General features: G+C 40.9%; 3 protein-coding genes across 7 annotated transcripts; 1 reads left to right on the forward strand and 2 right to left on the reverse strand.

Annotated features, from left to right (window-relative positions):
- Positions 1-263: 263 nt before the first annotated feature.
- Positions 264-13,277, reverse strand: emsy (EMSY transcriptional repressor, BRCA2 interacting). Of its 4 annotated transcripts, none has more exons than XM_042091603.1 (21): positions 13,044-13,277; positions 12,277-12,325; positions 11,061-11,169; positions 10,831-10,930; positions 10,656-10,730; positions 10,386-10,561; positions 10,117-10,272; positions 8,975-9,234; positions 8,642-8,876; positions 8,333-8,551; positions 8,102-8,251; positions 5,975-6,148; positions 5,709-5,845; positions 5,448-5,624; positions 4,959-5,163; positions 4,283-4,447; positions 3,744-3,899; positions 3,334-3,479; positions 2,758-3,243; positions 1,492-1,875; positions 264-933 (listed from the first exon to the last, which is right to left on the reverse strand). In XM_042091603.1, the coding sequence occupies exons 3-21, from the start codon at positions 11,164-11,166 to the stop codon at positions 736-738; spliced, it is 3,705 nt and encodes a 1,234-aa protein (XP_041947537.1). In that variant the 5' UTR covers positions 11,167-11,169; positions 12,277-12,325; positions 13,044-13,277; the 3' UTR covers positions 264-735. The 4 variants fall into 4 exon arrangements, with proteins under 4 accessions (XP_041947537.1, XP_041947539.1, XP_041947538.1 ...); XM_042091605.1 differs by having other exon boundaries at positions 11,061-11,157; positions 12,084-12,325; XM_042091604.1 differs by having other exon boundaries at positions 8,366-8,551; positions 12,084-12,325.
- Positions 13,278-15,876: 2,599 nt separating this feature from the next.
- Positions 15,877-24,085, forward strand: psmg1 (proteasome (prosome, macropain) assembly chaperone 1). Its single transcript, XM_042091608.1, has 7 exons — positions 15,877-16,098; positions 19,961-20,070; positions 20,171-20,328; positions 22,103-22,165; positions 22,635-22,833; positions 23,312-23,439; positions 23,672-24,085. Exons 1-7 carry the CDS (start codon positions 15,974-15,976, stop codon positions 23,747-23,749), a joined length of 861 nt encoding a protein of 286 aa, XP_041947542.1. The 5' UTR covers positions 15,877-15,973; the 3' UTR covers positions 23,750-24,085.
- A 6,507-nt stretch (positions 24,086-30,592) lies between these two features.
- Positions 30,593-36,327, reverse strand: ets2 (v-ets avian erythroblastosis virus E26 oncogene homolog 2). 2 transcript variants are annotated; one of them, XM_042091607.1, is made up of 10 exons: positions 36,127-36,327; positions 35,643-35,709; positions 34,906-35,023; positions 34,641-34,760; positions 34,305-34,505; positions 34,138-34,218; positions 33,781-33,993; positions 33,319-33,585; positions 33,007-33,125; positions 30,593-32,888 (listed from the first exon to the last, which is right to left on the reverse strand). In XM_042091607.1, exons 2-10 carry the CDS (start codon positions 35,688-35,690, stop codon positions 32,673-32,675), a joined length of 1,383 nt encoding a protein of 460 aa, XP_041947541.1. In that variant the 5' UTR covers positions 35,691-35,709; positions 36,127-36,327; the 3' UTR covers positions 30,593-32,672. The 2 variants fall into 2 exon arrangements, with proteins under 2 accessions (XP_041947541.1, XP_041947540.1); XM_042091606.1 differs by having other exon boundaries at positions 33,781-33,996; positions 36,127-36,326.
- Between the last annotated feature and the right edge of the window lie 18,247 nt (positions 36,328-54,574).

Below are 54,574 nucleotides of genomic sequence, written 5' to 3' on the forward strand. Positions count from 1 at the left end.
GTCAAACACATTCAAGTTTCTAAACACTTTTAATTAATCTATCTTTGAACAGACATAATGTATGCAATCTTATGAGAAACATATTCTACATCTCTTACCCAACTTCTAATTTTAGCCCTAGCCAAACAGACACATTCAGCCATTTCTCTCATGATCACTGTAAGCAACACTGTACCCGCAGATGTTTTATGTAATTAATTATGCACTTTGTTCAGTGTTTCTGCTCAAATCATGTTTAAAAAAATAGCAAGAATTTGTAAAAGTTGTTCAAATGGGAAGTTTACTAAAAAAGAAATGATTGTAAAATGTACAGAAATGCAAGTCAATTGGACACTGCAGGGTTAGGTGATTAATGTCATCTAGCCTACTTGAACATCACGTAAAGTCACATTTATTACACTGATGCATTATGGCCATTTATACCTACTCCATCTCTAGTTAAATATACAGATACAACTGATAAGTTGAAGCGCTTCACAAACAATACAAATAATAAAAACACAATATTTTTTGATGATCTTCACAAATTACTTTCAATTTGGTAATATCGTTTTAAAAATAAATTTGCCAAAGGTGAATTAATTTTCTTTAAGGAATTTTTCTTGCATACCTTTCCTTTTCAGCTCCTCTGTCAAGTTTCTTGTTTCTCTATAAAAATCACTTTTAAGATGCCACGCAACTGGTGATGACACGAAAAGGATTTACGCCACTGAGGCCATATGTGGTTCTTGTGGCTCATTGGGATTGGTCGGCACAGCCTTCCATTGGACTTGAGGCTGCTGCCTCATCATTGCTGCTGTCCACTTCTTGCTCCATAATGCTTTCATCGTCCAGACGCTGGCTGGTATAGTCTGTGATCTCAAGAAAACCACTCTGCTCCACCACTACGTTTGACTGGCTAGAGTCTGGCATTATGGAGTACTGTGGGATGACCTGTAAGACACAAACAAACTATAACTGGATGATAAAACACAACAAGATTCAGATCTCATTTTATTTGTTTTTCACTTGCTTCTTCTGCACTTGCTATAAAACTTAAAGGAAATCGCCAAAATCTGGGGAAATTAGCTTATTTACCATCGACCCCAGAGGTAGATAAGAGGATGCATGCATTATTCACTGGAAGTGGGTTACACCAGTTAGGCTAGCTTGCATGCACAGAGAGGAGAAGGGTATGCATCCAGGGATGGAAATTAAATATTGAAAATGTGTATAGTCACCAGCCACTGGTAGATTTTTGGTCAAATTCACCAGCCACTCAATATGAAATGATCACTTTGTATCTGAAATCTACCAGTCATATTTTATCAGCATTTGGCTGGTGGCTGGTACTCATTTCTAACCCTGTACGCATCTCCTCTTATCTAACTCTAGGGTAGAGGGCAACTACGCTAATTTCTCAAAATATTGCCATGTTCCTTTAAATATATGCTTGATTAACCTGTGATCTCAGGTACCGGAAATCATTTTTGACGGTGAGGACAACAGTACCTGAATGACATCCATGTCTTTGTTCTTCTGGGAGGCAAGTCCTGGCATGTGGCTGTACTTGCCGTGCTGCTGTTTTGAATGGTGCAGCACAGATGCAGAGCTGCTGATGAGGGATGTGGCAGCTGTGTCCTTATTGAAGGAATCACAGTCGCTGGAGGAGTCAACAACCATAGGCTCAGCACTGGGGTCAATCTCAGCTTCCATCATGGATATTTTAAGGATGTCTGATACTGAGGGCTTGTCACTTGGATGGCCTAGGCCTGAGCTGGACTCTGGCACCAGTTTGCCTGTTGCTTCTCCAGTGCTGGTTCTTGGAGGTGACATGTGACTACCAAAGGTGATTTTTGTCACCGTTGCCCCCTGGGTGATGATGGGCTGCTGAACCTGTTTAAGCAGATGAAAAGTTGCCCAAAGGTTGCTCAAAAACATGTTCTTAAGAGAGCTGTAGGCTTTAGTGATGCGCGGGCCAACCCATAGCCCGCGGGTCGGGCGGGTGCGGGTATGACGTATGGATAATATTGCGGGTTGCGGCCGGGTCGGGTCAAAATCACTAGATAGCGACGATACAAGTTACGTCCATGTGCAGAATTGCGTGACGTAGGTAAAAGTGAGATGTCCACCTTCTCTCCAAAAATACCTCATTGGAGGGGACAAAGCCTATCCACACAATACATTCAGTTGTGTTCATTATCCTGATGAAAACACCTGATGTAAGAAAACGGATAACATTTAGATCTTAACCTGGTAACTTCCCTGCTCAGCTTACTCTTTGATAAAAACAAGTTAGTTCTATGCATGTTACCACACTCCACAGGCTTTTACAATGGCCTGCAGGCTAATTCAGTTTAGTTTATAATTAGTCTTTAGCATGATATTGTCCAGCCAAAATATTATCATCCCATCTTCTTATTAATTTGCGATTACATTTTATGCGTGTGGTAGCCTGTAGCCTACTCAGATTACACCACCAAAACTTTTTTGATGGTCAGCAAGAAGAACGGACATAACATTGGCAAATGCTTTGCTCAAGTTCAGAGGTGAGAAATGGGACAGATAGGCATGTGTTTATGTGCTCACGCACACACGCACGCCTGACCAGCCATTTGTGGGTCTGGTCGGGGTTCGGGTCGATGTTTTACGTATTTTTTGTCAGGTCAGAGTGGGGGGCGGATTGGATCTCCAAAACGCGTCGGTCGGGTGCGGGTCATTAGAAGCCCCAACCCGCGCATCACTAGTAGGCATTTTCCCTGAGAACTGTACACCCACCTGTCCCAAGGATGTCTTGTCAGATCCTACAGGATGGTGTGCCTGCAAGGGTGGTGGATGGGACAGTGGAGAGTGGAGGTTAGGCCTATTGTGAGAAGTCGGGGCCTGTTGTAGCTTAGGCAACTGGGGAGTATGGGGAGGTTTCATAGAAAGGACAACCACTGGATGGGTCCCAGAACCAGAGGGCTTTTCCTTTGATGGAACTGTTTCTTGTGGCTGTGACCCTTTTTTAAGGGCAATGGTGGACGAGGAAGAGGGCTGGCTGGCTGTGGCTTTGCTCTGCTGGGTTTGCATTGAGTGAGGTGTGTGTCGGCCCTGTTCTGACTGGGTTGCCAAAGTGCTTCTCTGCTGATGGGGCGGGACAGCAGGCTGAGAGGACCTATAGAAAAGCCCTGTTTGTGGATCAAGGGTGTCCCCCTCAAGGTCTCCTTCCTCCATCACCTGCTCCTCTGCCTGTTTGTTCAACAGAGATGGACTCCCTCCACTCTACATCAACAACAATGGCAATTGCATATTATATCAGTCAGGAACACCACAGACACAAAAACACCTTGAAATGAGATAGTCCTGTGGTACCTGTTGAATGAATGCTGATGTAGATGACGTTGGACTGGACTTCCCAGCCACCGTTGTTAACAGGGACGAAGCATCCTGCTGCTGCTGGGAGGGTGGGGCCACCTCACCGACTGGGCCTCCAGCAGAGGTGCTGGGCGTGAATTTACCTGCACAGAACAAGATCAAAAGCTACATCACTACCAGATAATATAACACACATACATTTTACAGTCAATTTCACAAACAAGTGAGGAGAGGTGTTTTTCAATCAAGTCATGGATGAAGAAACGAAAGTGAAACTGAAACTGTGAATCATTCTTGCAAGGTAAAAGTCTAATAAATCAAGAGCTATAATTCTCAACAGGAACCAATAACCCATATAACATAACTGACTGAAGAGCTTCAATGACTAGTACAGTCCCTGCTCATACCGGCTGGAATGAACTCTGTTGGGACCTCAGCCTCCCCCTGTGTCTGTCCAGGAGACTCTGGAGATGGTCTCTTCTCCTGGGCCATTTGAATGGGAACAGCCATCTGGCTAAGATCAATGGTATGCTGTCGTAGTTTGGGGTCAGTCTTCTCCCTCACTGAAAAAAGATCAGTGGAATGACTGAGTTGTTAGGGGAATGACAGGGGAAATCCCTGTAATACCTCCTCATACAAAAGAGTATCCTCTTCTGCAGCATTACGCTTGAAAGATAAGCATAATGCAACTGTCATAATTTTGTTTCTTAATTAACATTTTTTGCTTGTATAAATGCTGTTTATATGAATATGACTTTTTTTACATATATTGTATATATTGACTAATCTTGTGTCATAACATGTAAAAGCACATTGAATGACCACTGTGTATGATAACGTGCTATATAACTAAATTTACATTTACATTTACAACTGGCACAGAGCATATCAACACCAATATAATGGAAACGGAGAAGCAGACCAACAGCACAAGTAGGGAATCCACCTGTTGTCTGCTGGAGTTCAAGCAAAGCCTTAATGGTGGAGGTGGCAGACTGGGACTCTCCCAAGACATCCTGGTAGATAATGGTAGGACTGGTCTCAACCTCTTGATCAGTCCACTCCTGCCCCCTGGAGGCAATTACCCGAACGACAGATTGAGCATCTAAAGCTAAGTCAGAAAACAGGAGAGATAACTAAATTATTAAAAACAAATACACAAAATGAAATGTTATAGGATGTGTTTCATAAAACTGATGATGAGTTACCCCATCGCCTAAACGTAATGCCAAAATATCTATGGTCTGCTCTGTTGCTCTTTTTCCATTCCATTCATAAGCATGCACTATGATCTACTGTAGTGTAGCGTACACATTACAGCCAGCTGTATCAAACATATGCAGATGCAAATAAATAATTAAACCCATCGAAGAGTCAAAATGGTTCTGCTGACTCAAACTGGTAACAGCTGACTCAAACTGGTAACAGCTGACTCAAACTTTATGTTTTTAGGCTATGCACATGAGTGTTTTTATATTATTTCAGTGCAATATGGTTCACTAAAATATATTTAATTACATGTTCTTCGGGTTATGACACAGAGATGGACTATAACATAATCTTCCATACTCATTGTTCTCCTATAGTGCTATTTAAGACTGATGTTTGCACTGCACATATACCTTGAGCACTGTGCATAGACTCTGAGGGGGGCGAACTGCTCTCTGGGAAGGTTGGAGAATCGTCCTTGGTCAACCCGTCCTGGCCAGATAGAGCTCCTGCATCTAAGGGTCTGGCCACCTGCTGAAGGGTCTCACTCACCAATTGCCGAGTATGCTCGCTCACAACTGCTGTCTGAAAAGTCATGGGCTTGGGTTTGATTAAAACCTGAAACCAGAGAAAAATAAAAATTGTTAACGGTTAAGCAGAAAATATTTACTAATTCTTAATAATAAAAAATGGAGAGCCCCTTTTTAGCAACTGCAACTACAGTCTGCAGTTATGGATGAGTTGAGTAAAAAAAAAAACTGATAGCTAGAACAGTTTCTGTGGAAAATGTATTCAATGATTATAAATATTCAATATGTTTTGCAATTAAGTTTAGTTCATTTATTGGTGATTTCAAACTTTCAAAAGACACCCAAACACACAAAAGAAAAACATTTATTTACCTGAGTTTTTCCTTGTTGTCCATATACTATCTTGGTGGGGATGATTTTGGTGGTAGTAGTAGGCTGCATTCCTGAGCCTATGCCTTTGGGCTGGGTGACGATCATCTTGGTAATGGGACGAGAAGCAGTGATGATAGCTGGCTTTGCTCCAGGAAGAGCTTGTAACGTTTTCTCACCCTGTAGGTAAGTTCTACAATTAATCACAAAATCTTCAAAACAACAGTATTTAAGACAAACAGACATCACAAAATTAAAACGTACTCCTGCATTTAACAGTGTAGTTACAACATTCTTCCCAGGTAATCCTTGAATTGTGGTTCCTTTTCCAGTTGTCTTCTGCACCACAATGACATTTGGCTTGGAGGTCATGGGGATGGTGGTTATTTTTGTTGTTGTGCCTGGAATGCGGAAAAATGCTAATGCTTTAAAAAAAATCTGATCATGTTTCAGGAGAACATATTCTACACAACAAATTCACTACTTCCCAGGGTGAATACCCCAATATCATGTGGAAAAAAATGCCATACCAGACACTATATTACTGCTGATAATCTTGCCTCCAAGCGTTGCAAGAGATTTGGGAACCACTGTGATGATGCTGCCACTAGTAGTCTTCACATAGGTGGCTCCTCCAGGAGAAGTTGACATTCTGCCCCCTATTGTGGGGCTGCCTGTTGGGCGTGAGTATGTGGCCTGGGTACCTGCAATAAAAAATGTTTTTTAAAAATCACAAACAAATACAAGGAAATCGCTACTGTTAACAGGGTGATAAGATCCAGTACAAGCCTCAAAAAGACCAGCTGCTGGAGAAAGCAAAGTACATATTTGAGAGGTCTAATATGAATTAACCATATTTGTTAATCACTACTATTCCATTCGATTAGTTGCTGGGCAAAATATAAGCCTTTTCCTCAACATTTTGAGCCATTTGTTCAGCCTTGATGTCACACACAACTGATATCAAAGCATTGACCAAAGAAGGGTTGAACACAGGTAAGCTTACCCATGTCTGACCCTAGTCTTTGATTTCACAGGAATAAAAAAAAAGTGAAAACTAGGCATTGAATAAAGTAGCCAAATAAGTAGTTAAATGAAATGACATGGTGACGGACCAAGCAATAAACTCTTTTTAAAGGCATCCTAGGCATAAAAAAAAGTTGTCAGTTGAGGCCATGGGTCGGTAGGGTGTTTTTAGCGGTTTCTTGTGGAGAAATTGCGGGAGGAAGTGAAAATTGCAAAAATAGTTTTTTATTTATATATAGATTTTTTTTTTTTTTTAATTTAGGGCAATTAAGGTTAGTAAGACTAAAATCACACTGATAATCTTGATGCTTATTAAAAAAGGATAATCAAAGGTAAACAGTAAGGATTACAGAAAATTAAAGTAGGCCTACTTTATTTGTGAAAATGCTTTGACTGAGGTAATTCACAAAGCAGTATAACCTTTCGTAGAACTGTCCAAAAAAGACAGTCACTTAAAGAGATGGCATCATGTCATATGTTTCAATACATTCATATATTTTGTAATTCATATTAAGTTCATATCTTTTTAATAATTCATAGTCTGTGGCCTGCATAATTACTAATAGCCAAGTAAGTATCTAGTAATTTCATATTGATTTAAACTATTTGACTACACTTCTGTTTAATGTCATTACATTGGTGGTGTACGTCTAATTGACTGCCTGCCCCTTTAAGGACGTGAGAGTAGCCTAATTACATTTCTGTGTAATTAGGTAAATAATTCTGTGTTCGGCTACGAGTGTAAATCACTTTTTGCATAGTGCATTACGATATGTGGATGCAATTGGGAATGTATTCTATGTCATTAGTTAAAATAAATGTTAAAAAAACAACTCGAATGAAATCATTCTTGGATCATAGAAGAGGTAAATGTCTTGCAATTTTATTAATTTCTATGATTTTGGTAGCACTACTCAAACTAAGCCCACAAGCTAGCAAACATGACATAAGCTAAAAGGACATATCCAGGTAAACGTTTGCCAATGGGTTGCATAGCCTACTCAAATGTCAGTAAACCAAGTAGGCCTTAATTAACTTACTTTCATAGCCTAGGTAGGTTAGCAACACCAGGTTGAGAGATGCAAGTAAGCAGATCATTAAAGTTAGCCTTCTATTTATTGTCATCAAAACTGTAGAGGAACGAACACGTTAGGGCAGTCTTTGGTGTCATATGCAGAAGGTGCAGAAGTAAGTGTGCCATCTGGCTCAATATTCTGCGCGAGGGACTGTTGTGGTAGGTGAAATTTCACGGTGAAACTACGATGATTGGTCAAATTTGCGAAAAAGTTGCGGTGTTTGGACAAAATTGCGAGTGCCTTGGTAAGTGACGAAAACAATCGTCTTCGTGAACAGCTGTGCATAGGCTACTTTGTAAAAGAGAGAATACGCTCATCCCTATACATAACGCAAGGGGTAATGAATGTAATTATAGTTCCCCTTTTATTTGTGGATTTATTTAATGTATTTAGTGTTATTTCTTCCCCAAGCTCATAAAATAAATTTGGGCCGCACATAAATTGACAGGGTCGGTCGAAAACCGGAACCCAAGAATTTTTTTTTTTATGCCCTAGAATACACATTCAGCAGAATCAATTCAGCATCACAATAGAAAAGGGAAAAAAAATGTTCACCTGTCGGTGTGGACACCAGCTTTGTGGTCATAATCGCTCCGTTACTACTGACCACCATGATGGGTGAGGCATTGCTGCTGGGCAGTGTGGCAGATGATGGCTTGGGGAGGATCTTACTAGGCTGCATTTGCTGGGTAATGATCTTCACTCCTGAATAACACAACAATCACATTTTCTCTTCATGTACATAGGTGTGAAAATCAGAAATGTGTCTTCCAGAGAGATGCTCACCAGACTCTTGCTTTATCTGGATGCTAGGCTTACTAATTGGGGATGTTGCAGTGGTTTGCACAGCTCCTAATGAAGATGGAACAGGGCTGCTCTGCTGAATCTGTTTGGATGATTGCTGGTTTTTGGGAAACTGGGCAAGGATCTGTGCTGGTGTACCAACAAAGGTCTTTGGAGAGGGAAGTCTTGCCGTGGCAACTTTCACAGCTGCTGGAGATGTGCCTATTAAATAATGATAAAAGAAAACAGATATGTTTACACCACACCACTGCTTAAAATAAACAGTAAACAATATTATCAAAGTACCTTTACCTTGGGCTACAGTAGACATGACTACTGACGGAGAGGAAGACACTACTGTGGTCACGGCAACCGTATTTGGGCCAGAGCCTGCGTTGGAACAGGTTGGGATGACAACCGTTTGCTTCTGACTGGAGGAAGTCAAAACAGATGTGGACACCAGCTTGGACATAGCGGCATAGTTGTGGGATTTGGAGAGAATGTTGGGAACAAAGCTGGAGCTTTGAGAGGTTGTCACAATAATCACCTGAGAAAAGAATTGCATGAGATACATTTCACTTTGCGCTGTTAATCAAAGAAAGGTAGGAAGAAGGAGGAAGAGGAGGAGGAGAAGAAGAAACTGACCTTTTGGGTGGTGGTGTTTGTGGTAGGCGTGGTCGGTTTGGTGAAGGTTATCTTTACTGGTGAAATGTGAGGAGGGAGAGAGTTGGCAATGCTCTGCATTATATTACTCATCTTGGGGCTGCCACTCATAGGCACCGTGATTGTTTTTGAGATCGGGGGGATGACCTTCGGCACCTCCTTCAGCATCACCGGAGTGGAGCTCGAGGAGTTGGTGCGTCGACGTTTGCGAGGTTTCTCATCCTCATCTGCACAGCTCACACCTGGGCCCCACATATACAGAGAGAGCTATGGAACACATGGAGCTATGGAACACATGGAGCTATGGAACACATGGAGCTGTCTCAGGACTGTTTGTTAACATTGAGAGTTGTTGTTGTTGCTGCTTGTGTGACTGTTTGTTCATTTTAAAACATTAGGAAATACTGCAGTTCATGTAGTCATGAATATTTTTAAATCGGTACTCATCTGATGTACTGCATGCTCATGCATTTACATGAACATTTAGCCACAATTATACAATAGGCCAGAACCAACAAGTAACATTTTCAACAAGTAACATTTTGCACCTTACATTTCTTAACTGCTTCTAATCCCATTTACTTTAAATATCTTACTTACTGAATTAGACCTCTCTATTGTAAATGTCAGATATGCTGTGAAAATGAACGGTTTAACCCTTTTTAAGCAAAATACCTTGTGAACTAGGTGTTTGAATGTAGTACCTCCCTATCTAAAGCATTGTACATGTCACAGCCCTGTTTAAAGTCACACATGATTATGTGCTCATCAGCTTGGAAAAAAGGTTAACTCAAAGTTAAGACAATGTACTAAACAATGTTTGGAGACTGGCAGATATTACATGGATTCCAGGTGTCATGAATGTAGTAAACTGCCATATCCCCAGGATATTGATTCATAGAAAACGTTGGACATTCATTTTTGGATAAGACTATATACGGGAGTAAAATTCACTACATTACCAAACTAATTTCTGCATTTGTAGCATATTTCAAATCAATTTACACAAACACTGGGGTAATCAACAAGACATTTACAGACTGACTTGTCTACAGTCATTTGATCAATGTGATGATATCCAATTTTAGTCACAGAATCATAACATGATGGGTCACTTCACTCACTCTTGACATAAACTGTGCTTCCACTGGGGAGTACTACCACATTGGAAGCTGGGCTGGCAGGCCGCGGAGATTTGACTGTAGGAGCACCACTGCCACTGGGTGCAGTGACATTGGTGGCTGTAGAGGTTGTGCTTGTGTAGGAGTAGCAAACTACCACTACAAACAGAAAATCATTATTGGCATAGACCTCCTCAAATGTACTGTATATTTAACCAGACCTAGTGAAGTGATCTATTTGCTCCACAACGGGCAATATCTAATTCACCTACCTTCTTTATTACCAGTCTCTGCAGGTGGGAGTAGAGATGCATTTTGGTGGGCGGCTGCACTGGCTACAGCATTGGCAGTTACTGTGAATGCTGTCTGAGGAACCAACCTTGGCATTAAAGGGACAAGTCTACGCCCTTCGACAGACCATTCTGAAGAACTGTTTGGTCCAGACATACTACACAGGGAAGAAAAAAATATATAGCAATATTTAATTAATTATTCAGTAGCAATATTTAAACCACTACACATGATCAGAACAACAAACTTACTGATATGCGATTGTAGTGAGGCGCTCATCATTGACAGCTCTGCGGACCTCTGCACGATGCCGTTCAGTGGAGATGCTAAATAACACACAGCCTTAGCATTATTGTCATTGACAACAACACAGACCATACTAACACAGATCCATATGCACATCAAGAATAAATAAAAACGTGATACCTGAGGACTTTTGTAAGTTCCCCGAGAAGATCTTTCTTATCCTTTGTGAGATCCCCTTGAGCTCGGAGAGCACTTATTACCCCTGCATACGCCTCTAACTCTGTACAGATTTGTTATATAATCACATACATTTTGCATTCACAGTCATCACATTTTCAACTTAGAGAAATGTGTAAAATGTGTTTGCAGAACTGCTTTAGAAAGCAGATGGACATCACAAAGTAACTCACCAAGTTTGCGAAGTATTCTCTTACACTCATCTCTACCAAGATCAAGGAGGGTGGGCCACACTACGGGCATAGTGCCAACCAACTCTGGCTTCTCCTGCTGAATCATGTACTTATCAAAGAAACACAAAGAAAAGAAAAAGAGAATCTTAATAACAACAACAACAACAACAACACATTATCATTTCTGTATCTGGTGGGGGGACATTTGTTTTAGTTTTGTGGACGACCTGACTTATAGTGAGGCAGAGATGTTTCCCAGATTTGTTATAAAAGGTATTAGGCGGTGCACAGTCAGGCTGTTCCAAATCAATGTTATCATATCTGTCTATTCATAGACTAGTGATTAATAAAGGCATCCCAGAATTCTCTAAAATACTGCATTACTCCAACCAATATCTCTAAAGTAATACATTTGCAGCAAAAATGGCAAGCTATATGACTGCTAACTCTGCTGCTCACATCAGATGTTCTGATCACTACGAACTAGCTCATCCTCACTCTCCTCTGGTGGACATTCTCCTTTTCTCTTTCACTCTCTCAATGGTATACACCTGATTAGACTGGATTGAAAAGACCTGAAAACCTTTCAGGTGGAAATAATATATCTGATGGATAGGCTAGCAGCTCCGTGTCAGCTAGGAAATGGCAAAATAATGTTTCTGGACAACAGGATATTTTACCTTTTCTCTCATTTTACTGCTGATGAAAAATGCTGCTATTTGATGTCATATAAAATAAACTACACTTGTCAGTCTCACCAAAACATTGCCCTATAAAATGTACTGAGGAATGCAAAATCTGCAACTTTAATCTCTTATCACTCCTCATGATGACTGACAAGACTCTCTCCCCTGCCTCACTCATCTTCAATTTACAGTCATAACAACAACAATGATAATAATAATAATAATAATAATAATAATAATGCCCTTATAGTATGGAACTTCTGAGTAATAAACTGTTGCATGTTTTCAACTGAACAGTGCATTTACTAGAGTCAACGTACAGTGGTACTTAACCCACTTTTGATTAGAGGTGATTTCTAGGTTCCATTTGTACATCCTTGTCTTGTCTGAAAAATATTTGGTGAGAAAGCCGGAATTGCAGGGGCGGGGCGACGACAAAAAAACTCCCTTATTTCCACAGTCCAATGTTGAGTATCTCCTTTATTTTGAAAACTCAATGTTGTTGACCGGTATGTTACAGGCCTACTTACTTCTGAAGAATCCAGCACATGCAGATGCAAGGCGCTTAGAGAAGGCTACCTGTACAAAAACAAAACAAAAGAAACAATGTGCATTCTGCCCGACATTCGTTGATGCACAACGCAACTAAGTTTTTCCACAGATAAAATTAACTAAACGGATGCCCTGACAATATTGCCATTAAACGTACTGATTGCATGGTGCAGTGGTGCACCAACCTAACCCTTTTCTGCATTTTGTCACACATAAGCTCGAATGAAGATGGTTCAACTAACGTTAGAAAATATTAGTTAACGTTAACTAGCTTAAGGCTAACGTTACACACCAATCTTCAAAGATATTGTGACATGTTAATTATTGTCCGTTTTATTGTAAATAGTCTTCTATTTTATCCATATTTAACTGATGTAGCGTTGTGTTATGTTAGCAGCTAGATCCTCTCCCCAAAATTAGCTAATGATAACAAACCATGTTAACCTTACCGTTACGTTCCAGTAAAGTGGGAACATACGCTACAGAAGTTAAATAGCAGCTAATACAATCGAAACCTATTATTTCTGTATTTAACCAGCATCAACACAGTTTACGGTTGCAAATGGAGGACATGGTGGCGCAATAACATAGCTAGCTAGCTAGCTAGCTAACTTTACTCCGCTCATTTGTAAGGAGTAGCGCTAACGTTACTGTCTAGGCACCATTTGCTGTGTTGTTATTGTTGGATATTATATAGGAAGGAATCTGCCCGATGCAATAGATAATCCTGAAAGCAAGACATTACCTTTTTGATGATGCACTGGTGGTTAAGAGTCATAGCAGTGAGAACATCGTTAATATGTCCACAAAAATTGGCTCAGAAACACAATTAGTGTGAAACTAGCGACCATAGACTGTATAGCGACAGTAAAGAAAATTCCAATATGGCCGCCATTCGCGAATCCTTCAAAATAAAAGTCAGAACATATGCTTAAAAATGATTAATTTAAAACTGTACTGTCGCTAGCTTCACGGAACTAACAACTAACACATAATTAGCCCTTCTTCTTTGAGGGGTTTTGTGGTAGTGTCCACTCAGTGCAACGCACTACCGCCACCTACAGCAAGATGTCGTCATCTCTTCATGCCTTCTCCATTCTACCCTGTAGCCTACTTGGCTGGAGGTGTCATTGTTGTTTTTCAAGATGTTTTTTCTGTATAGCCTAGTCACTGTGCACTGCACACTGATATGTTCCGATATGTTTAGTGCTCTAAAGACGTCAAATAGCCTGTTATAGTTACCAAATTGATAGTCAAGGAGCCAGAAGTGAACATGAATGGCAGTAAAAACACTGCTTTCATTATGCAAATGAACATGATAAAACACTTTTAGAACCCTTGAGTCAGCTCCTTTCTATGTGATCTCAATGCAACATTTTTTTGCACCTTCAACAGCATGGCATAGGCTACCTTACCGCCTGGTTACCTCCCAAAAACGCCCACAAATGCCCATATTGTGAAAGAATACTCAATTGTATGTACAATCTAGTAAAATAAGGCAATTTAGTCAAATGAGCGCACAATTTCATAAAATGACATTATCTCGATTTACAAAACTATCTTGCAAATATAACCAAAACGGTAATTATCAGGGTCCAAGCGATGTTGGAGGATGTGCCTTTAACCAGGTCAAACGTCACCGAGGAAATGGGATAAAGTAGGCTAGGCCAAAGTCCTTTTAGGCAAGTCCCTCCACTCGGCGGCCATATTGCAACGCTTTTTGAGCACTCATCGGGCATCCTCTTCGGCAGAAATGCGCGTGAACAAGGCTTCAACCAATGTTGCTCCAGCTGCGAGTTCACAACACATGATTGGCACGATGTCTTCACAACACACCATATGATTGGCTCAATGTATTCACATCACACCACATGATTGGCTCAATGTATTCACATGTCGACGTTTTGCCGAGGAAGGGGTGTGATATGTGTAGACAACGGCCATATTGGCGTTACAAACTAGCCCCATGCATTTCTATGGAGGATTTTTTGAGTGCTGTGTCTCATTAGAAAGTCTCTGGCTAGGCCTATAAGCACACCAATTTTTGTATGTCTATGTGAATCGGGTCCTTTTGCAGCAAGAATATAAACATTTGAAAGTAGATTACATAGAACAAGCCTGATTGACGTAATCATGTCAACATTTCAAACAAAGTAGCAACCAGACGGCGCACAGAGATAGACAAACAAATTAGCTTGCTAGGACATTTGGGGAAAATCAAAGTACCACTTTCAACTAAGTGTTACAACAGAGATGTTGTGAATGATTGGGGTTGCCAATTTTTGTGACATCAAAATAGGGTCACCTGCCAAAAAAGTTGGGAACCCCTGTCCTTAGCACAAACAACAGTGGGTTAGTTAAAAGCTGTTTCACATCACATAATGCTGTTCATTTATGAAAGAGAACTTTGCACTTTGCCTAGCATTTACATTTGGCTCAGAGTGTTTAACTCCTTGTGTGTATATTACCATATACCATAATTGTAATGTTTATCGTGTACAAAATTATATAGTGCTTTATGACAGTGATAGTGCAAAGTATTCTGCCCCCATGCTAAAGTTGACTAAAAAGAGGAATAAACAAAATCATCTTTTGGAAATGGATCTTAGTGCCTTAATTTAAAAAATGAGGAAAATCCAACCTTTAAGGACACCAATTTTCTTTGTGAATGAATAATGTATCGTTAATAAATAAATGTTCTTCATTAAAATACAGGGTGCATAAGTATTCATACCTGTTAAACCTATGTTGAATTCCCATAGAGGCAGGCAGTTTTATTTTTAAAAGCCAGTTATTTAATGGATCCAGGATATGCATCCTGATAAAGTTCCCTTGGCCTTTGGAATTAAAATAGCCCACATCATCACATACCCTTCACCCTAGAGATTGGCATAATGTATTTCAGTTAGCTATTGTCTGGTTTGATGTTCATTGAGCTCAATGCAAATCAAGATCCATTTCCAAAAGATATTTTTTTTTATTCCTCATTTTAGTCAACTTTAGCATGGGGCTGAATACTTTTTCTAGGCACCGTGTATAGCATGACTGTCTGCCGTTATGCACCATTATTACATATGAAGAAGCCCGGTATCATATTACATGATGTATCGGTTAACGACCTGCCTGTATTATTTCCAGTAAACTTTATTTTATTTCTCAACAAACGGTCAGTTTAAGGTGGAAATATTCAGGCATGGCATTGACTGCTTATTTTGCTCCTGATATGCTGTATCATATCAAAACACATTACGGACATGTTAAGAAGGCTAAGACTTGATTTCACCTGAGGGGGTCTGTAAGTGATGAGCAATTTATTGAGCTTGAATTTGAGGATGAGTGGGGCTCACACACAATCATACACACACGCACATACACAGAAATGTACTTGTATACATGTTGAGAAATCCTTCGAAAGGTTGGGGGGGGGGGGCATCAGCAACACCTATAGCCATCCCATCCTTGCAAATGTAGGGTATGTTTTTGTTTAACAATAACTGTATCACCAAGCAGAGAGACAGGGCTAGGGGGTTTTTTTTTTTACACTCCAGAACAGTAGGTGGCAATGTGTCACTTGGCAGGATGAAGCCCACTACTACCGAAGCACTGTCAGAGACTCATGTTTAGGGATTTTTTAAGCTATTTGGCGTAGGCACACACAACTGTAAGTAGGCAAGAATGGCTACATTTTTCGGCGAAGTATTGTCAGTACACTCGAGGGCAGTAGAAGAGGACGACCGGGAGGATGAGGAAAGCGAAAACGAGGAAGATGTAGAAATCCGGAGAGAGTTAGAGGAGAAGAGGTAACGTTAATGCAACCTTAGTCTTTCTCTTTCTGCCTAAGTTTTAAAGCTAGGCAACTCGTCCACCGTGTGTCTAAAGAAATAAGGGATTAAACGTTACCGACTCTAGTCCACAAACTAGTGTAGCTAGTTTGCCTTAACGATTTTCATTATCCGTACCAAACCGAAAGTAACTCCTCAGCGCACATTTCGAACGTCACGAGAATGCGTTCCAGAAGCATTTTATTTTTGTAAAGAAAAATAATGCTTGAAAAAGATCTAGGCTACACCTAGACATAAACGAATAATGAAATAAAGTGACAGTAGGCTAATTAGAGAAAGACCCACCGGGACTGTAATGTTTAAAATAAATTGCCCACCTGCATGCACACATTTTGTGTCAAATCTTTTCATCCACAACAGGGCTGAGCTGGCGAGCCATAGGCCTAGCCTGTTGTAGCCAGACTCAAATTTGAGTCTGGTAATACACCATTTGGATTTGGTTATGGTATGTGGGGCTTAGTTGTTTCAACCAATTATGGGGGGAAATGCTGGGGCCTGCAGGCAATAGATGTTTGTTCGGCATCTAGTCATAATCACGGTTACCGCCCCCAAATTTCTGAATTAAAACCCTATACGTTCCATTCGATTGAATGTAACCTAATAGAGATGCACCTGCGTTAGTACAGAAAACACCTTTACTAGATTAAATCTTTAAGCAAACATCAATAAATGGCTCAAGAAAAGTTTGCACTGAGAGTTCTCTGTGTGTCAGCAGGGTTAAAGGGACACCAGGCAAGCCTGATGCTTTTTCTCTACGAAACTCCCCCTAGCTCGGTCTGAAGCTCTTTTCCTTTTCTTTGCGTCTTCCGTCAATGGTTTTCGCTGCTTCTTCGCCGGCTCTGCCATTATACACACGTTTGCAACAATCTCTAGCGTTTCGTTAGCCTACCGCTGTGCTGTAAACTGATCCTGCTTCGGTTGGCGGGTAGGATACACCGAACTTGCAAGTGGGATATTCTTTCTACAGGCAGTAGGGGCGGGCGAGAGAGCCTTCATTCGCCCCGTAATGAGTCATTTAACCATATACCGACTTACGAAGATGATTAATTAACATGAAAACGTTGCCTGGTGTCCCTTTAAGGATAACATTACATTCCCAAGTTTTGGCTATTCCAGTTACACTGGCAGCTAATTTATTCTCACATGAATGCACATTAGAATGTCCATTTGAATAGCTTTAACAAATAATGTGTACTAGTTGGTTACTGACAATATAAAGTTAGCTATTTAGCAAGCTAATGAAGCTAACATTAAACGAAAAATTCAACATCATCAGGAAATTGAGGGTGAATTAGGTTGGTAGCATTTGCATATTGGACAGTTGAATGCAGACAGACTAGCACCTGGATTCTTCTTTGAGATGTTGCTGGTATCAAATTCCAAATGTGCTTATATTTTCCATTAAATAGTCAAATTTGTCATTTTAAACATTTAATATGTTTTCTCTGTCCTTTTTGAAGCTAAATAGGTTTACAAGATTCACAGATCACATTCTGTTTTTAATTTGCATTTTGCACATAACAACTTTTTCAGATATGGAGTTGTACTAGTGTTACACGGTGCACCAACACCCTAAAAATGAAAAAAGTCACGATACTTAATTTAATTAGTACTGATACTTTAAAGAATGTTGTTTTGCAGTAAGATATGTATTTCATGTCAGTGTGCACAAAGCATAGCCTGTCTTTTCTCCTCACACACACACACACACACACACACAGATTTCAACATGAAAACGTTTTTGTTTTCCAAGTAATTTCAGTGGAACTATAATTGGGTAATTGTAATTTGATTTATCTTTACACAATCAAAACAACACAACTGCACTTATATTGATATTACCTGAAATACACAATTAAATAACATGACTTGCGTGAAGCGTTTGTGAGACACCACCAAGAGTAATGGGTGGAGATGGACAAAGCACTGTGTAAAGAATGCATTGCAAATATGATGAAATTTTATGTATATCCAGTGTTGATTTTCTTGCGAACCGCCACAGCACCTAGACGCTAATATCATTGAAAAGCTCCAGTTCTGCTCTTTCATGTGATATCTGTGTGATAAGTACTTCGTGAGCAATTCAACAGAGAATAATGGGTGTAAATTTGGACGCCTAATCATTACTATAATTTAGGGGAGCTTTTGATCTTAATCTTATGGTATAGTCAAGCAATGACATTTGGTATAATAATGCATGGAATAATGTTCAAATGATGTGTCAGACTGAAGATGGGCCTATCATTAGCATTCCTGTCCCCTACAATCTAGTGCTGGGCGGTATGACCCAAAATGTATATCACGGTATTTTTCAAAATTCTTACAGTTTCACGGTATATGACGGTATTTCTTTTTTCATGCATAATCAGATGTTCACAGCATTTTCTACAGGTTGAGAGAGGAATTGCTACATTGAATAAGGATGCTCTATTTTACTGTCATGATGTAGAATAACTCCAACATGCAGTTTTACATGGCCCCACAAAATGATGCTGTTTACAAAGAGCCACTCATGATTCTAATGAAGAATCTAATCAGAATGCAAAGACAATTGCAGTCGAAATACAGAACTTGAACTGTGCAAAATTCACATCTTGTATAAAACCAATACAAAAAGTATTGCAACTTGCAATAATTATACTTTTTTGAAAATTATACAATTTAAAATAAAACCTCTTTGCTAATTTGCTTACTCTGCCTATCAGAAACATGCCTTATTGTTTTTGTGTGGTTTACATGACGTTAGTGGTAGGCTAACGTTAACTTCATGTGGATGTCTTGTGGATGTGGATGTGGATGTCTTGTTAGCCTGTCATGAGCTTCGGTTCGGTTCTCTAGGCAAAACATTAACAAAAAAGTTCGTTTTGGTGCACTGATGACAGTCAGGATCATTTCTAACTAGCCAGCTAGTATTGCTCAGTTCATGTCTATAACATGCTTTACTTGCTACCTGGATGATTTCAGCGAATATTCTTAAGGTGAGATGAATGATAAGATTAAGATCATTAATAGCTGTTGAACAATCTCAATAGAATTTTAGTGACTGTAAATCCCTTTCAATGCAGTATCCCTTAACGTTTTTCCTTAACTAAAGAAACAATTTAAGGTATTCTGTGAGAAATTGAGCCAGGGGAAAAACTGAAGTTTTGTGAAGGTGTTTTGTGTTTACCCTCACTATGCCTGGCAGTGGCACCATGCCTGCGTGTGAAAAAAGTACCCATCTGAAACACTGTCTCGCGGCGCAGGATTCCAAACGTTGTGCAATCAAATACACCGGTATGGCGGTATATTAAACATTCATATCATAACGAAAATATACACCGGTATACGGTGTGAACCGGTATACCGCCCAGCACTACTTCAATCTATGTCAAAATGGTGTGATTAGCAACCAGAATCCCCCCCGAACCTCCGTGTTACTATCTTTTTTATAACTGAAGACTGATCCTTATTTTTTTTTAAATGCTTCAAGTGTAAGTAATTAGTCAAAGAGGCATTGTGTGTAAATGTAGGTTAATAAAGATATTACTCAGTTTATTTATTATAATGCAATAAAAGGGAAACATTTAACGAAATCAAGATGAAAGGCACCTTTGCCATTTTTTGATTACCAACATTATTGATTGGTTGTAGTAGTGTATGGCACATTGAAGCCATTTGTTTACAGAGACAAAATTGTGCAAAAACATTTCATGTAGGTGCTTGCTTGCTTTGTGGATTGTTCCTCGGCTGCTCATCACACCTGTAATGTCCTTCATCAGCTTGCTTGTGAATTCTTATTAGTGTTTTTTTTAAGTGAACGACTGTCATTTTCTTGCAGAAAGGTCCATCTGAAATGGTGTCCAGAGGTATCTCAAGCAGTTGAGGCTTGCACTGATAAGACACTTCTCTGCTCCCATCTTATCATAGCTGTGGGAACCAATGCTACTGGTGAGTGTCATGAAAATGACCAACAGTAAAAGCATGATATTTGATTTAATAGTCTGTGACTATCCTTTGTCAATCTCACATTACTCCTGTCTCTACGTAGGCTTTGTATCAGCATTTATTTTAAACTCTGCAAGCTGGAACAGAGTTGGCTGGCTGTCTCTATGGAATGAGAGAAACAGGGGATCGAGTCTCATGAATAGCCCTCCTGCCCCAGGAGAGCCAAGCTGTATGATATACCAGCAGAAGGAAGGTGGCTCTGTGAGTAGACTGTGGTTATTTTCTTTGTGGATTGTAGTTTTGTGTGAACGAGGGGTGTCTCTTCCCAATAGTGCTGGAAGAGACATAAAATTCAAACTTAAAATGTATCTTAATGGCAACTTGAACTGTCAATGTTAAACAAAGCAGAATTATGGCGGATCTGCATTTTGCATCACAAGATAGTCATAGTTATTGGTGCGACAGTGGCTCAGAAGGTACAGGAGTCGTCCAGCAACTGGAAGGTTGCTGATTCGAGCTCAACTCCCCCTCCCGAAGTGTCCTTGAGCAAGACGCTTAACCCCAGTGCTCCCGATGAGCAGGCTGGCGCCTTGCAAGATGTGTGTGTGAATAGGTGAATGTGAGGCATGACAAAGCGCTTTGGGTGCTTGCAGGAGTTGAAAAAAGCGCTATATAAATGCAGTCCAGTCCATAGTTGTGGAGAACTCCCACTGGAAAACAGATTAAAGAAATCTTTATAAGACTTGGCAGAGAGGGGATGTTGCCTTTCATTTCTGGCACGTGGGCATTTCTGTGTTCCACTGAGAAAAGGTGGGGCTTATGCAGTGTAAATAAAAGTAGCATATTTTGGACCTTTGTGCATGCGCATTGTGGAAATTCTAGTAATCATTGCTTCATCATGAATCACATCAAAATAATCAATAAGACTAGCCCTTTTCAACGATGCTACTTGCTAGTCTATGTAATGACCTACAAGCAGGCCCATAGTTACAAACGAGATCTTATGTTGAAGTCGTTGAGAAGTTGAAGTTGCAAACAAATGCTTGTTTTGGTTTTGTTCAGGGTGTAACATCTTGTAGTGTGGTTGCTGAATTCCCACCAACTGAATACTACTCCATTTCCAAGAGTGGGGGAGAAATGCAACGACTGCCTAGTGCCACAATAACGTAAAAGGCTCTCTAGATGCAGTGATTGAAGTTGTCCTTTGTTCAAGCTACAGTAGAAACATGGAGACTGAAACTGTGGAGGGGGACCCTGTCCCTATGTAGATGTAAAGGGCTCACTATAGGCTAATGGAACCACATGTACTTTTTAATGCTATATTCAGTTTCTGCTATTGGCCTTATCTCTGAAGTAACAGGCGGGTTCTTTGTTACTTGAGTGGATAAACGGCTGAAGCTTTGAGAAGTTTACATGAGTTTTACAAAGTATTGTGGACATATTGTTGTATTTGACTCAACTCAAACTCTATCTGAATATAACGCAGTAGGCCTTATTACAGTCTGTTCATTTGAAATATTAGTTGTATGTGGAACTGCCTGTATTGTAAAGTAATTTGGTTTTGAGATGACATGGCATAATGACAAGTCATTTAATATCTGCAGCTATCTCATTCCCCATCTCATTAATCCTGTTTCAATTACTCAGTCATTACCGTGTAGACATGAAAGAGCAGACCTTATGATGCACAATGACACTAGTAACTTGCTTGTGTGGCAGTTAGTAAAGCAGAAGTAGAAGTCATGTTGAAATCACATGAAGGGTCACCGATGTTTTCACAACATAAATGTTTATGTGTTAAATGTGCTTTATATGCTCTTGCTATTTTGATTATACAGCATTGCCGTTGTTATGTGTATTATAAGACATTATAAGAGTCCTAGAATGAGAGGTCCTAGACCTGTCTGACTTGCTCCTAATGAGGATCCTTAACCAATTCTTGTCATGGACTGCCTTATTATACATACAGTACATAGGCATGTATTGATATTTTATTAACTTCAAAGTACAAATTACATGTCTCAATTTTCTGCAGGTACTAATCTGTCAGTGCACATGCTACGTTGCAGAAGATCAGCTGTTTCAATGGACCGAAAAGGTGACTCTCAGAATTTGTGTTGCAGTGATATATTTGTAATGACCAGTGTACTTACAGTGCCTTTTACAGATCAGTGTTAAAAATCAGTAAAAAGAAGTATACAAAATTATCTGTTAGAATTAAGGGGGCTTTCACACCTACCTCATTTGGTCTGGACCTCGGACTTTTCAGTTTGGTCCGAACCAAAATTGTAGGTGAGAAAGGTTAGTTGCACTCGCTTAACTTTTTACCTGTGGATTCAGTTCTGCCATTGCACTCGCTTAACTTTTTACCTGTGGATTCAGTTCTGCCAAAGGCCCTTTTATCCTCTCTGGTAGCCTACAGTGCTGTGTGAGTGAGAGGGGGAGTTGCTACAGTAGTGCAGCGAAAGCCAATGTGTGCTTCTTTTACTGATATATTTAACAATATCCTGCATGTCTAATATGTATAGTGCATACATATGACTTTCGTCTTGTATTATTTCTCTCAGGTGTTTGCATGTCTTCAGAAGAGAGGGCTTACTGTTACAGTACTGTCAGATGCACCCATTGCAGAATACAAAACATCAGACTACCACCATGGGAGTGACATTCCATTTCTTCGTGCTCTGAAGACTAGTGCATATAAAGAAGTTGTAAATTGTCCCTTTCTGGAACAACCAAATATCGTCACTGGACTACCTGCAGCAGGTAACTTTGCACAAATGCCTGTTGGTAGGAATGTGTTGTTTTATACACTGGTTGGACAGTTATAATACATGTGAAGATAATGCATGTATTGGACCATGGAAACAGTAAGTGTAAGTGTAAGTGTATAACAGTAAGTGCTTCTATAGAGAATGTATTTACACACAATGGTATTTAAGGTCAGTTTCAAGAAATGAGAAAAGGTCATGCCAAAACTGATTTGATAAACTCTAATGAGTTTGAAGCCGTTATTTGAAGGTAATAGAACTATGTTGTGTTGCTTCAAGGTGTTTAGGTGACATAGTATTAAGTGAATAGATGTAGAAGGTATCCCTCCTAAGGAGGAGAAGATGATCCATACCTCTGCCACGTCTAGGTGTGGAAACATGTTCAATACACTTGAACCTTTGCCAACCCCACTCCCACTTAACTATATTCACAAGTCTTACACTATTTTGATGATATTGTCTTGTGTTTGCAGTGCTTTGCCATTGTCAAATTCATGGGATCCCAGCTGTATTGTACCAGAGCTACAGTGATGTGATAAGTGCCGACTCTGTCACAATGGAAACCTACAAGCTTGCTCTTACTTGGACTAAGAGTATAAAGGTAAAACCAGTTACATCATTTGGTGTAGTGTCATGAATCTCTTGCGTGGTTGTAATGCTGTGTTTTGCAATGTTACATAATGCAGGGAGAATTTGGTACCTTGGTAACAGTATAGTAACATATAAATATTCCTTGTTTAAAATGTCACAGCATTCCTACTTAGTGTGTCTATGACATTAATGTTGAATTTCTATTTTCTTTCTTTCATTGTTGTATCTTTACTTTCATTTAGTTGGAGCCTCCAACCACAGACATCCTTCAGAAGTTCACAAGGGGCTGTGATGATGTCCATGGTAACCTGTATACATAAACGGTCTGTTTTTGTTGACTGTATACTGTTTTGCAGAGTTTGACTATGATAAATATTTTTCTAATGCTGATAAGACTGTGTGAGAGTAAACTATTATTATTGCTATTAAACCTGTAAAGCTTTGTACTTCCACTAGAGGTTGTAGTAGGATGAAATATCTTGCACCACATGGTTATTATAGGGGCTTGCCTAACCTCACTTGGCATTTGACATATCCCAAAACAAATAAACTTTACATGTTTTTGAAAAGATGTATACATTGAGCAGTGTGTACATTGAACCTGATTGATTCCTCAGAAAAGCATGAATAACAATAAATTGAGAGTTTTTAATGCAGCTTGTTTTATACATTATTTTGTAATAACATAATATAATAAAACACACACACACACACACATAGGAAAACAAAGTGAAATGAAATCTCACCTGTTTCTCCTAAAAAACATTTGGAAAAATAAGGCGAGATGGTGGCTTTATAAGAAAAACAGAGTATTTTAAGATATTAAGTTGAACTTGGACTTCGGCTAAGGTCTCAAAACACTCTTTTTTCTTCTCAGTTTATTCTAATTTAATCCTATTTCTCCTTAGGGTCCCTTAAGACAAACAGGTGAGATCTCAATAAAAGCTGATTTATTTCTCATGAAACAAGAAAATACATTTTCCTTTGGACAAAAAAAATAAGAAAACATTCTCGACTAGCCCCTCTGTGGGCGGTCGTTCTTACCTCAAGCACAGCTCTTCTACCAGAGCCCTGGGAGCTTGAGGGTTCTGCGCAGTATCTTAGCTGTTCCTAGTCCGACTGCCCTCTTCTGGATTGAGATCTCAGATCTTGTTCCTTGAATCTGCTGGGGTCACAACCCTAGATGTTCCAGTCGCCACTGTTGGGACCACTGTTGCCTTTACGTTCCACATCTTTTCTTGCTCTTCTTCAGCCCTTGGTATTTCTCAAGCTTCTTGTTTTCCTTCTGTCTGATGTTGTTGTCACTTGGTATTGTGACATCTATCACCACAGCCTTCTTTTGTAGGTCTGACAGAGGGTGTGCAACTGGCGAGCACACTGGAACCGCTGAAAGCAGTTTGAATGTAAGCATGTACAGTATGCTGTGTGCGTGTGATCATTCTGCATTTTGAGGGAGGGTGCGCAAGCCTGGCAGCAGCAGTTCCTGCTGAATTTGCATAGTTGTTGAAAGTAGCACTGAGGTGCCTTGTTTGTGAATTTGATGGCCTGGTAAGACCAAAATGATCATTATTGTTAAGAAATGTTTTTAATACCACAATGTGGTATATAATGTCTGGAGTAAAGATATGAAATATGAAACATATTCATAGGCTGACCATGTTAAAGGTTGGGTCTCTTTAATATATTACACTAGGTACACTATGCAAGATTTTCACCTTACTATAACCTTTACAAAGCCAATTTAATGGTAAACTAACTTTTAATAGGCAAATCGTTCACCTAGCACAGCATAGATGTAGCGAGTCGCTACCGAGAAAACCAGCCATGCAACTTCAAGAATGTCAGCCCAACAAATCTCACGAGAATCGAATGAATATCAAGAATTTATCTTTCATTATGTTTGTATCATATGTAAATGGTTACAAATAAGTTTAAATTGCATAGCCTACTTCATTTCCATAGATCCATTGAATTTTTCAGCTCTTTAATGTTCTAATAGGCCTAATTCCCCATTCCTAATTCATCCTAAATTCATTGACATTAACTTTAAATTAAACAATTTAATCCCCCAGAAAACAAGCTGCACAGAACAGGGCAGACATGTCAAAACCATTAAAACAAAATGCATTAGATGGCATTTCTGGCAAAGAAACTATTTGGAATAGTTTAGTTCCAAAACACTATATCCACCATTTTAATGAATTTCCATAAAAAAAAAACATTTTGTTTTCCAAGTAATTTCAGTAGAAATGTAATTGTGTATTGTTATTTGATTTATCTTTTACTCAATCAAAATCATGACTTTTTAATGTTTTTAAAAACGGAAATATAGCGTTTGAAACCAAACTCTTTATATGATCTGGTGGTACAGACGTCATAAGAAAGAGATGGGTAAAGAGGGAGGCAGCCAGCTGGAAAGCATCATGGGGTCAAAAAGTCACTCTCCTCATAATGTGTAAATTCAATTGCCGCTACAGTTGAGGGAAATCCCCTTTGTGTTCCAACCGTTCCAAAGATTGCTCATACACTCAAACTGTCTTCTTTAACTGTTAAATTATGATGTCTATTAAAAAAAAAGCCTTTTGCTAGAAGCAAGGTTTTCACAACTAGCTTGCCAACCCTAGTTTTTTAGCTCGCAGATATATCTAATCAGTTTTGAGAGCTCAGTTTCATATGTCTGGCTCATTATCAAAGCTTTAACTGTTATTTTGGGTGTGTAGCCAAATTTAGTTTCAATTTACCCAGGCTATGTCAGACACCTTAGAAACATGCTGTTTATACATGTATGATGATTCTATTGGCAACATCTTCTATGTTGACTCATGACTCATGTCACAATGAACAGAATGTCCTCTTCAGTATTTAATACTTCCTGAATTTCAACATCTTAGTACGTACCTCAGACATTTTGACAGAGGGGAAAAGTCCTATTGTATCATGGGATATCAAAGTCAGTGGAATACACAAGTATTATTGTATATAATTTGCTTAACCCTTGTGTTATCCTCAAATCTTACCGACACTCTTTATCCTTGGGGTCAATTTGACCCCAGCTAAATAAACCCTCAGAAAATGATTTATAATTCATATTGTTACCCAGTTTTTTTGTGACAGGTACTTAACAAGAGTGTAATAGCCACCATCAAAAGCCCTACAAAACAATCCCACCCCTCCACACCCCTTTATGAACCTTGGAACCCTGGCTGGCAATATTGCCCATCCAGTGTCAGCAGCCGAAAGGCTTGCTGTTGCTTCCCCTTTTGACTTATACAGTCCTGGCAAAATGACTTGTATGTAATATGTACTTGTGTATGTAATAATGATAATAGCAATATGTTCTCATACTATTCAAATAATAATATCCATAATGTGTCAAATATTCATGTATCCTATGTTTCATACAGCTGGGGTCAAACTGACCCCAAGGAACATCAATGTACAAAATATTTGTACAGGACATTGAAGACAAATTATTGTACAAATTTCATGCTAACTCTGTTGTACCCTTCAATTGAGGAAAAGTCATGAAACATAAAAAAAAAGTGAACCATATATTTTATGATGTTAAACGTTGCTTGGGGTCAAATTGACCCCAAGGATAACATGAGGGTTAATGTGATGTAATGTAGGATGCAGGGAATCAGGCACATTTTTACTTCTGCACAGCTTTTGATATCATTTATTCGTCAATTTATTCATTTTTAATAGAAGGTAACACACATTGAAACATAAGTATGTAACAGTTCAAGCAGTGATTCTTGAGATTAGGGACAAAACAGGTTTACAATTTCTAAAAGAATATTTTGAAGATGTTCAAAAGCTATTAACACATCTTTGTTAAATGTCTAACCATGTTTTGGTTCAACCTCCCAGTTGTACATTTTTTTTTTTATAAATTACATGTTTGCAGGACCCGCACTTGATTTTTGTCAACACCATCAGACACATAGAAATGTCTATAAAATGTTTTTTTTGAATAACTTACCACAAATAGTTTGACTTATCAGTCTCTTGATTCTCTTAACAATGCACACAGGTTTTGAAATTAATTATATCAGATTTATAAAGTCAGAAAAGTCAGTGTTTAATGCATACAGTTTTGGTTGTACAGGTTTTAAAGTTTTGTTTTTAACCTTCATAATGAACAGTGATATTTAGAAGCATAGAAATTACACATGAACTTGTGGAAATGTATTGGTTTAATGGACAAATAACCTTGAGGGAACAGATCAGCTATTCTTTAAAAAAAAAAAAACAATGTAAAGTCAATCTGACGGAGTTGACAAGGTATCAACGGAGGGACATTTTACATTCAAAATGACTATTGAACCCTCACAAATACCAAGAATAGGTAACAGACGACTCACATGTTCCTCTTCACCATCCATCCATTACCTTGGCAGATATACAGTGCCTATAAAAAGTATTCACCCCCTTGGATATTCCCCCCTTTACTGCTTTTATAAATGAAATCTTGATCAATTTAATTTTTCCCTTTTTACAATAATTTACAAAAAAACCCTCTTTAATGTCAAAGTGAATGCAGATTTAAACAAATGTACAAACACTGATGGTGTTGACACAAATTCTGATGGTGTTGACATCTGACAGAGTTGACAAAATGCTATATTTTCCTCTTATATCACATGTATTTTATACAAGAATCAGTTTTTTAGCATATCTGTTGCCTGTGACTTCCATAATCTTCTTAAGTCACAAGGTAAATGACTTGGTTATAACCATGCTTTTCCCATTGTTTTCACTCTTTATTTTCTGTTGAAGAAAGAACTAACTAACTATTTGTAGTTATTCTCAACTGAATTTCCAGTTGCATACTAAGGACCGGTATGGCAAGGGTTGCTCAAAGCATTGGCATATACAACTTAAGGTCAGGCTGTAACCTCTGATGGCAGTGCAATAAAAGCATGTTGTAGTGATAACTGAAGCATTTTAATGAACCCAGGGGCAGGTTGCCATAGAAGCCAGACGTCATAGCAAAGCAAAAATAATTGTATTACATTAAAACACTGAGTATGCTGTTCAGAGGTTTGAGCCATATAAATGAATAACTTTATTTCTGTTGTGTAATTGTTTTGCAGTGAAATATGCACTAAAGGCTGAAAACATCTCTTACTCTGTAAAGATTAGTTTGTATAACCTGAAGGATTAACCACATGCCAGAGGCCAAATATACGGAGGTAACCCTTATATGAAATTCCCAAGGTTTTGTTTGAGAATTTAAATTCTGTAAGTGTAATCCTCTCCTCAGATTGTTCCCCGTGTCAGATCAGATCTCAACACAATGTAGACACTCTGAGCTAAGTTTTCTCTCAAATTAATGAGTTGTGATGATTTCAAACAGATGATTTTCAATCAAAATCTGATCATTTTATTGATTGCTAGTGTAATTAGGTTCTTATTTAACAAATATTTTAACTTTAAGATTTCATAAACAAATATTATGATTGTCATGGTTTTGACTGACTAAGAAATCCTGTTCTTAATGAGTAATGTCATCCAATTAAGCCTACAGAAAATTCCCAGATGTGTACAGTACATGAAACATACCTGACCATTTCTGAGAAGTGACTCAGATATCTGTGCCTTGCTACTTACTGTATTACACACCTCTGCACCCCCACTGGCCTTGCAGCAGCAGCGCAATAGCCTTTTGAGTGGTGCATGGGCAGAAGAGGTTACACGTTCGCTTTTAGAGAGTGCATTTCTCCCCCTTTTGACAACTCTGCAATTTGCACACATTGTTGAATATTGGTGGTTTTATTGTTACTGTCTTTTTGTCTCAGCCAACAGAAATGGCTGAGAACTGAATGTGTATTGTAAGCAGACAGAACCCCAGATGATGTACCTAACTAATTGCTCGCAGAAGAGACATCTTCATGAAATCTACCCAGGAAGGTCACATCACTACCTGCCCCCGTCCGATCCAACCCCAAACAGGAATGTATGTTCTGTCACTACATGATCTAACCGTGAGTGTAGATGTTAGTTCATGGTCTTGGTTTCACTTTGCACTGGGAGAAGGCATTTCTGGGTCATGCAAACAAGAGCTGATCAATCTTTTGCAGAACTTTAATTTAAATGTATCCTTTTGATATTCTGGAGATTTCCTGTTATATAATGGTGTTTGTACCACTAGATCAGATGGCATCTCTGTCAGCATTTTGTTCTTTCATCTTACACATTGTGAAGACAGCTATCATACCCAGATGGCCAGTGAAGAGAAATGGACTAGCTAATCTTAACACATTAGAATTTATCAGATTACACATCATCATTTTTCCTTCAGAAACACGGGGGCAATATCACAGAGGAGAAGGAGGTGCAAAAATTGACAGCGAGTGACTCAGAGTCCCTTATGGTGGCTAGGATGCTCAGGAAATTCAACACTAATATTTTCAATGCATTATCAAGCAAAGTAAAACACTATGTAGTAGGTTTGAATATTGTTGAATATTTTCTCCCCTTGAATTGGTTTGTCTTGGTATTACCCATAAAATGTGTGTGCAAGGACAGGTTGTTTGAAAAAGGTTTGTGTTTGAGGACTGCCCAGTGATGTCTCTGGATTGGAATCTGGTAATATGAGAATTGTGATGGTGAATACTCCATGGCTTTCACTCCACGTAAGACTTTGTTTTGTTGTTGCCTACGAGTTCAATGCATAGGCAAGTACAGACACGTGAATACTTTGCTTGTCACATGCACACGTTGCCAGTTTGATGTAATCTTGCTGTTGCATAGATGGACATGCTTGTGTGTGGATTCCCTCTGAAGAAGAATGCCTTCACTTATCATAATACCAATTTGCGCCATGGTACATGCGCTATATGAAAGAGAATGGGCACTGGCACTCTGATTGGTTTATTAGATATGACGCCCACATCACACGCATGATCAATTAAGAAACATAAGTACAACCCTTTTGAACCATGCGCCTGGCATCTGATCATTTATTCTGCCGTCAAACTAGCAAAAGCTAATCTGGACACACCCTGAATGCAGTTAAACCATACGCTTCAGACCATGCATTTTAGATTGTCAAAATAGGTCCCTCAGAGTCTCCCCTTTTACATCTCAACTTTACAAAAAGTGAATGAAATTGTTTTTCTCTCATCAATATACACACAATAAACCACAATCATAAGTATGAGTGTTTTGTAAATTTATTACAAATAAAAGCTATATGGTGCATCCTATTTCTTTTTTTGAATGCTCCTTAAGATGCTTCTTAACTTGGCTCCAATTAAATTCATTGGACATAATTAGGAAAGGCATACATCTGTCAAATTGCATCAGAACATATTTGACGTACAGTAATCACAGTTGGAGCTGTAAAGTATGGCTTCAGTTCGCATATGGATATAGGATATATTTACTGACTTGCATTATACACAACATCACAGTTGATAATAAGAGTGAACTAATCTTACTACACTAAGTTTCAGCAGTAAAACAAATAGTCATGTAATATAGGGATTCTGCAACAGGCTCACATTCAGTAAAATAAATAAAAGATCTGCAGGACTATCTTCCTCTGTTTCACCACATGAATTTGTGGTAATACCTCTACAAAAAATATTTTAAATATTACAATGTTTTATACTCACACAAAATAATTAAACAGTTCATATAAAAATAGCGCTTTATAAAAACACAGCAGGAAACAGTTCCCGATTTTTTCCAAGACAACGGTCTCAATTTTAAATTGATAAACATTACATAGACAAGGTCCACATATGTTCTGAGGACAGATGGTTCAGAGTTAATTAAAATCTAAAAATTCAAACTGGTTGCACTTAGTAATACATTCATAGCATTTTGGAGTCAAATATCTATTCTGCAACCATATAAATAAATTGTGCATCCAAGTGTAAGACATTACATGCAAATATGTAGTACTAGAAACAGGTTTCAAAAGATTGCTAAAGCAATTTCACATAGTGCTCTCCATCAGATATAAGCATTTCTGTAGTCAGGAAAATTTGATGTATAAAAACATTACATTTAAAGCAAAGCAGCAAATGTACACCAGGTTTGTGGCTTAAGATCCAAAATACAAATAAACAAAAATGAGAAATATTTCAAAAACTTAGCTTAGAGCAGTATAATAAGCAGTTATCTGAGACACATTTCATTTATATTTTCATTTTCTAGGAAATCTCCTCAAACCTGTAACCAGCTGAATACCATTTGCTGAGTATGATTAACAGCTTTGGTTTTAAAAAACAGCTAAATGCAATCAGAAAACAGACATTATACATTCATATCACACTTTGGCCTGAGCGATAAAAAATTGTGGCATTCGTGCCTCAGTGGATTGGCTACATTCCCCAAAGATAAACTGCAGTAAAATACATGAATAACAAGGCATCTGTTTTAAAGTACTGACAATTTGTAAGGCCATACCATTTGTAATCAGTTTATTTTGATACCGTAATTTCCCAACTATTAGCCGTGGCTTATACATTGATTTTGCAATATTTCTTCAGCCATGAGGTTAATACACAGGAGCAGTAAATATGGTATAAATATGGTTTTGTTTCTTTTAACTTGCATAAAACACTGTCCTGCGGCTTATACACAATGCGGCTAATACACAGGAAATTGCTCTAAGATGCAGGAGACCATGCAGTGACCTGGCTAAAGGTAACAGTGCCACACGCCTCAGACTAAGACAGGCCAGTAGAATTTGGGGTTGATCGTACACCCCCAGTGAACTTCTACATCATTTTAAGAACCAAATACATTATTACATTGTCACACTGAATGGAACAATATAACATATCATATTTCAAAAGGAGATGCTGTTATACCAAGATATCAAGATATTCCCCATATCGTTCTGACATGGAACACGATTGCCACCAGTTCACACTAAGCGGTAGCTAATTTAATTAGCAATTTTACAGTGCAAACCACAACCAGTGCATAAGTATGTGAGATATAATTCTATCACCTCAACTTCACTTCTGTTGTGTCAATTAAGGAAATGTCAGGATGCTCTACATAATCAGAGCTTGCACAGCAATGCATTTCCATGCTTGAGGTCCACTCTTATCAAATAAAGAAACTCTTGGTCAGCAACTCATGGCATCGAGCCCCCGCTGAACTAAGAACAAAGAACCTCGCCAACTACGAAATGGAGGTGCTCAAGAAGCCAATATTTCCACATGGAGGGTTAAAATTTCATCACCTCGCTCAACACTGAGAAACATTCCAGCTTGCTCAGTCATCGGTGTCAGGTTGAACCCCCAACATGATATGCAAGTCCTCAGCTGAGTAGCCCAATAGGTTCTGGAGATCACAGACAAAGCGGTACACGTAGCGTTTCCCAGGCGTTTTGTGAATAATATTCTTGTCATAATAGTAGCGCAGGCCTCGGCTTAGTTTTTCGTAGTTCATCTTAGGTTTGTTTTTCCTTCGTCCCCAGCGCCGAGCCACCTGTACAAGCAAACAACATATGATTTTTAAAAATGCTGTAGCTGATGACAGTCAGACCTTTATCATAGGTTAAAAAGTGCATACTATATGGTCTAGCAGCAAAGACAGGTGAGCTTACCTCATCAGGGTCAATGAGCTTAAACTCCCATCCATCACCAGTCCAGCTAATGATGGTTTGGCATGCTTTATCTGTCAACAGCTCTAGCAGGAACTGCCATAGTTGTATTGGACCACTGCCTGTTAATAAAAAAAAAGAATACACCCCCTGTTTTGTGAATACTTTTTTCCTAATTCATCTCAACTTAATCACTGTAACTGTGTGCATGCTCAATACTGGGGTTAGATGTGATGTATAATCTTTGTTTGCATACAACTAGACAAACTATGTTTCTTCCATAGAGGGAGCACACTTAGGACGGATTCAACACACCTGTGAATCCAGCCAAAACAGCTGCGGGTATTACAGGTTTGCCCTGTTCAATGGGCTCATTCCTTTCCAAAATGTAGTCTTTAAAAGAAAGCCCCTGCTTTCCCACATCAAATGGAGCTATGGAGTACTCATCATCAAAGCTGTCTTGTGAAGGAACACGCTGCATGTCAGCCAAAGATGACTGACTGCTCCATGAGCGCAACATGGACTCGGCACCACCTTCAAAGCTGTCGACACTCTCCACTGAGCTTAGATCATGTGATGAAACTGAAAGCAATAAAAATAAAAAATTTTTAGCTGTCAAATTTAAAACGTGCAGTACAAACAAAGATTAAGTGTCTTAAGAAACACACTCTTAACAGTCTTAACAATTATTAACAGGGTTCTCTTCCATTTAATGAGCTCCTGAGTCAAGAGCCAACAATCACAAAAACAGAATAACAAAAACACCAAGAAACTCACTGTGTTTTGAGATGCCAGGCCTAATAGCTGTCATTGTGTAATTCTGCCTGCTTTTGATATAACCAATATTCACAGTGCTCAGCCGGGGTTTGGGAAACATGGAGTACTCCTGATCCTTTGTCAGTGCTGTTTCATCTGAAGTCTCAAACAGCCCCCTCAGTAAGCTGTTGTCAGGTACCTGAAGTGAACACAAGCCATCCTCCAATCCAAAGCCTTCTGGAGAGAACGAACACCATCAGCATCATTCTGCCGCCACATATCAACACACTTACTGTAAATGCATCATACAATGGCTATAATTCAATAATATTAAATCCATTGGTAACTTTTTTCAATTGTGTTTTTAAACAGACTTACCAACATTGTTTTTGCTCATCCAGTTGGGAACTGCTTGTACTGCCTGAGCAAAGACATTTGACTCAACCTTTTCATGACACTCTAATTTAAGGAAGACATCATCTGTTAATGCTGTGTACATAGATCATACATTACAAACAGTAATATCTATATTATGAACCATTTACCTTTCATCATCTGATCCAAGTGCTCCCAGAGTATTTCACCGACAAAGTCAGGGGCTAGCTCCAGGAAGTTGTCTTTTCCAAGGTTGCAAAGCTCTTGGCCATCCATGTCAAACTTGAAGAAGTTAACATTTGTGAGGCTAAACTCAGTAGATGCCCAGTGCAACCACTTCATGATATGCTGTTTGCTCCACTTGCGCGGGTCTAACAAATGCACAGGAAACACAATGGTCTTCAATTTTTCATGACTTTTAGAGTCATGAGTATAGATGTGACATTGAACACCTAGGAGGCAGGAAGAAGAATGCCAATTATCATGTCCTGAGAAATGTGACTTACTGTTTGAGATTCCACAGATGCGTTGCACCTTTGCAAACCCATTAAAACTGTCCTTCAGTGCCTGACTCATGACTGCTTTGCTACATGGAGTAAGCAGTGGTACAGTACATGGCTCCATGTCTGGTAGGCACAACACAAAAAAAGATATTTCACAACATTTTAATAAAAAAAATAAAAAAAGCTTTACAAACAATGTTAACAGTGTATGAATGAATTTATTATGTATTACAGGGGAGTAAAGGGTCTATGTGACTCTTATGCTTACCATGTGTAACACAGTCAAGGCCAGAGGGAACCTCTTGGACTGACTGGTCCTCATCTCCTGGCAGGAGATATCCAGAAAACAATGACATATGGTCATACATGTCAATGGCGGTCTGACGCTGAAAACAAGTATAAACATAGATGTAAACAACACAGACCTCTCGAGTTGCATATTTCCAAATAGAAAATCCATGAAACCTTAAACTTCATTGAAATGCAATCAGGAAAGCAAACTCAACACTGACTTGAAAATACATTGAAAAAACATCTGCCAGAAACACAAAGAGAGCGCCCTGAGGGCACTCCCTAGAATGCATTTGCCATTGCAACTCAAAATCATCAGTCTCTTATCAGGGTTTCGGCTTGTCATAACTGGTCGGGAGAATGTGTCCATATATGGCTTTCCTCTTCCGATGGTTTCAAAACTCTCCCTGAGGACTGGCAGTCACCCAGCAACACTGCGTGGGTGGGTGCCACAAAGAGAAAAACCAAGCACTCTGCAAACCAGTTTGAACTACCAAGGTCTCTCCAATCAGATTAAATATGAAGATCGTGTCAAATTAGCTCTGACTAGAATCTATAGGCTATTACAACAACCTCCACGCTGCAGTAGATAGCCCGTAGACTAGCCTACAAATAATACATATTCTGAATAATCTAATTACACCTTAAGAAAATGGATTTGGGCACGGCTGGCAACATGTTTTCATTGACAGGTCTTAAGATCGCAGTTCTTACTTTTAATGAGGAGCGAAAACCAGCTGACAGTGGCATCACTTGTTCCATGGTGTAGTCAGACTGAAATCTAGGATAAGGGAGACAAAGATATTGTTGTTGTTTTTTGGCCAAACATATAGGCCTAGTTCACCTAAATTGGCTGAGTTATTTAAAACAAAATCATGTTACATGGCGATGAGGAAAACCCTGCCCGGATCACCTCCAGGCTGAAATTGATGACAGAAATGACTCATCGTCGAGTTGATGGTGGTCCCTTATCTAAAGTGCTGGCTATAACATAGTTTATGAATATTTGATCGTCTTGCCGAAATGTTGGCTTTAGCTATCGAACAAATATAGCCTAACATCAAAATCGCCCTTCTCAAAAGCGAATCATAGCCTACAGTTTGAAAACGCAATACAAATTGGCAAGGTTTCACTTATCAGCATGTCTGAGCCCGACAAAAATGTATTGCCCATGTGTTAAATCGAATAGCCAACCTACCTGTTGAAGTAGGCTATTTGTCTCCGTAGTCACGACAAATAGGTTAATTAAAATAAGTAGGCTATGTCTCCGCGTTTTGTATTTGTAAGTAGGCCTATATGGCCTGCTTAAAGGCGTGTAATTCTAAAGAAAATAAGAGAAAAGTAAGCCTCAGGTATATTGTTCACGTACAGTAAGAGAGACTGCCTTATCAATGAGGAAGTGTTTGTCGTCTTGCTCTTTTCAGAGCCGTTCAGAGCGCGCACGGACTCGTACGTGGGAGGAGCGATGTGTGGCTATCATAAATGGTGAGTCCTTCGTCTGGACGGCTCTCCACAAGGAAGTTAAACTCGAATGTCTGACGTTATCTTATTATTCGGGACGGGCTTATCGGGTTTATTGTGCCTTCTGAAGTCCATACACAAAGGGAAAATGTTGAACGAATATCTAAGCATGTTAACCAGTTTCCTGTAAGCCTATTTCACTTCTCATAGGCGATGTGAAATTGAAGAAATTCACGCCTTTTGATAGGCTACTATTAAAATCGAACTTAATCACAGTATGACAGCACACATGAGCTTCTCTCCAATTAGCGTAAATGCATTCCCAATGCTATACAGTACTCTGTCTGATCCTGATTCGTGCAACATGAGGGCAGCTTTGAGCAGAGCTGAGCAACCCAAATATTATCAACCATGTTTTTAATTTAGCTTGAGTCAACCCAGACAAACCTGTTAACAAATTTGAATTTGCTTTGCAGGTTCATCTGGAAAGGATCCCATTGACGCTTGTTTTAAATTATTTAAAAGACTAGTAGGCTATGCTGCGCTTTAGCCTACTAGTCTATCCATTTTGTCAGATTGATACTAACTACACATAGATCAGCATCTTGATTGAAAATGAGTTTGTTAGCCATTACAGGATAGCACAATTGAGAAATTCTTTCTTTCAAAATAGGTATTTCGGCTCAATAAAATGCATATGTATAAAATGCATACATCCCAGAGGTCCATGTTTAATTTTGGATATTTATTTTTATATTGGTAATAGAATATAGACATTTAAGTTTAACAGCTTCCACACACAGTTGCATTCCGTCAACGCATGCCAGTGGGTGTTCCCGACGGTAGCTATGCAAATGACTTACGGTACCGATCCACTTGCACGACACTACATACACATGGGGTCGCGCTGCCTCCCCTCGTTCAGTCGTGTGTGGGCGTTTTGTTTAAAATGTCAGTTACCAGCTCATATTCAGTTCATTTTAACGTATCGTAAAAGTGTTTTTCCACAAATGGACCACAATTTTAGGCATGTACTTAACAGTATTGTAGCGATCTCACCCTCAGACAAGATTCACCTTTGGCCAGGACGACCATTTATTGGAACAGGAAGACTCAGACATAATCAGACATACAGATAACTACATAGGGCAACACAGGGGTAGTCTCAACCGCACATGTAAAACACAATAAGGGTTTACCACACACATCAACACGAGGATAAACACATGAGGTACAACTAAAGAGACTAACACGCTAACAAATACACAACATGCTAAACGTAACTACAACTATTATAACTGACATTACACATTCTAGCATTCACTCGCACTGCATTCTGGGAGACACTCATTCAACGTTAGACATGTACATCCACCGACGCTACATAACCCCCTCCCGAGCCATTGTCGTCCCCGGCAATGACAGCTCAGCTCACCGCTCGCGGCTGCGTCGGTGTCAGTCCCAGTGCTTAGTCCAAGTGACCGGAAAGCCTCCGGCTGCACGATAACCCCTCCCGACCGGAAGGGCTCTCGGCTGCCTCTGTCACGTCAGTTCTCCCCCGAACAAGCACCAGAACCGGCCAGACGTGGGTCGTGGTGTCGCTTGGGCCCTCGGTTTCCCGCCGTGCAGCTGCGCTACCTCAAACAGCAGCAAACAGTCCCACTGCAAGCCGAACCCCCGGATACGCTGGAACCCCTGGACGTTCGGTAGCCCCCTCTGGCTACTGTGACAGCTCGTGGCCGTTGCCACCTGTCCACAGTGTGCCGATCTCCAGGCGGTCAGCAGTCCACGTCGAGGTCCCTCCTCGCGCTGCCCTCTTGTAGAACGTTTGTCGGCTGTCTCTCGAGCACAACGATGCTCCACTGTGGCGGGAAATGGAGACCCCGACCCTCCCAGCAGGCTCGGGACACACAGGAACACACACAAAACATGAAAAACATTGCGCAGACTTGCGTCAACCGGAACGTGCGCACTTCAAATCTCAACAGTCCACAAAACGATAGCTCCCAAGGCTCTACAGTTCGACGTTACCCTCTTGGTCACTAGCTGGTGCACCGCAAGCTCCCGAACTAGCAGCTATGACTCCATCACACTCTCGACCGGCAGCTGACGCTCTGGAAGTTCTTCAGTAACTGGCGGTGTAAACCCGGCCGCTGTGGTCGTGTTCCAAGGTCGTCAGAGAGTTCGCGCTCTCTATGGATGAGATCCTCGGATGACGGCAGCATCGACATCGGCGTCGAGCCGGGAACTTCTTGCCAGCCGCGGACACTTCCGCGACATCAGCAGGGGCCGCTTCCTCCAGCGCTGGCAGCTCTCGTCGGCTGTGCAGGGCTGATGCCGCTGGTCGCCTGCACAGGTCCCGCGCTGGGCCGGAAGGTCCTCCATCCTCCGCAGTTGCAAGCTCAGCGAGCTGGCTAGTCCTTAAAAGGACCATTGGAACATCTGCTGAGGTTCGCCGCCATCTTGCTGGTCTGGTCTTCGGCCTTCTTCTCCATCTTGATCTGGCGTAGATCTTCACGCCCCGGGAGGGGCCCATCCCACTTCTGACACCAATGTAGCGACCTCAGACAAGATTCACCTTTGGCCAGGACGGCCATTTATTGGAACAGGAAGACTCAGACATAATCAGACATACGGATAACTACATAGGGCAACACAGGGGTAGTCTCAGCCGCACATGTAAAACACAATAAGGGTTTACCACACACATAAACACGAGGATAAACACATGAGGTACAACTAAAGAGACTAACACGCTAACAAATACACAACATGCTAAACGTAACTACAACTATTATAACCGACATTACACATTCTAGCATTCACTCGCACTGCATTCTGGGAGACACTCATTCAACGTTAGACATGTACATCCACCGACGCTACAGTATACAACACATTAATAGCCTAAACAAACTATGCAAGCCATTTCGAAATCTTGTTTTATTTAAACTACTCAATGCAATCTCAAATCCTCACCAGAAACACCAACATTCAATATATTTATCCAAATCCTAGTTTCGTTTGTTTTATGGACTACTAGGTGGTCGTGGAAGAGATCGTTAAAACATTATTTGTATGTAAGCGGAACCAAAGTTTCACAGGCACCGTTGGGGTAAAAAAAAGGACCTACAACCTCGTCCTTTCATTGGAGAGTCGCCTCGCGTTCAACGGATTCATTTGCATAAAGATGGGCTTCGCCCAGCTTTTTGACGCGTGACATATTTTCAAATGCAGCGCTGCCTTCCCGGAATGCTTTAAAAATGTCATGCATATTTGTATTTGTTTGTCTCCAGTTTCCATCAGAAAGTGACAAATCTGCAAGCGGCCACATCTGTCAAAGAAACGTCATCACTTGTGAAACGTCACCAACGCAGCCAGTTAAAGAACTATGCAACAATTTTAGCAAAAATGACCTTAATTATGCAGGCTGAGAGTCGTTCCGATGGTTCTACAACACTTTCTGGGTTGTTTGGTGGGTTTGTCTCCCCCTATCGCTTTTCCGCGGAAAAAACGAATATGCAACTTTCTGGACCCGGTCCGGGTAAATCCGGATGTGACTCAGCGGAAGTATCCAATCGCGCCTTGAAAATGTAGTCAGATTGTAGTTTCGAAAATGCTTTACGGCAGACACACCCCCAAACATGGGACCGGCTAGATAAACAGCCAGTTGCAAGGCAATTGTTGCATTCATCATGGATCAATCGACAAATAAGAAACCCAAGAAGCGACTGACGGAGGAACAGAAGAAGAAAAGGGAGTTTGACAAAAAAAGAGACCAGACACGAGTGAACATAGGGCAAGCTTTGGAGGAATGGCGTCAAGTGAGAGACTCCGAAGACTGCAAAACGGAAGCCAACTTGGCTTTTGTTGCTGTTGAAATTGTAAGTAGCCTACCCTTGGGTGAACTTCGTCTTTGTAATGTGGTTTGATAGTCTCTTGAACAATGTGTTTGCTCGACCGTTTTATTGTGAGCCCTGTATGTGTCTAGCTTGGTTTCTTGATGGCTAGCTCGCTAGCTAGTAGGGGTTTAGCGTAGCAGTCACTTGCTACCAGACCATAGTGCTTCTTTACCATGGGTGCCAGTTGCCATGTAACACCGGCACCAGTGTGAAAATGTTAAGCCGGAAAGGGCGGGCGTTTTGATGACACTACATATGTCCAACCCACTGCAGGAGATTTAAAATCTGACTGATCAAAAGCAGCAATAGCAGAGACAGCACATTACGACAATCTTTAAATCCTTAAAGTCATTTAACCCCTGCTAGAGTTGACTGTAGGTCGGAATGCAATCGGTTGCCATAATAGGCTATCCTAAAATCCAGCGATAAAAGCATAAAAGCAGGGACAAAGAATGAACTCATTGAACGTCGGTCCTAGCAAGCTTTTACATTATCACATTATAAACTACTGTTAGCCACATAACATTTAGAAGCTGGACATGGCGAACATAGCTAAACGTAAGGACAATGAACTCTTACCTTTATGGTCTACAAGTTATCCATAGTTAGTAAACTGTTATTTCCGTCATGCATTCTTCTCGATATGAGCTAGTTAGAGATAGAGATAGGCTTGCTATATTCTTCTATCACACAGGTCTGACTAAATTCAAAATTTCACGCCAGAAACACTTTGTTGTAGCCTATGGACCTTGCCCAAAACTTGCGACAAAAGGGCTTTACTCTTACAAACTGTATATAACTATAGTAAATAAATAACACACAAATCCATCAACTAACATAGGGATAAGCCATAGGTGGGTGGGCCACCGGAATACAAGCTTGACCAGGCCAAGGTTTCAATACCACACGTAAGGCACACCACTTTAGAGTAGAACGAAACAAAACAAACGAAACAAAATAAACAAAACGAAAAAAGTGTCTAAAAGCAGCACCTTCACATTCATACACATTCAAGAGAACAGCAGCTGACAATTGGATTGGCTGTAGCCTCTTTTTCAAGTCTAGCAGTTGGGTGAGTAGACAGTGTTCCGGCGCTTCACGCATTCACCAGAGTCGCTGAACGCTCCTCTGTGCTCATCATTTTAGGCATTCCAAACATGTTTCGGAAACGCATGGCATGGATCGCCACTGATTTGCATATTTTCCTAACAAAGTAAGTGGAATGGACTCAATATGGAAGCGCACATAAAAATATGCAGTGAATAGATTGATATATAGATTATATAGATTTTCGACATGGTAAAAGTGTGTGTGTGTGTGTGTTCGGTAAGTTAAGGTAAGAACATATATGACCGCTAGGGGGCGCTGTTTGCCCCAGTTATATTCTACCCCAAGGAGCAACCACACCCGCCAATAAAACCCGAGCAGAGGCCAGCGTTTAGTAGAAAAGTATACAGTTTTATTTTTAAAAGTGAACTCGCTGGTGCGGGAACCCTCGTGAGGGCCAAAAGCACTGTCTCTGTCCCGGGAGTCTCTGGCCACACTCCCCAACTCAGCGCCCACACTGCCCCGGACTAGAAGGGAAGACAAAGGGACAATTAGGCAGGGTCAACCACTTGGCAGCCGGTCTTGCAATATTCCAGGCCAGCCTACCTCTAGTTGGAGCGTGCGTCGTCGTCTTGCTGCCACTTCACCAAAGGGGGCCTTGATCACAGCCTGCAGGTTAGGGGTCACTCATTGCAACCATAGGAGGGATTCACCCTGTTGTGAGACGCCACTGCACACACACACTCTGGTCACACTCGGCAAAGGTGAAAGGGGGGGGGGGGGCAGGGGGTCACTCTGTGTTCGTCACAGCACACTGTGGTTCTCAATCGTGTCTGGTTTACGGCAGGCTGTGGACTTCGGTCTCCCAGGTGGCAGCCCTGGGATTAACAGCACCCTGGGGTTCGGTGGTGATGAGGGAGGACAGGCTAGCACTTAACAAGTGGACAGTGTTAGCTTAAATCCTGGTAGAGACAGTTCAATGGGGTAGGCAGATATCAGTCATAAAATAGCTAGCTGGCTAGAGCACACACCAATGGGGATGGACAGGCCAGTGCCTCCGAGGGGACTGCGTTGGCTTAAATCCAGAGGGATAGTTCAACTAAGCAGGCGGGTGTCACGCGTACAATCCACTCAAGCTGGGTAACAGCACAGTACAGGGGCTGACGAGCCGTTGGCTAAAACACAGGCAAGGCAATAGTAGTAGGCATCCAGTATGAAAGTCGCTAGCACAGTACAGGGGCGCTGACGAGTCATTGGCTACAACACAGGCAAGGCAATAGTAGGCATCTAGTATGAAAGTCGCTAGCACAGTACAGGGGCTGACGAGCCGTTGGCTACAACACAGGCAAGGCAATAGTAGTGCACGTTCACTCTGAGGCTCGTTTGAGCGATAAGACTTAGCAGCTCTGACTATACTGGACATACACTAATTGTCACAACACTTTGATCACAGTAAATGAGGGGGGGGGGAGACGAGAGACGGGCAAACGCTGACGGTATTCCGTGTTCTACAACTCGACCAGTCGCATTAAGTGGGAGAGTTTACTTAGCTTGCCATAGCCCCAAGTGACCTCCGGTCTCGTCTGATGTGGTCGTCCACAGCCCAAGGTAATCGGTTCCCAATCCACTCGTTGTCGTTGTCAACTCCTCCTTACGAACTCCCAAGTTGCGTCTCTGAGGTATTCCAAACAGCAGTCCTCTTCACTCGGTAACCCCACAAGGTGTCCCAAACACTAAAAGTCACACGCTTAAAAACACATGGTCCATGGCTCTTAACCAATCACTAAAACCCACACATTACCGCTGCACACCTGTACATAGTTAACAATAAAAACAATTAGTGCTCATGCCTGCTTTGTTTATGTCTGCCTGGTAATTCTTCCCCCTTGGGGGGGAAACAAACCCTGGAAGGTTAGTTCCCCCATGCTACGTGCCATCACCCGGTGACACATATATTACTACTGACATTGTAGTAATGGTGGCGTGGGATCTACAATTAGGTGTTAACAATATTACTACACTAGGTCGAAGTACTCCCAAGTGCTATTGCGCCACACATTATAGTTCTCCTGTTTATTCGCTTGGAAAATCGCCACGTTTCATGTTGTGTGACCTTACACATTTTTATCAACTACTCGTGCAACTGTATTTAAGTAGGGAAAACGTGGATGTTTTTGATTACTTCTATCTATGGCTACGTCTGAGCCCGCTAGCATAGCAACATGCTAACACATTCGCACCGCGCACCAGAGCGTTTGAGTGCATGTACCAACACGGGAGAGGTATGACTCAACTCGTGAAAGTTAAGGTAAGAACATATATTACTACTGACATTGGGTGGCGTGTTCCTTTAAGTAAATCCCTTACCTAAGCCTTAAGGGTCATACTTAAGGGAAAAAACTTAAGGTGCTTTGTGCAACTGACCACTGATCTTTAAGCCCTTTGATCCAGCTTCAGTGGACTCTTATCTTGAGGTTGACCCAGAATTTAAATTTCTTTTCATCACATGATATCTCCAATCTTCTTTTACAAAGAAACCCAGTTTAAGAATGTGTGTGCATCTATGCCTCTTAATATGTTCTCTACTTTCCATCTGAATATAAGAAGTCTTTCTAGTAACTATGTTCTAAGAACCTGCCCCAGAACCTTGTGTTACTACCTCCAGATGGTCTGGCACTCAGCTTGGGGGTTGGGGGACCACCACACCCCACCCTTCTTCTCCATGCACCTGATACAGGAGCACCCCCTGTTGTACCTTCAGCCTGTCCCAGTTCCTGAGCAGCACTCGGCTAGCCCCTAGCAGTGCCTCCCGGACCTCCGCGGTAGGTACCACCCCTGACGACCACCCCCGTCTCACCTGGGCCATTGCTGAATCCTGTCCCTGCTGCTCCGCCCAATCAGATTCATCCCAGGCACCTACTTCCCTACAGCAGCCAAACTGCTGTGAGAGGGTGACGGCATTCTGGTGCTTCAGCCCCGGCTTGTGGTGCAGTACAAAGTCATAGCAGGAAAGCTGGCCAGCCCATCGCTGTTCCACAGCTCCCAACTTGGCTGTCTTCAGGTGCAGGAGAGGTTGATGGTCTGTGAATGCAGTAAACAGTAAATAGTCTTTAAGTTTTTCGTTTACAGCCCACTTTGAGGCAAACAGTTCCAACTTGAATGCACTGTAATTTTGGTCATTCTTCTCTATGTTAGCAAACTCCAACTGGCCTAAGCTATGACTCTCTCCTTACCTCCCTGCACCTGAGCGAGGACTGCGCATCTGTGTAGATGCGGAACGGCAGGGTGTATACAGCGTAGGCTAGCACTGGCGCCTCCACCAGGGCACATTTAAGGCCATCAAATCCTCCTGGCAGACATCCGACCATTGGACCTTTCCACGTGATGCCCCAGGGACTCCCTTCAACAAGGCGTGCAGGTGCCGCCCGCTTGGAAAACCCGGATATAAAACGGCTAGCCTGACATCATACTCAAATTCTAGTCAGAATATGAGTCTGATACTGCTCCATTGGGACGTAATTATGGGGCGTGTTTCAACCGATACAGGGGGGGAATGCCTCTGCACTCAATTGGGTAGACCTAACCAATCAGAGCAACGAAATAGCTTACCATGAGATGTAGGAAGAACACACAAACCATCCTTCTTCTCCACAAAGGCTGCTACAACATTGTTTTCTGGGCTTTTGTAAAAGTTATTGTGCCATCAATATCTCCTACAACGCTCATTAGCGAAATCTAAGAGATACATAGTAGGGTAGGCTATTAGGAAAAAACTGATAGCCTATATCCCCTCTGTTTTTAAAAATAATTCTGTTGAACACTGATAGCCTATGCTACAAACATGTTATAAACAGCTAGGGAAAGGCTGTCGCAAATCCCTCAAACAGGTGGTCAATCAGGGATTTCAAACAAACGAGGGAACAACATGTCACAATGCAACACGCTGTTCTCCCTTGATGAAAGTGACACCATGGGTTTTCCCACATCTCAACTTTGGCCAAAGTGTTCAGAATTAATCAGAATATAATCATATTATAATAATTAGAAAAGTTTTCAGTAAAATAATATGCATTTTCCAGATGGGGTCTAGAAGCCATCCTTCTAGCCACAGCGTTTTTGCTGCAAACATAATCAACCTAAGCGTGCTCAGATAACATGATAGACGAGGTGCTGTTGCTCACCTGTCCATCATCGTAAAGCCTAATTTGATTGGTCCGCCCAGCTCTGGGCGAGCATAGTTGCTCCACAACGGAGCAATGCCAGACCGAACTTCCCGACCTCAAATGTTGTGGGCGGGAAAAAGTTCGGCTGGCACCCAGGCTATAAAACGGCGGTAGTAACCCACAAATCCTAAGAAGGCTCTTATCTCCTTCACAGTTGTGGGTACCGACCAGTCCTGTACCGCCGCAGTCTTTTCAGGGTCTGTGAATATTCCACTCGTGCCGACTACATGGCCCAGGTACTTGATAGAGCACTGAAAGAGACTGCACTTTGCTGGTTGTAGCTTCAACCCATGGGCCTCCAGCCGAGCAAATGCCTGGTCCAGATGGGCTAGATGGGAAGAGAGGTCAGAAGAAAATATGATCACATCATCCAGATATATTAGCAGGGAATCATGTACCTTGTCCCCTAGGCAGTGCTGCATTAATCTCTGGAATGTGGCAGGTGCATTGCAGAGCCCAAATGGCATATGTTCAAACTGGTAGAGGCCCATATGGGCATAGCAAAGGCCGTCTTCTTCTGGTCGTCGGGGTGCACCTGCCAATACCCACTGGCCAAGTCGAGGGTGGAATACCAGGCAGCTCCCTTTAGATCTGTAAGGAACTCTTCTATGCAGAGCAGGAGGTAAGCGGCCTTGTGGGTGACATCATTTAGTCGCCTATAGTCCACACAGAACCGACAGGCCCCGTCCCTCTTCCGAACAAGGACTACCGCGCGGCCCAAGGACTGGAGCTCTTGTGGACTCCTCCCTCCAGCATCTCCCACAACAGCTCCTTTATCTCCAAATACATGCTAGGGGGCACTGGACGGTAGAGCTCTAGGATGGGTGCAGCGGTCCCCATTGGAATAGGGTGGTATACTGCGTCGGTTTTTCCCTAATCATCTTCATCTCACTCAAACACCCTCTGCCACTGCTCCAGCAAACGATATAGCTACCCCCTCTCCTCTTGTTTCAGGCCCTCCCCCTGTTCCCCCAATGTCTGGAGATGCTGGGGCAGAGCATGCCCAACAGGGCGGACCATGACCTCACCAGTACTTTCCCCCTGGGGGCAGAGCACAAACTTGTTGGGTAACTACAGCGTCTGGTCCAACCCTTTTGACAGTGGCCAGCAGCAGTGTAAGGGAAGTTCCACAGGGTAGGCATGGAGGTTACACACCTGGAGCGGCACCCGTCCATCCTGCACCCTTGCCAGGGCTTGGCCTATGCACCACTCCTGGTAACCACCTTGAAAATCCTAGACCAAGACTTGGTCCCCGTCCCTCAGTCGGCCCCTTGGAATATCAGCCCAGACAACACACTCCCACTGGGGCTGCAGCCTTGGTGGTCACCTGCAGGCACCGGCACGCTGCAAATGCTTGGCTCCAAGCTACTCGAGCAGACCTGGGGAGAGCAGAGACAAACAAGGAACAATTAGCCCCCCCCCCCCCTTGCTTTTCAAGGACTTCCCAGCAGTGACGAATAACATTCATTCCCAAAATTGAGGCCGGTAAATGCTGGTCTTCAACAATCACTACTCCCTGCTTGGGTTCTCGGCCTCCAGTCATGGTGCCCTTACTGTCTTAGATTCAGGTGTTGACAAGTTCCAGCAGTGTGTGTGGTTACTTATCGCCCTTCCAACAGCAGGGTGCCCCCTTATGCTCAGGAGCAGGAGTTTCAGGTCCAACAGTGGGCCTGGGACCCACAGAGATGGACTTGCGTACAGAGTAAGGACCCCCAACTTGGTTAGGGTAAAACAGCTCTTTACTGCAGGTAACCGGTTGTCAGGACAAGCCTGTAGGAAGGAGCCTGCTGAAGTCTGTGAGTTATTGCAACAGTGGCCATGGTTGGGTTTGCAAGAGGGGGTCCTTGTTCGCAAGAAAACAGGATTCTAATACCCAAGAGACTTATCACCAGATTGTGCTTCCTCCCTCCGAAAGACAGTCAGTGCGTTGGACACATTGGACTATTTTAACTAACTGGGGCCTGTTGGTCAAGTTAAAGGGACAAGTTAAAGATGTCAGTGTAGACTTGTGACAGGTGCCTCTCGGTAGGCTACATCTCTGTATTTCATCAATATCAACATGTCAAGTGTAACCTTCGTTAGTTTCACCCACTTGATGTGAGTGGTCCCTCGCTTTGGCTGCACTAGTATTGGTGGTGGGGTGTTATCAGTAAGTCCCTCCCCCTTGTAGAGAAACGATACTTAATTTTCCTCCCTTTCATTTTCCCACACCAACATCATCCACCAGATACAGAGATTTCACATAAGATGTATGGCAAATAGCTCATTATCGCTTACATACAACACAGAACACATAGAATAGACTAAGAGTTGTAATTGACACCTTGAAGATTTCCGAGAAGAACTGTTTTGATTTATTTTGAACTTAGTGTTCAGCTATAACTTACTGTTAAAACGTGGACACTTAGCTAAATTGTTCACGACAGACACATGTCAAATGAAAAGAATTGCATTGTAAACCAGTCAGGATAGGTTGACTATTATTGCAAGCGTGATGTGTAACCGTCAATTTGCAAATCTCATGTTATTACGGTGGTGTACGTTCGTATAAGCTAGCTGTGTTAGCCACCTAGCTATTGTGCTATAGCTGAATAAGCTAGGAGACGTATTTGAATGAAGAAAAGTAATACTTGTGTCTTTTGATAAAAACACTTGCTGTATGTTCATATTAAGGTGTAACGACATGGAGAATGAATTATTTATCCCAAATGTTGATGAACAGCGTAGTTCCAGAATCAGTGCCGGCCCGAGCCTTTTGGGGGCCCTAAGCAGAATTTGATTTGGGGGCCCCCTCCCACAACGCAGAGTCACCTGTGCTTGGCGATAATTGACAACTTCACACTATAATGTCATATTATAAATTAATACAGTGAGGTTATGTATTAATACAGTGACTGATTATGAACTACTGTCCCCCTGGACACAGATGCATAAGGACTCAGTAGGCTCATTCAGTAATCCATCCTTGCTCTCATGCCAAAAATGTTTTGGGGCTCCGCTCTAGACTTCTGGCCCCATGTGCTTGGTAAACCAATGTATTAGTTGTTATTTACACCAACCCTGTCACCTTTTAATCTTAGAGGGTACTAATTTATTTATTATTTACAGATTTATTTAAAACATTCATATTCAAAGTGAAGCACTAAGGGTGGTTTACTGAAGTTGAATTGACAAATAACAAAATACAACAGCATTTGTATTTGTTGTAAACAAGTACATCCGTTTAATGACTTGTTTTTCAACAGATTTGCAGAACAGATCTGCAAATGTGCATTAAATGAGCAATCTTCAACTACAAAATAAAACCAAAATAGACATACATTAATAATCAAAAATAAAATGTCCCAAAAAATAGATACTTATTCCTACTTCGTTCCTGGCTTTCAGGTATCTGCAACTCTGCAGTGGACGAACCTGCAATGATTAAATAAATACATAAATAAATAAAACAAAAACTATGTTAAATGTGTCATGTCATATTAACAGGCTACAGTATGTAACCATTTGCCATCAAGAAAACCTCACCTTCTGTGTCATCAGCCATGGAGGCAGACACTTGATGAGGTAGAGTTAGGTAGAGATAGAGATGTGCTCCAAAGTATTTCAACAGTGTCTCTGATTTTTTATTTTTTTTTGCTATCATTACTTACACTCATCAACAAGCAATTCCACATGTAACAATTCATATTCTATTGGCAAATGAGGCATAATCAAAAGTATACTTAATTGCAGTATGGTGAACGCTTAACATGGTGATCTACTGCAGCCTAAATATTAGGGTAGCACCGCTACATCACTTGCCACTATCTTAATCAAATGTAAGTCTATTTTCATCACAGAAGTCTCCCCACCCAACATGGTATATTTTCTCAAACACTACCATCTCTCTCCAAAGATCTTAGAGAAGAGCGCACATACTGTTCCATCTTTGCCTATGAAGCTGGAACGTTACCGATGGCCAGAGTCACGCTAGTCAGTGGGTTGGGGTTGGGACTGGGAGCCTGGGCTTAGCCTGCTGTTGCTATCAGACTTACCACTATGTCACATATTATAGAACAGTAATAAACTATCAACACTTTCAGGTGCGAAATCAGAAACAATCCCTCTGTGGTAAATTTGCCTTCAGCTACAGTACGTTTTCATGTAGCTACTGTAGTGCTAATGTCCACTTCAGTCAGCTATCGATAGCTAACTTTAATTTACAACATAAGCCCACCTATGGCTAGGGTACATGCTTGATTAAACATCCAAAACAATCCCAATATCCTTGACATCTGAAATACACCTAGATAAATATATATTAATGGGAGACATTTCTCTGTTGATGGCGGGGATTTAGCTCTGGTGATGGCTTATATTAGATCATGACAGCTAGCTAGCTGCCTCAAGCACAAAACATACTGTAAATAATATCATGCAAACATACCATACTTGTATCTGTCATGCATCTTGCTCGTTTTTCTCCTCCTCTGTCATTTTCTTCTTACTGTTTTCGGCACCAGAGGGATACGTACTTTTGTGTGACTTTTCTTAACATTACCGTCTCTTCCGATTTTTTAACTTGATGCAGTGTCTGCACGAATTGTCTATGCACCCGAGGTGTCTAGTTTATGCGCGTGACTCAAAGGCTGGCAGACACAGTAGAGGTAGGCAAGCATATTGATCATGAAATCAGAATTTTTATTAATTGTTTCATTAATTCATTCATTGATGTCACTTGTTTACGTTATTTATTATGTAAAAAAAAAAAGAAAGAAACTCGATTGGGGGCCCCCTGGTGGCAAGGGGGCCCCAAGCAGCCGCTTAGTTCGCTTATGCCTCGGGCCGGCCCTGTCCAGAATGTAGTTTTGCTAATCGCTGTGTGCGTGTGAGCAGGCTGGTTTTTTCCCCCACCCCCCTGAGTGCAGTGTTCCATGGACTGAGAAGTTCCCCTTGAGAGTAGGACGCCTTCCCACGGACTGATTTCGCCCAGGAGCGTGGTAGGACGGGACATACTGATCAGAACTTAACACACACAACTTTTTTCTCCTTTTTCAGCTCTTGATTCCATTTTTTTATGAGATCTCAAACTTAAAGACATTTACATTTTCTTTTGAGGGTTGTTGGATCCAACATAGTTTGATTTGTATTGTCTAATATTCCATGTGTGATTGTGGTTCACTACATGTTCTACAAGCTAAGGCTGAACCTTATGATCTGCTCTGATATTTCATATTACTCACCACACGTTTTATTAGTGGTAGCCTACTTCCAGATCTGCCTTGATATTTCATATTATACACCACACGATTCACTAGTGGTATTTTAAAGGAGAATTCCGGTGTGATATTGACCTAAAGTGTATCGAAACATGATACCGAGTGTGAACGTATGTCTCATAGCCCATCTCGGCTTGTCCCCTGCACTCCAAAATCTGGCGCTAGTTAGCCGATGCTACCAACATCTTTTTCAATAGTGGTGCTTCGGCATCGGGCTAGCCATGCAAATAAATCACTGTTTTACACCCATTTACGAGGCTCAATGTATCTCCACACTTCATTGGTAGACTTCCGAGGGCCCTGACATTTAAAACGAGACATTGAGAACTTTGAAAAAGCACTGGTAGTTTACTTACAAGACGATTTATACAGACAGTGACTGTGTCTCAAATCGCGTACTTCTGCACTTACAATACCTAATTTGAGTGCATGAGGGTGTTCACACTGAAAATTCCAACGACACGAAGGGCGCTGCAAGTTCCCGGATGGTGCACTCATAACGGTCAAAAAGCTGAGTGTGCAACGCTGGACACTTTTCGCCCTTAACGGACGCCATCTTGGCCAAATAGTGGAAGGGGAGGGAGCGTTTTCAAACTCGTGGTAATCGCGGTTGAGAAAGCTGAAGCAGCAGCAGTGGAAAACAGACTTTACGGAGGTACAAGCAAGTTATAACATAAACGGTTCATGTTTTGACACAGTATGACCATGTCACTGTCGAATTGAGGACGCCAATAAAGTTATATTAAAATGTTTGCGATCGTCATTTCCGTGAAGTGCACGGAGTTAGTGTTTGATATGAGACAATACTATTTTGTTAAAATTTGCGCACTCCGCCAGTAAGCACACAGTGCACATAGTGTACTACACAAAAGTGTACTCACGTAAGTACACCAATTGAGACAGACTCAGTATCTTCACGAAGTTTAGCGTTTGCAGCCATCTTGAATTTAGTCACGATAAGTCGAGCAACGAGTAAGAATGAACAGCTATGATAAGGGATCAGATTCCAAAAATAATTCAGTGGAAATGCATGGATTCCAGTTGCTGCTACTGGAAGAAACTGGAATCCATGCATTTCCACTGAATTATTTTTGGAATCTGATCCCTTATCATACCTGTTCATTCTTACTCGTTGCTCGACTTATCGTGACTAAATTCAAGATGGCTGCAAACGTTAAACTTCGTGAAGATACTGTCTGTATAAATCGTCTTGTAAGTAAACTACCAGTGCTTTTTCAAAGTTCTCAATGTTTCGTTTTAAATGTCAGGGCCCTAGGAAGTCTACCAATGAAGTGTGGAGATACATTGAGCCTCGTAAATGGGTGTAAAACAGTGATTTATTTGCATGGCTAGCCCGATGCCGAAGCACCACTACTGAAAAAGTTGTTGGTAGCATCGGCTAACTAGCGCCAGATTTTGGAGTGCAGGGGACAAGTCGAGATGGGCTATGAGACATACGTTCACACTCGGTATCATGTTTCAATACACTTTAGGTCAATATCACACCGGAATTCTCCTTTAAGATCTGCCTTGATATTTCATATTATACACCACACATTTTTGGAAATTAGATCCAGTGTCTACACTTAATATACAGAATGTACATATTCATTTTTCTTTTATATAATTTTCCTGATACATTTTTCCGATTTAATGTGATGACACCTCCTGTTAATACAAGCTTATCTTTTGATACATAATCTGATTGGTCTGCTGCTGTTGTCATTGTGGGTTTGGGTGCAATACTTAGTAATTGAGCATTACTGCAGTCCTCCTGTACGAACCTTAAGATAACCCTGAAAGAATCTAGTGAGAGATATTACAGAATTTACTTGATAGTGCTAACCCAGAGCCTGTCCGGTAAACAGAGTTACACAAGCATCAATAAAGGTGATGTGAAACGTTATCCCATTGTTAAATATTTGATAGCCTGTCACAGGAATGTTATTTAGCTAAAATTGCCCTGATTTGGGGTGTTGATCTGTATGGGAGAACGGGCAAAATTGTAGCCTAACTTTTTTCTATTTTCTCTGTTCAAAACACGATAGACTTTTTTAGAAGCTGGGAAATTTGGTCAGAAAGGAGTCGTATATGTATTCTCTCTGAAAGTTGACACAAAATTAAACAATAAGTTATAGTTTGTGAAGAATTTAACTGAACGGGGACAGGTTTTGGTAGGCCTACAGCCTTAACCCAGTAGACTTTTAAACGTTAATAGGCTTTATAGCCAGTGTCAGTCAGCATCATGTAATAGCGTTAAAATGATATATATATAATCAACCAAAAAGTCAGAATGTGAGATTGCTAAAGCTCATTTATTGTATGAAACGATTGGCCATTGCAGCATATATTAGGCAGTTATGCTAGCTCACAACAGCCTTTAAATATGCTAACATAATTTTTTTGGTCATTACATGATGCTGACTGACACTGGCTATAAATCCTACAAATAAAAGTCTACTTTTATTTATACGAAGTATTCACCCCCCTTGGATATTTCCCCTTTTATTGCTTTCATAAATGGAATCTTTCGATTCGATTGAATTTGGCCTTCTTCACAATAATTTACAAAAATCCCCTCTCTGATGTCAAAGTGAAAGCAAATTTCTACAAAGTAATGTTAATTAATTAAAAATATATAATATTTTATATTTTAAATAAGCGATTGCATAAATATTCACCCCCCTTAAAGTGACTGACCTAAATCAACAGCGGTCCAGCCAATTGGTGCTAATAGTCTCAAAATTAGTGAAATGGAGATCATCTGAGTGCAGTGAATGTAGTGAAGTAATATAAAGACACCTGCGTCTGGAAGGTCCAGTCCCTGGTCAATCAATATTCCTGGCTATAATTCCACAATGAAGACAAAAAAACACTCCAAACAACTCAAAGAAAACGTTATTGAAAAGCATAAGTGAGGGGATGGATGCAAAAAAATGTTCAAGTCACTGAGCATCCCCTGGAGTTCATTGAAATCCATCATTAAGGAACGTAAGGTACTGTATATGGCAAATGTGCAAATCTGCTTAGAGCAGGCTTTTACCACAACCTGAGTGACTGTTCAAGAAGAATAAGGGTGGGGGAGGCCACCAAGGCACCTATGACAACTCTGAAGAAGTTTAATGCTTCAGCAGTTGAGATGGGAGAAACTATGCATACAGCAACTTTTGCCAAGTTCTTCACCAGTCAGAGCTCTATGGGTGAGTGGCAAAGCTTTTATCAAATCTCGAGTAAAGTTCACCCAATGGAAATGGAAGAAGGTTTGTTGGTCTGATGAGACTAAAATTGAGCTTTTTGGCCATCAGACTAGATGCTATTTTTGACACCAAACACTGCACATCACTAAAAACGCACCATCCGTAATTTGAAGCATAGTGGTGGTAGCATCATGCTGTGAGGATAGTTCTCGACAGCAGGCCCTGGAAGGCTTGTAAAGGTAAAAGAAAAAATAATTCAGCAAAATATATAGAAATCCTGGATTAACTCTCCAACAAGACAGTGAGCCGAAGCCTACAGCAAAAACTACACAGAAATGGTTTAAAGACAACAAGGTAAATGTTCTGGAGTGGTCGAGTCAATCTGTGGCTGGCCTTAAAAGGGCTGTTCGTACCCGATCCCCTTCCACCCTCGCAGAGCTTGAGCAGTTTTACAAGAAAAATTTAGTAAAATTGCAGTATCCAGATGTGCAAGCATAATTAAGACCTATCCACGCACTCCATGCTTTAATTGCAGCCAAAGGTGCATCTACTCAATGC

The sequence above is a fragment of the Alosa sapidissima genome, chromosome 5 (assembly GCF_018492685.1).
Source record: "Alosa sapidissima isolate fAloSap1 chromosome 5, fAloSap1.pri, whole genome shotgun sequence".
In the NCBI taxonomy this organism is placed as follows: domain Eukaryota; kingdom Metazoa; phylum Chordata; class Actinopteri; order Clupeiformes; family Clupeidae; genus Alosa; species Alosa sapidissima.

What these genes read in the sequence shown, in the direction of transcription:
- psmg1 (XM_042091608.1), top strand. Translation starts at nt 15,974, where the DNA reads ATGGCTACATTTTTCGGCGAAGTATTGTCAGTACACTCGAGGGCAGTA. An exon ending in TGTGGGAACCAATGCTACTG is followed by an intron (nt 20,071 to 20,170) that starts GTGAGTGTCATG and finishes GTCTCTACGTAG; the next exon opens with GCTTTGTATCAGCATTTATT. An exon ending in TGTTTCAATGGACCGAAAAG is followed by an intron (nt 22,166 to 22,634) that starts GTGACTCTCAGA and finishes TATTTCTCTCAG; the next exon opens with GTGTTTGCATGTCTTCAGAA.
- ets2 (XM_042091606.1), bottom strand. Translation starts at nt 35,690, where the DNA reads ATGGAACAAGTGATGCCACTGTCAGCTGGTTTTCGCTCCTCATTAAAA. An exon ending in GATGAGCAAAAACAATGTTG is followed by an intron (nt 33,997 to 34,137) that starts GTAAGTCTGTTT and finishes CGTTCTCTCCAG; the next exon opens with AAGGCTTTGGATTGGAGGAT. An exon ending in TGTTTTGGCTGGATTCACAG is followed by an intron (nt 33,126 to 33,318) that starts GTGTGTTGAATC and finishes TTTTATTAACAG; the next exon opens with GCAGTGGTCCAATACAACTA.
- emsy (XM_042091603.1), bottom strand. Translation starts at nt 11,166, where the DNA reads ATGATTCAGCAGGAGAAGCCAGAGTTGGTTGGCACTATGCCCGTAGTG. An exon ending in CAGCAGTAATATAGTGTCTG is followed by an intron (nt 5,846 to 5,974) that starts GTATGGCATTTT and finishes TCCGCATTCCAG; the next exon opens with GCACAACAACAAAAATAACC. An exon ending in GACAACAAGGAAAAACTCAG is followed by an intron (nt 5,164 to 5,447) that starts GTAAATAAATGT and finishes CTCTGGTTTCAG; the next exon opens with GTTTTAATCAAACCCAAGCC.